General features: G+C 45.7%; 1 long non-coding RNA gene and 1 pseudogene across 1 annotated transcript; both read right to left on the bottom strand.

Moving 5' to 3' along the window:
• Nucleotides 1–25,048: 25,048 nt before the first annotated feature.
• LOC140715581 (uncharacterized) lies at nucleotides 25,049–66,993 on the bottom strand. The gene is made up of 3 exons (XR_012096163.1): nucleotides 66,891–66,993; nucleotides 41,112–41,360; nucleotides 25,049–25,173 (listed from the first exon to the last, which is right to left on the bottom strand). It is a non-coding gene; the product is annotated as an uncharacterized lncRNA (long non-coding RNA).
• On the bottom strand, nucleotides 56,716–57,550 carry LOC140715578 (DCN1-like protein 4 pseudogene; annotated as a pseudogene).
• Nucleotides 66,994–72,089: the final 5,096 nt, after the last annotated feature.

The following is a 72,089-nucleotide window of genomic DNA, read 5'->3' as shown; positions in this document are numbered from 1 at the left end:
GCAGATACATCAGGGGCACTTAAGAAACTCATGGATGATAGAAAAATGGAGGACTATGTGTGAGGGAAGGATTAGATTGATCTGCTGGCAGATCGTCATGGGCTGAAGTGTCTGTCCTGTGCTGTACTGTTCTATGTTCTATCAGAGACACCCTGACAGAGTCACTAGTCCCCTTCAGAGGGCAGTTACAGATCACTTACGTTGCTGCTCTGTGGTAACATCTAGGAGATTTCCCTCACTAAAGTACACACTAGCCATACTTACTTTTAATGCCTGATTCACTAATGTCATGATTTAAAGCTGCTAAGAAAATATTTCAACTATATGCCAGCATAGCTTGAACTCTGCACTGTTTTCTTACTAGGTCAGACCAGCCTGACGTGTACTGATATATCTTTGAGTTAGATTTAGAGATAGTAATGGACCTTCCATTTCAATCTTGGACAAATACCTCCATCACTAAAGCTACAGCACAGTCAATGTCAAATGTTCTCTGGAAGGTCTAAGAGATTTCCTCAAATTGTTTTAAATTACATCCTGAAGTTTCTCGTTAAGCCAGCAGTCCTGCTGGGGGATAATTTAACATTGTAGTTTGCTTTTTGCAAAATTGACCAGCCGTCTTCTGCCCCAATGGTTATTTTGGCCAAAATATAAAATAGTGCAGTTTCCAAATTCCAGATTCTGCCCCCATTACCCCAGGGGGCAAGGATAGAGGTTACCAAGAGGATACAGAAGTTGGTTCAGAGAAGTCTTAGGTGTCTATGATGATTGATCATGTGGATAACCTGAGGTTTTTTCCCAGGGCTGAGATGGCTGACACGAGGGGGCATAGTTTTAAGGTGCTTGGAAATGGGTGTCAGGGGTAGATTTTTCACACAGAGTGTGGTGGGTACGTGGAATGCACTGCCAGCGGCAGTGGTGGAAGTGGATACAATAGGGTCTTTTAAGAGCCTCTTCGATAGATACGTGGAGCTTGGAAAAACAGAGGGCTGTGCGCTGGGGAAATTCTAGGCAGTTTCTAGAGTAGGGAACATGGTCAGCACAACATTGAGGGCCAAAGGGCCTGTAATGTGCTGTGAATTTCTATGTTCTATGTTAAGTTCTCAAAGCTTCCTGCCCATTGGGAAAATTCTGTTCAAGAAGGAGAGGAAGCATTCGAGAAAGCAAGGCGATGCAGCTCCCTGATTAGTCCACACCTTGAACACTGTGTTCAGTTCGGGTCGACTCATTGCAGGGAGGGTAGGGAAGCTTTAGAGAGATTGACGAGGAGATTTACCAGGCTGCTGCCTGGATTAGACAGTGTGTCTTGTGAGGAAAGCTAGGGCCTTTCTCTTCGAGGGACGAAGGATGAGAGGTGATGTGTACACTTCATATGCGTAAGGAAGCCCGGAGAGACTGACAGAAGGACATGGGTGTCACAGGGTGCTGCTGCTGACCCACACACAACACTCCACCTCCTGAGTCCCAGTCTGCCATCAGTCACAGCAGAGTGAGACTGTGACCGCAATCATTTCCGTGGTGCTAGCCACTCACTCAGTGTGGCAACATTATGCAATGTAACGTAAAGATTTTTACTCCTCATGCATATGAAGGATGTACTAAGGTCAATTCAAACCTTTGTGTAATGGACAGCCCAGCACACCCTGGCGATGGACATGTGATAAGTAAATGAATCTAAACCTCAATTTGATTTTTCTATTCTGATTTCATTCTTTCTGAAAAGAATTGTGTCTGATGCACAGGCAGCGTAGCGGTGCGGCAGATAGCAGAACACTACTGAGCCGCCAGTGACCCCGGTTCAGTTCTTGACGCTGTCTGTAAGGAGTTTGTACGTTCTCCCTGTGGCTGTGAGGATTTCCACTGGGTGTTCCAGTTCTCTCCGTAGTTCAAAGATGACAGTTTAGTGGGTAATTGGTCACATGGGTCCACCTCAGCAGCGAGGGTCATTAGGCTGGAAGGGATCTTATTGACCAAATAAATAAATTGATGCATAGATGGATAGACAGATACATACATACATAGACAGATAGACAGACAGATAGATAGATAGACAGATTGATAGATGGACAGATAAAGAGATAGACAGCTAGAGAAATAGGTAAGTAGATGGACAGATAGATATAGTCAGATAGAGAGACAGACAAATAGACAGATAGATAGACAGATAGGTAGAGAGACAAACAGACAGATAGTTAAATAGACTGATAAGTAAATAAAGTATAATTTATGTCTTTACATTTTCGCCAGAAGTGTAGCAACACTTGCAGGCTGCCCCAGCACAATCCTCACTGACTTGATTTGACACAAATGATGCTAGACATTCTGTTGTTTCGATGTACATTTGGCAAATAAAACTCACCTACATCGACATCTGCGAGGTCGGAGGACCAGTGAAGTTAGGGACTCGGAAGTGGTGGTGTTTCCATGTACCGATTGGCTGGTCCTTTCTGTAGGTACAGTCCTGTGCAAAAGTCTTAGACACATATATACAGCTGGGGTGCCTAAAACCTTTGCACAGGCACTCACTGTGCTCGTCGACGTGGAGAGGAGAGTGACTTTGTAAATCTGGCAGCAGCAAAGGATGATGTGAATGGCGAGGGTGGAGCACTGCGGGAGGGGTGTGAGACAGGGGGCAGGGCAGGAGTGACAGAGGTGGGGACAGGGGATGGTGGGGGTGGGTTCAAACATACCCAGCTCTGATACACCAGCAAGGTCATTTGATTCTAAACAATTGGTTTATTGATCATTACAGAATGTCTCTCCGGTGCTTCCCGCTCCCTCCCCTCTCACTTCCCCCTTTCCCAACCATGATTCCCCTCTCCCTGCCCCCTTCCCACCCTCAGTCCACAATAGAGACCCATATCAGAATCAGGTTTATCATCACTCACAAATGTCATGATCTTTTTTTGCAGCAACAGTACAGTGCGATGCATAAAATTACTACATTACTGTGCAAAAGTCTTAGGCACCTGAGCTATATATATATACTTAAGACTTTTGCACAGTGCTGTAGTTCACTTTGCAGCATGAAGGTCTATGAACAGTGGTGTATCATAGGGATCAGTGCTGAACCCTCGATTGTTATATAGACTAATGATTTTAAACTTCAAATCAAAATTCAAAGTAAAATTTATGATCAAAGTACGTACTGTGTATGTCACCATATACAACCCTGAGATTCAATTTCTTGCAGGCATTCACAGGAGAAGAATGGAATGGAAGAGATTCAGTAATAAAATACACACAAAGACTGGCAAGCAACCGATGTGCAAAAGAAGACAAACTGTGCAAATTAAAAATAAATGAATAAACAATATTGAGAGCATGAGTTGTAGAGTCCTTGAAAGTGAGTCCACAGCTTGTAGAAACAGGCCAGTGTTGAGGTGAGTGAAGTTATTTACGGTGGTTCAGGAGCCTGGTGATGGAAGGATCATAGCTGTTCCTGATTGGATTATCAATTGGCAAATGGGATTAGTGGGAAAAGCATTATGGTTGGCATACATATGGTGGGCCGAAGGGCCTGTTTCTATGTCAAACACTACCTGTGCGGGGTGTCCAGGGAGGGGGTAACACTGCTGGTGAAAGGGCTTGTCATGTATGTTCCGTCACTCAGCTTTGGTCCCCACCGGACACTCAGCTCTCACCTGTGGCTCCAAGTATCTGTTTGCGTGCGACAGCAGCCACACCCCGGAACACCGCTTCGACAGGCCGACTAAGCCAGGTGAGGGTAGTTGGCTGGCCTCATACCCTGGTGAGATAGGGACATGCCTGTCCTAGCATTTAAAGTCAGTTCCAGCGAGTGGTCAGATGAGAACAACAGGAAGGCGGTTCTGCAACGCTCTGTGGAGAGTGAAGGGCACCACGGCCATCCACTGCGACCAAGGAAGACCCCAGCTTCTGACGCTTGTTCGTACCACTGGACCCACACTTCTGAGGTCGAGAGAGTGGAACTGCCCCAGTGCAAAGTCTTTTCCATTTTGAAACCTTTCACACACAGGTTTCCTGTCGTTGTTGGGCACAATAGACAACCACCACATTCCTGGACCTGGTGGTGTGGGACCTAAGGCTCCTGTATCTCCCTGATAATAGTAGAGAGAAAGGAACGTAGATGGCATGATTAGTAAGTTTGTGGATGACTTCATAAAAAGTGTTTGGATGGACAATGAAGAAGTTTGTCCAAAAGTACAACATGATCTTAATCCAACTGCAAAATGTGAAGAAGGCAAATGCAATGTTGGCATTCATTTCTAGAGGAGTAGAGTATAGGAGCAGGGATGTGATGTTGAGGCTCTATAAGGCACTGGTAAGACCTCACTTGGACTACTGTGTGCAGTTTTGGGCTCCTTATTTAAGAAAGGATGTGCTGACGTTGGAGAGGGCTCAGAGAAGATTCACTAGAATAATTCCGGGAATGAGAGGGTTAACATATGAGGAATGTTTGACCATTCTTGGACTGTACTCCTTGGAGTTTAGAAGAATGAGGGGAGAACTCATAGAAATATTTCGAATGTTGAAAGGTATGGTCAGAGTGGATGTGGCAGAGTTGTTTCCCATGGTGGGGGAGTCTAGTACGAGAGGACATGACTAGAGGATTGCAGGGCGCCCATTCAGAACAGAGATGCGAAAAAAATTTTTTAGCCAGAGGGTGGTGAATCTGTGGAATTGGTTGCCACGGGCGGTAGTGGAGACTGGGTCATTGGGTGTATTTAGGGCAGAGATTGATAGGTATTTGAGTAGTCAGGGCATCAAAGGTTATGGTGAGAAGGTGGGGGAATGGGACTAAATGGGAGAATGGATCAGCTCATGATGAAATGGCGGAGCAGACTTGATGGGCCGAATGGCCGACTTCTGCTCCTTTGTCTTATGGTGTTGTACCTTGTCAGGTCAAATGATAAGGGGAGAAAACAGCTCACAATACTCCAACTAAGATCTGGCCAATGCCTGGTAAAACCTCAGCGTAGCGCATAGAGACAGTAGTTCATAGCTCCTTGAAAGTGGCTACACAGGTTGATGGGGTGGGGTAACAAGACGTAAGTTCTACTTGCCTTTGTTAGTTGAGGCATTGAGTTCAAAAGACAGGAAGTTATGTTGCAAATGAGGAGAAATTTCTTTAGCCAAAACGTGGGGAGTCTGTGGAATTCGTTGACACAGGTGGCTGTGGAGGCCAAATCTTTGCGTATATTTAAGGCAGAGACTGATAGATTTTTGATTGATCAGGGGATGCTGAAGAAATTCAGCAGGTCAGGCAGCATCTATGGAAATGATAAGCAATCGATGTTTCGGCCTGGGACCCTACCATGCCTCCTCTTAACCAATTCAATCACATCTCCAGTTCTGCGAAATGGTAAAAACGTTATTGCTGCCTGAAATTGTGCCTCTGTAGAGAGAGTTACGTGCACCAAGTTCCTGTGAGTTCACATCACAGCCAACCTCACCTGATCCCTCAATATCACCTCCCTGAATTAGAAGGCACAGCAGCCTCCACTTCCCAAGAAGATTGAGGAAAGCGAGGAATTCCCCCCATTTTAGCCGAATTTTACAGGAGCATCATTGAGAGCACCCTGACAGTTGCATCTCCATCTGGTGTGGGAGCAGCCAAGCATCGGACTGGAAGTCCCTACAAGGGACTGTGAGAACAGCCGAGAGGATCGTGGGGTCTCCCTACCATCCATCGGGGACATTTATCAAGAGCGTTGAGTAGATAGATAGATAGATGGATAGATACTTTATTCATCCCCATGGGGAAATTCAACTTTTTTTTCCAATGTCCCATACACTTGTTGTAGCAAAACTAATTACATACAATACTTAACTCAGTAAAAAATATGATATGCATCTAAATCACTATCTCAAAAAGCATTAATAATAGCTTTTAAAAAGTTCTTAAGTCCTGGCGGTTGAATTGTAAAGCCTAATGGCATTGGGGAGTATTGACCTCTTCATCCTGTCTGAGGAGCATTGCATCGATAGTAACCTGTCGCTGAAACTGCTTCTCTGTCTCTGGATGGTGCTATGTAGAGGATGTTCAGAGTTTTCCATAATTGACCGTAGCCTACTCAGCGCCCTTCGCTCAGCTACCGATGTTAAACTCTCCAGTACTTTGCCCACGACAGAGCCCGCCTTCCTTACCAGCTTATTAAGACGTGAGGCATCCCTCTTCTTAATGCTTCCTCCCCAACACGCCACCACAAAGAAGAGGGCGCTCTCCACAACTGACCTATAGAACATCTTCAGCATCTCACTACAGACATTGAATGACACCAACCTTCTAAGGAAGTACAGTCGACTCTGTGCCTTCCTGCACAAGGCATCTGTGTTGGCAGTCCAGTCAAGCTTCTCGTCTAACTGTACTCCCAGATACTTGTAGGTCTTAACCTGCTCCACACATTCTCCATTAATGATCACTGGCTCCATATGAGGCCTAGATCTCCTAAAGTCCACCACCATCTCCTTGGTCTTGGTGATATTGAGACGCAGGTAGTTTGAGTTGCACCATATCACAAAGTCCTGTATCAGTTTCCTATACTCCTCCTCCTGTCCATTCCTGACACACCCCACTATGGCCCTTAGTATTATCCAGGATCCCACCCACCCATCCAGCATCCTCTTTGACTTTCTACCATCAGGCAGGAGACTCCGATGCATAAAGACAAGAACGGTCAGGATGGGAAACAGTTTCTTCCCTCAGGCCATTAGGATTCAGAACTCCCTGCCACATTACATTCAAAGTGTCACTGGTTAATCTGTTCTGTACCTTACAATATTTAATTTATGCACTTTAGCTTGTTTATTTATGTGTAATCCATCTGTAAATTTCATCCTTACTTTCATAAGTTATTGTGTGTTATGTTTACTACTGTGCGTTACACCCTGGTCCGGAGAAATGTTGATGGTATACATGCATATAGTTAAATGACAATAAACTTGAGTTGACTTGGCTTGACATAGGTTCAGACGTTGTCACGTGTCACATAATGCATACACAACATCCCAAAGTACATTGAGAATGGTACAGCTGTTGCAAGGTAACATAAACCAACGTGCGCTGTTTACAACATGAAGAATGATGGGGGTCACCTTGACTTAGGGCAATCTCTCCTGATTTTTATTTTCATTCAGTCATACTATTGAGGTGATGCCTCAACAAGGTCTCTCTCTCTCTCCCTTCTTCCTCTCGCTCGCTGCTGCGTTTGATCGGTCTCTCCTCTCGCTCGCTTGCTGCTCTCGGAGGAAGGCGCCTGTATTTAAACGGTCTCTCTCTCTCCCTGTCACTCACTGCTGCCCAGTGGATGGTGCCAGGGTGTTGGGTCTCGGGCACGGTTTAATCGATGCGGTTTGGACACTCTAGTTCATGTCACTTCTTTTCTCATTGCTATTTTAATCGACTTTGATTGGGGTGAACTGGCTCTGCGGCCTGCAGTTAACAAATGACACAGTGCTGGAGTGAACTGAACTGAACTTTCCTAGACTGTTCGAGGACACTGCTTGACATTTTGTGTGTTTTTTGCCATTTGCGCGAATTGCTCGTTTTCTTTGTGCATTGGGTGTTTGATGTTTTCTTTGAACGGATTCCATGGAGTTTCTTTGTTTTGTGACTGTCTGTGGGAAGATGAATCTTGCATACAGCACTTTGATAATAAATGTACTTTGAACTTTGAAGACACACACCGAACGTTTCAGGAACAGCTTCGTCCCCTCTGCCATCAGATTTCTGAAGGGACCATGACCCCTCAGTACTTTTGTTCCCTTTTTGCACTACACAGACAATTTTCATATTTATTTACTGTAATCGATGGTATATTTTGTGTATGGCACTGTACTGCTGCCACAAAACAACAAATTTCATGACATCTATCAATGATAGCAAACCTGATTTTTATTCTGGTTCTGACCTCCGAGCGTTCCAAGGCACCAACAGACGTGTGCGTCTACACTTTCCGAGGAGATTGAGGTGTGTGAAGCTCCCCGTCGCCACTCTGATAGCTTCCTGCAGGAGCACCATTAGGACTGTCCTGCCTGGCTGCATCGTTGCGTAACACAGAAGCTGAAAGGCATCGGGCCAGAAGACTCGATGACAGGACAGGAAAAATCGCCAAGAGGATCACCAGGGTCTCCCTCCCCGTTGTTTGTGACATTTCTTCTTCTTCCTCGACTGTCCATCAATTTCAATAGACAGTAGGTGCAGGAGTAGGCCATTCAGCCCTTCGAGCCAGCACCACCATTCACCATGGCTGATCGTCCACAATTTTGATGCTGACTGTGCTGAGAGTTTTACTCCAACGCGCCTTACTCAGTAATAAGACAAACGGTGTCGTGCCCCCACCATGCAGTCTCTCTGGGCTTCCAAATCTGATGCTAAGTGGTACACAGGAGTGTAACAGACTTAGCGGGTAAGGAAGCTGCCCTGCAGTGACAACCAACTAGTCTAGTGATGCCATCTGATGACCAGCACTCCGGTTCCTCCGCACGCCACCAAGGTGGCTGTACCATCGACCCTTTTGGATCCATCTGCCACAGACACCATCAGATGCCCTGCTGCCGGCGTCCTCGTTGGGTACAGCCTTTGCCTGAAGGGGCATAACCCACAAAGTAGCAAAGGCATGCTTACCTCCCTGACTTACTAGCCACGATCCTTCTACTAGATCTAGTCTAGTAGGTTTACCGATGGAACATCACCTTCACGGTTTGGTTAGACCTGCCAGAGAACAAACCTCCGCTGTACTTCGCTGAGTGTCACTCCTATGCCACGGTGAGGCGCCGAGGTAGGATTTTGTAGGAGTTTGTGACATTTACCGGGATCGTTGTGGACGAAGGGCCTGAAGCATTATTGAGGATCCCTGCCACCCATCCCACAATCTCTCTGACCCACTACCATCAGGAAGGAGGTACAGGAGCATCACACTGGGTAACATCTTCTTCCCACAGACTGTGAGACTAATGAACACCACCGAGGGCTTATCACTAGGACAGTGTGTTGTTTACTGTTTACTTCTGCTGTGTGCTACATACGTGCTGAATTATATCTTATTAACTTATCTATGGTAATATCCTGGTTTAAGTGTTCTGTGTGACATATGTTTTGTGGGTGCACCGTGGTCTGGAGGGACATTGTTTCATTTGCTTGTATATATGTACAGGCAGATTCCTAAGGTCATCATAGCTGGGGGTGGGAGTGGGGATAAGCTCCCACTACCTATAAAGTGCTCCAAATGGTGTGCGATTCTAACAGCCTCTGACAACCAAGTCCAACTCTTGGCCTTCACGTGTGGCTTAGCTACTAGGCCCAGCGGAACTGTTTCTACTGACAAGAGAAGGGGCAAAGACGGACCACTGGCACCATAAAACTAGTTGCTTCGGGCAGGTGGGTTCGTCAGCTTTGGACGGCAGTCCGCTTAGGAGAAGGAAAACTGAATTTAAACCTCTGTTGCCTTGCGGCCATACCCACCCATGGAAAAGGCTTCGGGAGTAAACCCCGAGGAAGAAATCCAGAGCTGGGGTCCCTAACCGTTTTTTGAGGATGTGACTAAACACATTGATGAAGGAAGAGTTATAGATGTAGTGTATATGGATTTCAGCAAGGCATTTGATAAGGTACCCCATGCAAGGCATATTGAGAAAGTAAGGTGGCATGGGATCCAAGGGGACATTGCTTTGTGGATCCAGAACTGGCTTGCCCACAGAAGGCAAAGAGTGGTCGTAGACGGGTCATATTCTGCATGGAGGTTGATCACCAGTGGAGTGCCTCAGGGATCTGTTCTGGGACCCCTTCTCTTGGTGGTTTCTATAAATGACCTGGATGAAGAAGTGGAGGAGTGGGTTAGTAAGTTTGCTGATGACACAAAGGTTCGCGGTGTTGTGGATAGTGTGGAGGGCTGTCAGAAGTTACAACGGGACATTGATAGGATGCAAAACTGGGCTGAGAAGTGGCAGATGGAGTTCAACCCAGATAAGTGTGTGGTGGTTCATTTTGGTAGGTCAAATATGATGGCAGAATATAGTAAGACTCTTGGCAGTGTGGAGGATCAGAGGGATATTGAGGTCTGAGTTCATAGGATGCTCAAAGTAGTTACACAGGTTGACTCTGTGATTAAGAACGCACATGGTGTATTGGCATTCATCAATCGTGGAATTGAATATAGGAGCCGAGAGGTAATGTTGCAGCTATTTTGGACCCTGGTCAGACCCCACTTGGAGTACTGTGCTCAGTTCTGGTCGCCTCACTACAGGAAGGATGCGGAAGCCATAGAAAGGGTGCAGAGGAGATTTACAAGGATGTTGCCTGGATTGGGGAGCACGCCTTATGAGAATAGGTTGAGTGAAATCGGCCTTATCTCCTTGGAGTGACGGAGGATGAGAGGTGACCTGATAGAGGTGTATAAGATGATGAGAGGCATTGATCATGTGGATAGTCAGAGGCTTTTTCTCAGGGCTGAAATGACTAACACGAGAGGGCACAGGTTTAAGGTGCTGGGGAGTAGGTACAGAGGAGATGTCAGGGTAAGTTTTTTACTCAGAGAGTGGTGAGTGCATGGAATGGGCTGCCGGCGGCGGTGGTGGAGGCGGATACGATAGGGTCTTTTAAGAGACTTTTGGATAGGTACATGGAGTGTAGTAAAATAGAGGGCTATAGGTAAGCCTAGTAATTTCTAAGCACAACTTCAGCACATGTTCAGCACAACTTTGTGGGCCGAAGGGCCTGTATTGTGCTGTAGGTTTTCTATGTTTCTAAAGCAGTTGGCAACCTCTGCGACGACACTGATGCCAAGCTGTATCGGCGCTTTCCCTTCCCTTGGACGACATCAGTGACTTGGAGGGGGATCCTGCTGCCTAGGCAACAGACGGTTCTTCAAAGTCCACCAGCGGCACAAACCTATGATCCCCTAGGATCGACGGCTGCCTTCTAGGTACAGGCAGATGACAATAAACTTGAAATTGAACTTGAGCTTGAATCTCTGTATTTGAAACTGAAATCAAATTCAAAGCAAACCTTCCAATGCAAATAAATTAAACATAAATCATTCTTATGCTTGGCCCCCATCCAAGTGATATTAATTTGGCTTTCTACATTTCCTGACTTTGGTTTACAAGGCTTCTCACGTTTATCAGTGGGTGGCGCAACAGAACTGCCAGCTACAGTCAGGTTAATTTTGCCACTTTCACTCATTTTGGACAACTTCACTCACCTCAACTCCGAATGGATTCCACACCCTACAGACTCATTTTCAAGGACTCTGCACCTCATGTTCTCCGTATCACTTTATCTATTTTTATTTGTGCAATTCCTCACTGTTTTCTGTAAGGAGTTTGTACGTTCTCCCTGTGACCGTGTGGGTTTTCCCCGGATGCTGCAGTTTTCCAAAAGTGTGTGGGTTAGTGGGTGACATGGGTGTAAGTGGGCATTGCGAGCTCCTTGGGCTGGAAGAGTCTGTTGTTATGCTGTATCTCCAAATAAATATGTAAAACAGTTAAATTATTTGTCTTTTGTACACTGGTTGTTTGTCAGTCTTTGTGTATGTATAGTTACACCATAAGATATATATGCAGAATTAGGCCATTTGGCCCATCATGTCTGCTCTGCCATTTCCTCATGGCTGATTCATTTCCCACCCAGTCTCCTTCCTTCTCCTCCTATCCCTTCATGCCCTGACTAATCAATACCCTATCAACTTCTACCTTAAACATACCTGTGGAAATACGTATTGAACTTTGTATGTTCTGTAAACATTTGTGTGACAAAATGGAATTGTACAATTCCCAGAGTGCTACGCTAATATGTTGCAATATATATGTGTCTAAAGTAACAGGAAGAAACTAGAAGATATGTGCTTACTAAAGGAACACGTGATCACAAGCACCCAATATACTGAACATTGTGCAGGAAAAGGGAAGTAGACGAGACAAGCCAACCGTAGATGGCAGATGACCACAAATGTACTGGCTGATGATTGGAAGGACTGCGCACGCTAGAAATCATAAGCACATTCTGTTCTTATGCACAAAAGGCATCCTTTGTAAAGGGTGAGGTGGAAGTCTCCTCCCATCTCTGGTAGAAGTGCAGGTGATCGTTTCTCTTGCAAGTAATAAAGGTGCCTGATAAAGATCCACTTGGTATTGTGCTTTGAGAGACTAAGGGGAGAGATACTTGACATACCCAACAAATTGTTTTCATCAGTTCTATTGAATTTCTTTATTTTGCTGTAAATTCGTGCAAGAAAATGATTCTCAAGATGGTCTACAGTGACATATACTCTAATGTATGTACTGTGAATATAAATTTACTTGGACTTTGACTTTTAGCATACTGAGAGAGTCTCAGTATTGTGGGGTGAATGATTCATCCCAATCTGACCTGACATTTTTTTTATGTCACTAAAGTTGAACATCATGAATAAAAATAAGACATCACACCATAACCAAGGAGAACGTGAACCAAATGGAGGTGAAAACACTTATAAATGGCTATCTTTCTCGTGCTCAACAGTGCGAAGCCTGTTGTGTGGCTCATCAGAAAGTAAGTCACTTCTGTGGGAGACAAAAAGTACTTATGTCTACAAGAGGACCACGGGTCCTCACTGATCTATTCGGTAGTCCTACTAGGTGCCTGCTCAGCAGTCTGAGTGGAAGAGTGGGTTTTAATCCAAATGAGAAATCCTTTCCGAAGTGAAAACAAATCGAAGCATCATGGATTCAAGATTTATTATTTATGTATTAATTGATTAATTGATTGACTGTCATACACTGTGGAGTAGACCCTTCCAGCCTTTCATAGCCTGCCGCCCAACAATCCTCAATTTAATTCTGTCCTAATCACAAGACAACTTCCAATAACCAATTAACCCATTAACCAGTACGCCTTTCTCACCACTCACCCTCTCCTCTTTCTAATCGACATAGTTTATGGACTGGACACTGTCATTCATGTTATACACAAAAAAAATGCTGGAGAAACTCAGCAGGCCAGGCAGCATCTAGGAAAAGAGTACAGTCGAAGTTTCGGGCTGAAACCCTTCAGCAAGACCCAATTTACTTAGGTTTGAGGAACAAGACCTCATATTCCATCAGGTTGGAGGCTACCAAAATGGAATATAAGGTGTTTGGATACATTTCAAGTGGAGGTTGATAGATTTTTGATTAGTTAGGGCATCAAAGGTTATAGGGAGAAGGCAGGAGAATGGGGTTCAGAGGGAATGGCAGAGCAAAGGAGGGTGAGAGGTGTTATGATAGATGTGTATAAAATGATAAGAGTCATACGTAGGATGGACAACCAAAGACATTATCCCAGGATGGAAGTACAAAGGAGCATAAGGTGATTTCGGGAATGTATGGGGGGGGGGGGGGGGCATGGTGTGGTGATGTCAGAGGTAAATTCTTTACACAGAGAGTGATGAGTGTGCGGAACGCCCTGTCGGGGGTGGTGGACGTGCAGAATGCCTGCTGAAAAACTCAGAGACTTATTGAGCATTACATCATAGATACAGGCCCCTCTGCCCATCCAACCTATGCCGGCCACAATGCCCACCCTATTTCTGTGTTTGGCCCACATCCTTCTAGGCGACACCCCTATATATACCTACAGTACTGTGCAAAAGTCTTAGGCACATATATATAACTAGGGTGCCATAGACTTTTGCACAGTACTGTATTTGTTAACGTGGAGCAGAGTGCTCGTTTGTAAATCTGGTGGCAGCAAACGATGTTGGGAATGGCGAGGGTGGAACATTGTGGGAGAGGGGTGGGGACAGGTGGCAGAGAAGGAGAGCCGGGGGTTGGGGGTTGTGGTTTGGCACGGGTGTAGATACACCCAGCCCTGAGACACCAGGCAAGGTCATTTGATTCCGAACAATTGGTTAATTAATCATTACAGAATGTCTCTCTGGTGCTTCCTTCTCCCTCCCCTCTCCCTTCCTGCTTTCCCAACCATGATTCCCCTCCCTTTGCCCCCTTCCCACTCTCAGTCCACAATAGAGACCCATATCAGAATCAGGTTTATCATCACTCACATAGGCCTTGAAATTTGTGTTTTTTTGCAGGAGCAATACAGAGTAATACATAAAATCACTACCCTGCTGTGCACCCTAGCTACGTCTATGTGCCCAAGACTTTTAAAAAATGCTGTATGCACTTTGATAATAAATTTACTTTGAACTTTGGACCAGACAAAAATAGAGAAATCTCAGCAGAAAAGGTGCAGTACGTTTCTAGGGTTGTTTACCGTCCCCTGAGGGAACAGCACGCACACCACTGTTCCCTTCCACTCTGTTGTGATACGATTCCTGCTGACACAAGGATCTGGTTCAGGGAACAGTTTGAGTTCGGTAAGCGAGTTATAAATAGCTCTGTGTGATGAATGCAATGAGGGAGCTCGGGGAGCGTCCGTCCTTACTTCGATACCTCGCATTAGAAGCTCTGCACGAGTTCAGAGAAAGACGTATTTCACTGGCAACTTCTACGGCTCTCAGCATTGCCACGTGCCTTGGAGGCATTGGGAATTGATCTGTAATGAACACCGTCAAATGGAAAGTAAATGTGCCTAAGACTTTTGCACAGTACTATATATATATATAAATTGTAGAGGTTGAGACTCTAGCAAGGATTCTCGTGGGACATCACCTATTATATCTTTCAAGCCAGAAAAAGACACATTTCTGTTTCACCTCATCTCAGTAATGCCTCGTACACAGGAAGCTTCTGCTTTTGACCCTCACAATCCTTTCAGAAATCTAAATATAGAATCCATCGTCTACTTTCTCCACAGTGCAAACTGCTTCTTCAATTGACTCTGGTAAGTTGGTCAAAGTGAAGTCTCCTTCACAAAACCATGAACAGGTGTTCCATAGAAAGCAAGCAGCCTATCTGGATTCATCGCAGCCAGGCATAACAATAGCTTTGTCCAAGACAAGAAGAATTTACAGATAATAGTAGACACAGATCCGTCCACTGCACAAACCAGCCTCTCAGCCACTGACTCTGCCTACACTTCCACCGTCCTGGTAAAGCAGCCAAAATAATGAAGGACCCCCACCTTCCCTCCTACATCGCCCTCGATTGAGCAGGGGACTAATCTGTCCAGCAATTCGTGCCACCCTGCCCAGCAATACCCCAATTTAATCCTATCCTAATCAAGGAACAATTTACAATCACCAATTAACCTCCCAACGGGTTTGTCTTTGACTGTGGGAGGAAACCAGAGCACCTGAGGGAAACCCATGCGGTCACGAGGAGAGCATACGGGCAGTGACAGGGATTGAACCCGGGGAGCTGGGTATTGTGAAACGTTGTGCTAACCACAACACCACCGTGCCGCCCCATCATCCATGAGCCAAACTTGTAATTAAATACCCAACTAATCTGGTAGTGTCAAAGGTTAGAGAGAGAGAAGGCAGGAGAATGGGGTTGAGGGGAAAACAAACCCACCATGATCGAGTGGCGGAGAAGGCTCAATGGGCCAATTAATTCTGCTGCTATGTCTTATGGTCTAAACCCTTCTACAGGCACTAGGTCCATATCTCTCCAGTCTATGTACTATCATCTGCCTTCATTAGGGAGAGCTCCCCTGCCGGGAATCATTCCTACACTGTCCGAGATAGCAGACATCTCTTCCCTAAACAGGAGTCACCAACCCCGCAGAAGTCCTTCAGTACTGTGCTGAGGATTCAGTCTAAAGCGTGGCGCTTAGGTTTCAGAAGTGTGACTCTAAGGATCAAGGATCAACTTTATGCACCTCATATATTTATATGTATTAGAAATCTGCTGTGGTGTGCTGTCATGGCATGCAACAAAAAATAATGTTTAACAATTACACAGAATAAAGAATTATATAACGGTAAAGTTCGAAGTATCATCATCATTATGGGCCATGTCATATGATATCATCATTATGTGTCATGTCATATGATGTCATCATTATGAGCTGTTTCATATGACATCATCATTATGTGCTGTGTCATTTGACATGGGTGACCTTGATCTTTCCACGACCATGATTGTTCTTGGCTAATTTTTCTACAGAAGTGGTTTGCCATTGCTGTCTTCTGGGCAGTGTCTTTACAAGATGGGTGACCCCAGCCATTATCAATACTCTTCAGAGATTGTCTGCCTGGTGTCAGTGGTCGCATAACCAGGACTTGTGATCTGCATCAGCTGCTCAACACCTACTCCCATGGCTTCATGTGACCCTGATCGAGGGGATAAACAGGTGCTACACCTTGCCCAAGGGTGACCTGCAGGCTAGAGGAGGGAAGGAATAACTTACACCTCCTTTAGTAGAGATCTATCTCCAGCAGACATCCCTAGAAGTACAGATATGGAATCAAATATGTATAAATACCAGCATGTATTTACAGTGTAATAAAAAGTGGTTTAAAATGTTTGCAGTGCTGTGAATGAGGTATTAGATGGAGGGGGTTGGGGAGGTTATTTAGAATGGTTGATCAGATGAACTGCCTGGGGGAAAGGAACTTTTAAGATGGTGTGAAGTTTCTGTTTTAGTAGCCCTATAGTGCTTTCCAGAAGGGAGCCTTTGGAAAAGGCAGATGGGTGGTGGGTAGCCCACAGAGACAAGAATGATAATGACTGAGTCATAGCTAACATGTAGCCTTGTGAGATTTAGTGAGAAAATATCCATGTTCAAAGGAGGAATTTTTTTCACCTTCGCTTGCCACTTTCTTTCTGAAGTTACAAATAATGCGCCTTTCAGGGGACTGGAAACTAAGCCACTCACCTTTGGGCACTGGTCCAACATGAAAAGTGGATTAATTCAGCTCAGAGTCCATTGTCAACACACTCTGATTAAATTGGCACAGTGTAATTGCACTCTGTGGAAAGTCTGCCAGAAAAATATAATCTTGGAAAGTTTAAAATAAACTCCCTTCTGGCCACAGATGCACTTTCCAGGGATTGGAGAGAGCTGGTGGTCCATCGAGAGAGATATTCCAGCAGTAGGCGGAGTTTACAAATTTCTACAGATGTACTGTGGAGAGCATTCTAACTAGCGGCATCACTTTCGATGGGTGGGGGATCTACGTGTACAAGATTGAAATAAGCTGCTGAGAGTTGTAAGCTCAGTCACCTCTTTCAAAGGCACTTGCCTCTATAGTATCCAGGACATCTTCCAGGAGCAATACCTCAGTAAGGACCCCCATCACCCAGGTCATGCCCTCTTCTCATTGCTACCATCAGGTAGGAGGTACAGAAGCCTGAAGACACACACTCAACCATTCAGGAACAGCTCCTTCCTCTCGGCCATCTGATTTCTGAATGGACATTGAACCCATGAACACTTACCTCACTACTTTTTTATTTCTATTTCTGCACTACTTACTTAACTGTTTTATATATATGTGTATATATATTTAATGTAATTCACGGTATTTTTCTATCATTTTATATTGCGTTGTTTTGCTATCGCAAAGAGAGCAAGTTTCATGACATGTGCAGATGATATTGAACCTTATTCTGACTCTGATTCTGATTTAGTAACTGGCTCGCTGGATGTGTGATAAGGAATGAATCACAGCTCAGAACTACAAACACGACAATGTCTGCTCATGTTGGAAATCCAAAGCAACACACACAAAATTCTGGAGGAACTCAACAGATCAGACATCATCTATAGAAATGAATAAATAGTTGTTGTTTCAAGCCGAGACCCTTCATTAGGACTGAGAAGGAAGGGGGAAGATGCCAGAATAAAAAGGTGGGTGGGGAAGAGGAAGGAGGATAGCTGGAAGGAGATAGGCGAAGCCAGATGGGTGGGAAAGGTCAAGGTCTGGAGAAGAAAGAACCTGATAGGAGAGAAGAGTGGGCCATAGTAGAAAGGGGAGGAGGAGAGGATCCAGGGAGTGGTGATAGGCAGGTGACAAGAAGTGAAAAGAAGGGTCTCAGCTCAAAATGTCAATTGTTTATTCATTTCTGCAGATGCTGCTTGGCCTGCTGAGCCCCTCCAGCATTTTGTGTGTATTGCATAGCACAAAGCTCTTCATCCACTACTGATGTCATAGTTAGCAAAAGAGTTCCATGCACCTTGTCATTCTTAGAACATGATACAGGCCAACAAGACTATTGACGATCATCACACCGCCAGGTTCAGGAACAATTATTACCCTTCAACCAACAGGCTCCTGAACCAATGTGGATAACTCCACTCACCTCAACCCTGAACTGATCACTGTATACAGCCCATATGGACCCACTTTCCAGGACTTTACAACTCATGTTCTTAGAATTATTTATTTATTATTAATATTATTTTTTATTTTTTTTTCTCAATCACGCTGGTAAAGCCTAAGGTACAGCCATAGCCAAGAACATGATTATCTATTTTCTTTGCTTGTTGATATCCTAGATGCTTCTATGTTTCATATTCATCCATTGGTTGTATTGTCTCCTGCTGCTCTGTTTTGTATTCTACTAGCTCCATTGCACCTTTCTTTATGTTTAATGTTCTGCAGTTATCCAGTACAAAGTTCATATTTATATCTTTAGAAAATAGTCAAATAGTCCTACCATTTGAATTAATTGCTTAGCTTTGCTGATGAAGGAGTGCACATCTTCAAATCATCCATGTATAGAAGGTGTGTGATGCACCATCAATAACTCTCGGAGACAGGAAGTGAACGATAGGCTTTTATTAGCAACAAAAGGGACCACGACATCTTGGAGACTGAGGGAGGAGCAGTGCCTCCAATCGCCTTTATACAGGGGTCTGTGGGAGGAGCTACAGGAGCAGTCAGCAGAGGGGCATGTCCAGACAGGTATATGTAGTTCACCACGGTGTGTTATGGTATAATTCATCTGGTTGCTTCTACAAAGTTTGTAGTTTGACACCCTATTTTCATCCGATTCAGTAAATTAGAGAAAATTATTAGCATTATATTTTTTTCTTTTCTCAGCTCAAGCTGGTAAAACCTAAGGTACGGGCATAGCCAAACACAGCTCAAATAATTTCTCAGTTGCTAGGAACTGTTGGACTATTCTAGTGGTGTTTAGTATTGTGGCTTTCAGGAGATTTATATAGATATTGCTGTGTAGCCAAAATTGTTTAATGCTCTCGTGTAGTGCTTTTGGGATGATGCCATTTGTAGATATTACTATTGGGACAATGTACACCCTGTTCATATTCCATCTCTTTCAATTTCCTCTTTTAATTCAGCATATTTCTGGTGTTTTTCTGATTTCTGTATGTTATATACTGTATGTTTGGAATGATACTATTTTAACTAAGTTCTTGCTTCTTTATCCTGTAATATTATATCTGGAAGGTTATTATGGATTATCTGATCTGTGATAGTGGCTCTGACTCTGAAACTGGACTAGGCTTGTATTTGTAGTAAGGGATGGATTCTTCATTGCTGTTTCCATACAGTTTTGTTTGACTAGTCGTGGTTATTATCCCTGAGCTGAGCCCTGAAGCTGGCGGACCAGTGGACCACTCTTAGCCTGGCTTCCACCCTTTGACCTGTTTGGCATGGGTGACCCTACCAAGAGCCATAGCATAAAGCCCTGACTCCAGCCAACACAGCTCTCCGGGTCACTGAGGCACGCAAGCCTCCAAACCCTACGACAAGGTTGTGGTCCTCTTGGAGGAGATACCAGTAGTTAGACAAAACATGCACACTCACGAGCAGGATTGCCGAACCTGACGCGCAGTCCGCCTGCACAGCCGTGTAGACCTCACAGTGAAGTCCGTGGTTGTGACAGCAGTCTGGCCAATATCTTATGAAGCCTCAGCTTCAAGGGACTGCCGCTGCTGGGATCTGGGGCGACACACAACCTGTCAGACGGACTCAGCAGAACAGGCAGGATCGGTAGGCTGAACCCTCACGTCAGGGTGGAGGGGGCAACAGAGTCAGGGTTAATATCACCGGCATGAGTTATGAAATTTGTTGTCTTTTCGGCAGCAGTACAATGCAGTACATAATGATAGAAAAAAGGTGAATTACAAGTATATATATAATAGTTGAATTAAATAAGCAGTGCAAAAATAAAAATAAAAAAAGTAGTGAGGTAGTGTTCGTGGGTTCAATGTCCATTCAGAAATTGGATAGCAGAGGGGAAGAAGCTGTTCCTGAATCGCTGAGTGTGTGTCTTCAGGCTCCTGTACCTCCTCCCTGATGGTAGCAATGAGAAGAGGGCATGTCCTGGGTGATGGGGGTCCTTAATGATGGAAGCTGTCTTTTTGAAACACCGCTCCTTGAAGATGACCTGGGTACTACGGAGGTTAGTGCCCATGATGGACCTGATTGAGTTTACAACTCTCTGCAGGTTACTTCCATCCTGTGCAGTAGCCCCCACCCACCAACGCCCCCATGCCAGATGGTGTTGAGGGGAGGTGGCCAGTGCAGAGAGGTGGAGACAAAGATGAATATCTGTATTATTGTTTGCTCCTCTCATTAAAATTACAGCTTTATTTACAACTTAAATGTATTTATTTTTTATTTAGAGATACAGCGTGGTAACAGGACCTTCTGCTTGCGGTGCCCACTTAATCCATGTGACCTCCTAACCGGTACGTCTTTGGAATGTGGGAGGAAGCCCCCACAGTCACGGGGAAAAAGTACGATCACCTGACAGGAAATTCAAAACATCCATGGTAGGACTGAATCCATAATTGCTACTGACTGCCCATTAGGCTGCTGGCATTTAGGGCAGCAGTGAAGGTCCTCCAGCTCTGCCTCTCCACACAGATGTAGAAGGATTCTCCTCTGCTGTTTCCTTAACAACGTTGCTTTACCAGTCAGGGTTGCTAGCCGTGAGCTGAACCCCCGAACCTGGTGGGCCGGCGGGCCTCTACCAGTCATCGAACCCTACGAGAAGGTTGTGGTCCTCACGGCAAGCGATGGTTGGTTCAGCTTGTTGTTCGGTTCTGTGTGAAGCTAAGGGTCTGTGGATGGACTGTCTTTGTGGACCGCAGGTCAGAACGTAAACTGCTTCCGTTTAGTATTTGTATGATTTGTCTTCTCTGCACGTTGGGTGTATGGTGGTCTTTTTTTATAGGTTCTTTGCTGTTTCTTTGTCTTGTGGCCATCTGTACAGAGACAAATCTCAAGGTTGTATAACGTATACATACTTTGATAACAAATGCACTTTGATTTTGAACTCTGAACTTTTCAGTTTCAGATCATAACCTCTCTGTGTAAACAATGAAGAATTCCCAAACATCTGTTTGCCCAGCATTTGACTTTGTGGTTATTAGAACCTGAGCCATTTGTAATACGATGTCCTAAAGGGGATGTTGGGGTGGATGTGGTGATGATTTCTCTGCAGGCAGGCCCCAGGTTATGACAGGGTTCTGTTCCGGAGAACTGCTTGTAAACTGAATGGTTTGGTAGTTGGGAATGAACAAAAAGAGGGAGGTGCACCAGGATCCAAGATTGGAGTGAGAAGGGAGCCAGCCAGCCTCACTGAGTCGGTGGGAAAGCAAGGGTATCTGCTGAGCCATCTCTGCTCGACCCAGCCCAGCCCCTAGCTGTTGCGTCCTAGAGAGGGGGGAGAGAAGGAACACAAAACCCTCCCAATCACACCCGGCAGAAGATGCCTTACATCCCCACAGCAGCTGGCAAATCCCTCTCCATCCTTCTGCCAATCTCTTAACAGCTCCCATGTTCAAGGTGCCTGTGAGTTGGGCTATTGTAAACTGGAGAGGGTCTGTAGTTGGAGAATCTTCACCAAGTGAGATATTAAGTGAGAAAGAAAAGAAAATTACATCTCAGAACAGCTGCAATATATAACCATGAGAAAGTCTGCAGATGCTGGAAATCCAGAGCAACACACACAAAATGGTGGAGGAACTCAGCAGGTCAGGCAGCATCTATGGAAGGGAATAAACAGTCGATGTTTCAGGCCGAGACCCTTCTTCAGGACTGGAAAGGAAGGGGGAAGCCTCCAGTTGAAAAGCTGGGGGGAGGGGAAAGAGGATAGCTGGAAGGTGAAGGGTGAAGCCAGGTGGATGTGAAAGGTCAAGGGCTGGAGAGGAAGGAATCTGATAGGAGAGGAGAGTGGACCACAGGAGAAAGGGAAGGGGGAGGGACACCAGGAGGGACTGCTTGAATGGAGGTGAGGGAGGAGGCGCATGGGCGGGTGTAGCTCTTTGTCCGCTAGCAGGGATAAGTGCTGGAAGCATGATCAGCGGGGAGGAATGAACGGACAAGGGAACCACGGCATGAGTGTCCCTGCAGAAAGCAGAGCGAGAGGGGGAGGTAGGGCGCTGCCTGGTCTGCAGAGCTCCTCCAGCATTTTGTGCCTGTTGCTCAGATTCCTCTTGTTTGTGGGGGAGGTAAAGATATTCTTGGTGGTAGGATCCCTTTGAAGATGGCAGAAGTAGCATTCGAAATATATAACAATCTTGTGAATTGTACTAAAATAATCGCTTCAATACCAGTAGCACTTGTAAACATGTAAATGTGACAGAACAGTTGCCAAGAGATCATTGTTTTGGAAGATTAGCAGGTGTAAAAATGAATGGTGTTCAGTTTGAACTGTGGGCTCTGCAGTACCAGACCCTTATCAGGAGCAGTGGGGGGCAGCCACAATCGGTCCCTAAAGGACACAAATAGGATTAAGAGAGTTTGACAAAACCTCTCCACCCCCCCCCCCCCCAAAGACTATCTCACATTCGTGACTCAAACCCGCTTTTGACCTCAGGAGAGATTGTGGAAAGCAGGAGCGTGCAATTCTGACTCTTTCCACACTCTGTTCGAGAAAGTCCTGCCGGAGACGGCTCGATGCCCTCGGGGGTTCATTACGGTAGAGGGCTACTGCTCAGGAACAATTATAATGAGGAAACACGTGCCCCCCCCCCCCCTTGGGGTCTTACTGCAGCATTCCAGGTGAGACATGAGCCACCAACAGTACCAATGATTTAACATGATCTGTTGTTAGATACCAAGAGCAAAAACTCTGCATTCAGATCAACAAAGTCCCCTGGAGCTGACGGACAACTTCATAATTTCATAGTTCAAAGTGAATTTATTAACAAAGCACACACATATGCCCTGAGATTCATTTACTTGCAGACATTCACAGTGGAGCAAAGAAATACAATAGAATCAATGAAAAACTCCACACACACACACACACAGACAGAATCAGAGTCAGGTTTAATATCACCGGCATACATCGTGAAATTTGTTGTATTTGCCGCAGCAGAACAATGCAATACATAATAATAGAGAAAAAATGTGAAATACAGTATATATATTAAATAGTTAAATTAAATAAGTCATGCAAAAATACAAATAAAAAAGTAATGAGGTGGTTCAATGTCCATTCAGAAATCAGACAGCAGAGGGGAAGAAGCTGTTCCTGAATCACTGAGTGTGTGCCTTCAGGCTTCTGTACCTCCTCCCTGATGGTAGTGATGAGAAGAGGGGTCTCAGGCTCCTGTACCCCCTCCCTGATGGTAGTGATGAGAAGAGGGGCCTTCAGGCTTCTGTACCTCCTCCCTGATGGTAGTAATGAGAAGAGGGGTCTTCAGGCTCCTGTACCTCCTCCCTGATGGTAGTAATGAGAAGAGGGGTCTTCAGGCTTCTGTACCTCCTTCCTGCTGGTAGCAATGAGAAGAGGGCATGTCCTGGGTGATGGGGTTCCTTAATGATGGATGCTGCCTTTCTGAGGCACCGCTCCTTGACGATGTCCTGGATACTACGGAGGCTAGTACCCAAGATGGTGCTGAGTGAGTTTACAACTCTTTATAGCTTATTTTGATCCTGTGCAGTAGACCCCCTCCCCTATGTGCAAATTTTTTATATCTCAGAATAAACTTTATTCATAATTTTTTAAAATTATGTTTCGTTCTTACTTTCATAGTCAATGCTTTTGGAATATTCTACAACAGTCCTGAATATCGTCAGGGCAGGTGTCACTCGTGGGCCGTCTCAGATGGTACACTAACACAATAACTGGGAGGTTTCCTCTCTCAACCCGGCCCCTCCCTCTCCAGCGGGGGAAGAACCCTGCACTGTTGGGGCTCAAATTCTCTCCCACTTGCACTGCACAAGTCCAAGCCAAAGTGGAGGGTTAGTACATGAAGCCCAGGACTCACATCACCAGGTTCAGAAACAGTTCCTGCCCCTCAACCATCAGGCTCCTGAGCCAGAGGGGATAACTACACTCGCCCCATCTCTGAACTGTTCCACAACCAACAGACTCACTTGCAAGGACTCTTCATCTTGTGTTCTTGATATTTATTCATTATTATAATTATTTTGCTTTTATATTTGCACAGTTTTTTGTCTTCTGCAGTTCCTCAAGGATATTATAGCCGGTGGGGTGGGGCTGGGGGGTGGTAGTGGGGATAAGCTCCCACTACCTATTAAATGCTCCCAATGACGTACGTCTCAGGTAGCCTCTGACAGCTAAGTCCAGCTCCTGACCTTCATGGGTGGTTTAGCATGCTAAGCCCCTCAGAACCATTTCTACTGACAGGAGAGGGGGCAACGGCCTTTAAAAAAGTCATTTTGGGCAGATTGGGCTCATGAGCAAAGGTTAGAAGTTCATCAAGAAGAAAAACTCTGATCTCAAGCCTCTGCTGTCTTGTGGTTGTGCCCACTCATGGGGAAGGTTTTTGGAGTAAACCCTGAAGAAAAGTCCAGCGCTAGAGTCCCTAAGGCAGTCCTACTTTGAGCTCAACGCTGACTGGCAACCCCTGCGACGCCACTGGTACCAAACTGCATCGGTCTCTGCCGTCCCTTTGGATTCACCAGCTGTGTGGAGAGGGGAGCCTGCTACATGGACAACAGCTCGCTCTCCGTATCGCACTGCCCTGGCCTGCGCACCACCTGGATGTCCACAGGTGGTCATCCCCAGTCAATGGAGGGCCTTAATATCCTCTGCACGTTGGATGTTGTTCATCATGTGTACAGTCTTTCATTGTGTTTCCTTATATTTACTGTGAATGCCCACAAGAAAATGAATCACAGGATAATATCTGGTGGCATATACAGTATGTACTGTACTTTGATAATGGGGCGTATGGAGTATCCAGGGACGGACAGCACTTCTGGTGAAGGGGCTTGTCGTGTCCATTCCAGGGCAGCTCACTCACCTTTGGTCCCCACCGGACACTCAGCTCTCACCTGTGGCTCCGAGTAGCTGTCTGCACACGACAGCAGCCACACCCCGGTACACTGCGTCGACAGGTGGGCTAAACCAGGTGAGGGTAACTGTATCTTATACCTATATCATCAATCAAAGGATACATTTAATGTCAGAGAAATGTATACAATAAACATCCTGAAATTCTTTTTCTTCACAAACATCCACGAGAACAGAGGAGTGCCCCAAAGAATGAATGACAGTTAAATGTTAGAACCCCAAAGCCCCCACCAGCTCCCCCTCCCACGCACAAGCAGCAGCAAAGCGACAACCCCCTCCTCCCCCACCAGCAAAAATTATCGCACCCCCCACTGAGCACTCAAGCGTGCAGCAAAGCATCAATAAAGACACAGACTTGCAGTATCCCAAAGACTACTCATTCACCCGGTATTCGACATACCACAGGCTCTCTCTCTCTCTCCCTAATAAGGGAAAAAGAGGTGTCCCCGTTTCACAGCGAGAGGGGAGACTTAACAAACCAGCTCACCATACAGCAGTATCTTATGGATCTTACAGATATATCCTAATCCTTATGGTCTGATGATAATGGTGGGTTAGAAGCTGCCCTTGAGCCCATTGCTATGTGCCTTCAGGCTTTTGTGTCTTCTGTCCGATGGGAGAGGGGAGAAGAGAGAGTGCCCAGGATGGGGGAGGTCTTTGATTCTGATGGCTTGCCTTACCGAGATAGCAAGACGTATAGACAGAGTTTGTGGAGGGGAGGCTAGTTCCTCCGATATGATTGGCTGAGTCTGAATCAGAATCATGTTTAATATCACCGGCATGTGTCGTGAAATTTGCTGTCTCTACGGCAGCAGTACAATGCAATCCGTAATGATAGAGAAAACCGTGAATCGCAGTAAATATAATAGTTAAATAAGTAGTGCAAAAAATAGGAAATTAAATAATTAGTGAAAAAATAAAAGAAATCAGCGGAAAGAGTCCTGGGTGATGGAGGCCCTCAATGATGTATGCTGTGTCCACAACTTTGCGGCTTCTTGTGATCAGTTGCCATTCCAAGCACGTTTTCAAAGATAACCCGTTCCTCCTCATCATCGATAAAACCAAAATCTGTTTTCCAAATAACCAGGATGGTGACTGTGCTCTGAATGATCGGGTCGCAGAGCCAAACCTTCAGTCTTAGTGAAAGACAGAGACATAGTGGACAGGTACATATGGCCAATGGCAGATGGGCCTGTATTTTCAGCGCTATATTTAGTCACACTCTGTGTACTCACCTGCTACGCGATAAATCTCTCTGCAATAAGGGACCACACTCTAATCTATACCCATGGCAACGTCAGGTCGAATCCAGGCGGACAGCTCTGAAATTAAAGATCCTCCTCTAGTAAGGCTCTTTACCTTGTAAACATCAGGCAGGAAGCAGATGCTGACTAGGGATGCGTTGACAGTAAACAAGGCTACAGATGTAAAAGCATCTGACAATGAAGCTCCATTGTTCTGCAACATCAAGGCCGGGGCAAGGACTCAGAAGAGAGCCGCCCATCAACGTGCTTCTCTGGCGGAGAGGCCTGTGAGTTTTTGAGATCTCGAGAGAATTACTCTCCAGAGCTTAGCTCCTGGTGGGATGGCCCACGGCAGGAAGTTTACCGGGGAAGGTTCCAGACAGAGCATTCCAACCGAGACCTTGGCGGTGGAGTTGGCTGAAGATGATGACACATCACAACGGCTTTGGACGGTCCCCAGTCACCTTGCACTCCGTGCCTCTGGACCCTGACCCTGATACGTGGCTGCCCGTGCATCAGCCTCCCCACGTTAAACAAAGTCACGCAAGGCTTTTTTAACCCCTCAGGAGAACATCGCACTCGACTCGAGTGATCACACATATTAACGTAGAGATGAGGAGGAATCCTCCTCTCTTAACTCAAACCTGAAAGTTCTAAGTACATTTATTATCAAACTACGTACAACCTTGAGATTTGTCTCCTTACTGGCAGCCACGAGACAAAGAAACCCCAAAAGAACCCATTAAAACCAAGACCATCAAACACCCAGTGTGCAGAAAGAGAGAAACAAATCATGCAAACAATTAAAGTAAGCAAATAGCATTCAGACTGAAGTTTTACAGAAGACACAAAGCCAGGCATCACTGCAGCAGGCCACAGCATCGGTTCATCGCAGATCCGAGTAGACAGCAAGACTGCAGACGCCACGCCAGGCATCACTGCAGCGGGAGCAGGCCACGGCCTCAGTTCAGCACAGAGCTGAGTAAACGTCGCGGAGCAATGAGCAGAACCAACCCACCCCTCACCTCCGGTCCCGACACCCTGACCTTCGGGCGTTCCTCACTCTCGGACCGCTCTGGGGCCTGGACCCCACTGACAGGATCTGGCCTGCATCCAACCCTTGCAATTCAGCCCGGTGCTCAAATCGTGTTGATGGAATCACGAAGAAAGTTGGTCAGTTGGGAGTTTGGGGAGATACGACGCGTCACCAAAAACACTCGCTAATTTCTACAGATGTGGAGAACATTCTGACTAATCGCATCATTGTCTGGTACTGAGGAATGCACAGGAATGGAGAACGCTACAGAGGGCTGTGGAGTCCACCAGCCCCGTCGTGGGTACAAGCCTTCCCACATTCGAGGTGGAACCTCAAGAAGGTGACATCGTCATTAAGGACCCTGATCATCCGGGACTTGGCTTCTCATTACTACTATAGGTTTTCGCAAGTAAAACAAAATGAGATTTTTTTGTTTAATGAAACCCATAACACATTTTATTGGACTCCGAAACCTAAACACAAAAGTTCGCTAAAAAACTACTTAATAACGCCATAGTGTCAGACCAGCCTCTTAAAGCGAAACCCCCAACCCAATGTCAGTGGTTCTGAATTAGGTACGTTTCTCCCAATTGCATTACCCTACACTGCACCCGCCCCCCCAGAATTCACTAAAACCAGCATTGTGAGCTTGTCTGCAGCTTGGACGAGACCACCCCCCACCCCCGCCACCCCCCGGGCTCGTGTCCTGTGTTTCATGGGTGCAGGAACCACTGGTGCCTTTGGCTCGTCCAGAGGTGTGTTGACTCACTCATGGTCAGGTTACGATGCCTGGGGCATATAGCAGCAGAACCATCCAAGTCTTGGTGGGCCCGTTTAAGGTGTTCTTTCAAAATAAGTTCAAGCTTACCACTCTTAGCTATGATAAAAGTCATCACTCCCCGTTCCAGAAATGGGCCTAAGGGGATGTTGGTGTGCATCACGGCAGACAAAAACAAACAAGGTGGAATGTAGGTCAACAGGGTGCTGTATGCCGTGATGGGAGGTGGGAATTGAATTTACTGAGGAGGGTGGAACGCTGAGAGAGGCCGACCAAGTGGCTGTGGTGTCAGGGAAGAAATCACCTGGCACTTATAACAGCTGCCTGTGTACCAACTCAGCCACAGGCGACTGCAGGGCCCATCTTGGAGCAGTTCTGAGCCCCAGCAGGACCCATGGAAGATGATCATGCCAACACTCATCCATCATTTAAAGCAGCTTAGTGAACCCGCTCGCATGGCCATGGGACTGTGGGTGATACGCTGTGATGTGATTTAGCCTAACACCAATCGCAGCCCAGAGATCTAAAATGAATTGGGGACTGTGGTCAGAGGAAATATCAGATGGGATGCCAGACCCAGCAACCCAGGTACTGACGAACGCCCGAGCTACATCCGCAGCCGATGCTAGAGGGACGACTTCTGGCCACCTGGGGGTAAGAAGGTGTGTGAAACCGCAGGGGGGGGGGGAAGAGGACCAACAAGGTCCAAATTGACATGATAATTCTTGCCCACTGGCATTATGCGCGTGCGCGCGCACACAAACACACACACACACACCCCACGCAGGCCGCAGTCCAATCACATATGCCCTTTCTGAGGCCGTGCCAAGCAAACTTTAGTGCAAACCAGTTTCTGTGAGGCCTTCCGGCCCAGAAACGAGAACCCATGTAAGGAGTTGAGAATAGTCCGTCTCCAGTTTGTGGGCATGATGGAGTGAGGGCGACTGGTTGAGACATCGAACAGGAGAGAAACCCCAGCTTCTCTCAACTTTATCTGAACCAACCGCTGTTCAGATCTCTGGGTCAGCTGCAGTGCCAGCATAGTCAACCCCTATGTGTACGGCCTCAACGACTGGCCACAGCATTATTATTCCCCCTGATATGTTATATATCAGTTGTGAACTCTGATAAGGTAGGCCTGGTGGCATTGCTGCCACAAAGACTAAGGGTCTGAAATTCTGGCACGAGGAATTTGTGGTCAACGAACCGCTGTGAAATGGCGACCCACTGGAAGAAAATGAAAATGGCAGACAAGCAGATAGAGATCAAGAAGCCCACGGTCAAACGTGCCCATACTTCCCTTCGGTGGGACGGTGCTGCCAGCTGAAGAAAGTGAGTGGCTGCCACATGTCTCCGACCAACTGTTTATATACAGCAGAGTCTGCGGCATCAGTAGTGATGGTTGGGGAGTGGGGTTGCATTCAAGAGAGCTCATTTGATATCATCAAGTGCCCTGATCATGCCCGCTGACTGGTCAAGCACTTGGTAAGGGGTTTTCTCACTAACAGGGAAAGCACAACCATAGGAATGAAGCGGTGATAGAAATTTACCTAAAAACTCCTGTCGTTTTTTTAGTAGTACGAGGCAGCGGGAAATCCAGAATAGCGGCTACTTTCGGCGGGAGGGTTTTCGCACCTTCTGCGGAGGTGCGATAGCCGAGAAAGTCAATGGTTGACAGCCCAAGCTAGCATTTAACAGGGTTAATAATCAAACCGTGTTGGCTTAAGCGCTCAAAGTATGTGGAGATGAGATGCGTGTTTGAACTTGGATGCACCGGCGACGAGTATGTCATCCAGGTAAACGAAAAGAAAATCTAAGTCGTTTAATTCCGAGTCCTTCGGCCATTGGAAAGTCTGCTGCATTTTTCAGTCCAAACGGCATGCACAGAGACTCAAACAGGCCAAGTGAGGTACCACAGCTGTTTTGGAAATGTCCTCCCAGCACATAGGCTCCTGACGGTAGCCCCTAACTAGATCGACTTTGGAAAGAATTAACTTTCCGGCTAAACATGCCGAGAAGCCTTGGATAGGTGGGTCTGGGTAACGATCAGGGGCATCGGTAACCACCACATGGGTGACAACCACCATTGGACTTGGGGACCATATAGAGGGGTGAAGCCCAGGGGCTATTCGACAGGTGGACAATGCCAAGACTTCCCATGTTGACAAACCCAGCTTTTCTGGGTCCAGTCTATGCGTGCGGGCAGGACTGGGGGCGCCAGTTGTAGGAATGTGGCGCTCGACCCCATGTTTTGTGATTGTAGTGGAGAACGTGGGCTTGGTGAGGTTTGGGAGTTCACCCAGCTGCCGAGTAAACTCCCTCGCGGTGGTGCACGTGCCTGAAAGAGTCATTGTGGGGAACACCGCTCAACACATTCCTGGAGCAAATAATGACAGATGCCCCGGAAGACCATATTGGCACAGTCAGCATCGGAGGTCAGAAGACAACCCTCAGGTTCTCTGATGATATTGAGGGGCTGGCAGGAAGTCAGGATGAATTGGCCTGCCTTGTGAACCGCCTGGACAACACATCTACCAGATATGGCATGGAGATGAGTGCAGAGAAAACCAAGCTGGCGAGAAACAGTGAAGAGTCAATCACAATAAAAATCACAGTCGGCGGACAAGAACTAGCGACTGACAAGTATCTTGGCGTCATCATCAACCAAGAAGGATCAAATCCTGACGTCCTTGCAAGGACAGCCCAAACAACTAAAACCAATCTCAGATCCAGGTTGAAACTCCTGCATGCACTTGTGCCTTCTATCTTCTTGTATACATGTGAATCATGGACTTTGAGAGCAGAACTTGCAAAAGAAGATCCAGGCGGTAGAAATGAGATGCGTCAGAAGGCTCCTCGGCATCTCCTGTATGGACCACATCTCAAACGATGGGGTACGAAGAGCCTCCACCCAGCACGTGAGACTCTACGCAGGTCTACTGTCCAAAGTAAAGAGGAGGGAACTGAGACGGTGTGGCCACAGGACAAGATCAAGTAGGCTCTCAAAGACCATTCTTCAGGGAATGGGGCAGAGGAAAATCAAAAGGGGCAGACTGAGGAAGAAATGGGCAGACAACATTGCAGAGTGGACCGGAGAGAGCTTTGCCACAAGCCGGGCACTAGTCCGCAACCGGTACAGCGCTCGTCTGTACGGCACCCCTACGACCCAGGAGGGCTGTGGGATCCGTAACCATAACCTAACGACAGGGTAACGACCCAATGTCCCTGACATCCACAACCCGGCAGTTCTTAGCCAATTAACCAGTCCTTGGGCACACAGGAAATCTGCACTGAGCAGAGAGGTCTAGCCACTTTAGCCAGGACGAAGTCACCCACTGAAGCAGAGCATCACCCGTCGTGTCCTGTGTGTCCGGATCTTTCTATCGTTGGCGGCCTCCAGTGAGGTTTCATCACTCTTTGCCTTCTGATCAATAGGCGATGCTGGCAGCACAGTCAGCCGAGCTCCTGTGCAATACAGGAAACGTCGCCCTGAAAGGGTGTCCGTAATGAACAGCAAACGGCCCTGGCAGTTGGAACCCACGGTGTTCACAGACCTCTGATGTCCCGATGCACTGGCACTGTCGAAGCTATGAGGCGGTCGTACCAAACAAGCATGGTAAAGGCACAGGCCTGGTGTAATCTGTTTCGTAGCTACAGGCATCCTTATGTTGGAGCCTTGCTGACCGGACTTACTAAGGTAGAGAAAGGAGGAGGAACGATGTACTGCTGCCCAGCTGAGTGTAGATTATCAACCATTTTAGCAAGTTCCCTATAGTCATTCACTTGATCAGGCATTTGCTGCATGGAGAGTTCTTTAAAAATAAAACAAGGATGGTGATTGCCCAAAATAGACAGCATGTGGTCCATTAGCTCTGACGGCTTAGCATCGTCGAGGCCGGACAAGGAGAACAACTGTTCGGCGCGCTCAGACTCCGATAGTCCAGAAGTCTGCGGAAGGTGAGTTTCCAGCGATCGGTATTTATCGTGTTCAGCCGGGTGTTTAAGCAGACTCACCCTTCTCACTGCCGTGGAACTGCCGAGCGATGCTACCACGTAGTAAAATTTGGTGTTGTCCGCGGAGATTTCTCGCAGAGCGAACTGGGCCTCAGCTTGTACAAACCAGGCAACGGCATATTGCTCCCAAAACTTCGGCAGTTTCAAACTGACGGCATTGGCCGATGTGTTCAATAACTCCGGAATCGCCCTAGAGCACTGGGGTCACCAATGTAGGTTTTCACTGATGAAAGGAAGTGAGGGGGCTTATACTTAATGAAACCCACAACATATTTTATTGAACTCCAAAACCCGAACACAAAAGCACACTAAAAACCTTTTCCATAATAACATCATTACATCTGACCAGCCTCTTAAAGTGAAACCCCAGCTCAAAGTCAGTAGTTGTGAATTATGTACAGTTGTCCCCATTACTACCATCAGAGAGGAGGTACTGGAGCCTTAAATCAGTAAGCATTTTAAGAACAGCTCCTTCCTCTCCGGCCTCAGATTCCAGAATGGTCTATGAACCCATAAACACTACGTCACTATTTTACACTTTTTTTGCAATACTTATTATTTCTTAATTAATTGAAGATTTTTTATTGTAAATTATGGGAATTTATGCCTTGCACTGTCCCAAAACCCCAAACCAGTAAATTTCATCACATACATCAGTAAGATAAACCTGTTTCTGATTCTGGGAATTCTCTACTCCAGGAGTTCCCGTCCTGGGGTCCACAGATCACTTGCTGAATGGTATTGGTCCATGGCAGGAAAATAGTTGGGAAGCTCATCCCTAGACCAACAATGGATGAAGGATGAATAAAGAAGATTATGTTGAGCTGCCTCAGTAACTGCTGCCTGGTAGCGCTCACATCTAACGTGATGAAGTGCTTCCTGAAGAGGTTCCTCATGGCAAGAATTAATCAGAGCCAGAATCAGGTTTAATATCACTGGCATATGTCATGTTAAGTTAAATAAGTAGTGCAAAAATAGAAATAAAAAAGTAGTGAGGTAGTGTTTCAATCAGAAACTGGATGGCAGAGGGGAAGAAGCTGTTCCTGAATCGTTGAGTGTGTGTCTTCAGGCTTCTGTACCTCCTTCCTGATGGTAGCAATGAGAAGAGGGCATGTCTCGAGTGATGGGGGTCCTTAATGATGGATGCTGCCCTTTTTGAGGCATCGCTTCTTAAAGATGTCCTGGATGCTATGAAGGCTGATGCCCATGATGGAGCTGAGTGAGTTTACAACTCTCTGCAGCTGACTTCCATCCTGTGCAGTAGCCCCCCCCCCCCACCCCCAATACCAGACGGCGATGCAGCCAGTCAGAATGCTGTCCACGGTACATCTGTAGAAATTTGCGAGTGACTTTGGTGACAGACCAAGCCTCCTCAACCTTCTGATGAAATATAGCCGCTGTTGTGCCTTCTTTGCAGTTGCATTGATAGACTGATAGTCCACGATAGATCCTCAGAGATACTGACACCCAGGAACTTGAAATTAGTCTCTCTTTCTACTTCTGATCCTTCTATGGGGATGGGTATATGTTCCCCTGTAATCCAACACTTCACAAGCTGTAGAGACCCACAGGGTTCATGACAACGTTTCTGGATGGATCCTCAGAGATACGGACACCCAGGATTAATTCCTGCCTGAACAAGGACGTAGACCTGTTGCAATTCACCCTACCTCCACAACAGGTCTACAGCAGATGCAATCTCATTGGCTCTCCACTCTGCTTTGAAGTAACTGGACAACCACGTTATAAATGTCAGACTGCTTGTGTTATTGAATGATTACAGATCAGTGTTTAACAGCATATTTCCCTTGGTAATACAAACAAAGCTTCAAATCTGGGCCTCTATACCTCCATCTGCAACTGAAGCCTGAGCTTCCCTGAATATTTCCTCACTATTCCTTTTGTTCAAGGTTTAGAATTAGAATTTATTGAAATCTTACTTCCATCGCACAACGTGAGGGAGCAAAAATCTTTGTGTTATGACTCGGTTGCAATGTACAGACATGGGAACTTAAAAGCCTAACGGCCTGTGGAAAGAAGCTGTCCCATAGCTTGTTGGTCCTGGCTTTAATGCTGCGTACCGTTTGGCAGACGGAAGCAACTGAAACAGTTCACGGTCAGGGTGACTGGTGTCCCTGAAGACCTTCCAGGCCTCCTTTCTGCACCTACTGCTATAAAAGTCCTCAATGGAGGGACGTTGATATCTTTGTAATGTTATTGGGTGGCGGGGTGAAGATACGTCTCTACCAAAGGAGGTTAGGGTGCTCCTTCCCTCTGTTATCCTGCAGGTCACCCTTGGGCAAGGTGTAGCACCTCCTGAGCCCCTCGATCAGGGTCACGCAAAGCCATGGGAGCAGCTGGTGCACATCACAAGTCTTGGTTATGCGACCACTGACGCCAGGCAGACAATCTCCGAAGAGTATTGATAATGGCTGGGGTCACCCGTCTTGTGAAGACACTGCCCAGAAGACGGCAATGGCAAACTACCTCTGTAGAAAAAACTGCCAAGAACAATCATGGTCACGGAAAGACCTTGATCACCCACGTCATATAACACGGCACACAATGGTGATGTCATACGACATGGCACATGATGATGATGATCTTCTATTCATTTATGGATGGAGTCAGCAATCAATGAAGCTCCCCAAATAGCTCCACCCCACAGGTAGGGTAAATGTAAGTGTGTGTTGGTCATGGTCCACCCTCTTGGTTGAATACACACCAACCAACTTTACAGCGGTGATATAAAACAAGTGTTTTACAAGGATTCATGTTACCCAGACAAAATCCAGGAGAAACGGAGCAAGTCAGGCAGCATCCATGGAGAGGATAAACAGTCAAACTGTCCTGCTGAAGGGTCTCGGTCCAAAACATTGACTGTTTCTTCCCTTCAATTGTCCTTCAGGCATTTTGTCTGAGTTACTCTGGATCTGCAAAATCTCTTGTGTTAGTCATTAGTCTTACCAGCTTTCGAGCAGCTTTCCAAGAGGCTCAGCTGTGTCTGAAAGCATAGTTTGCAAAATCACAGTATCCAGGCTCCCGTCATTCAGTAAATAAATCACAAAGAATTCATACGCTGACAGTCAGCACTATGGTACCTCAGGGGTGTGTGCTTAGCCCATTGCTCTACTCTCTCTACACCCATGACTGTGTGGCTAGGCACAGCTCAAATGCCATCTATAAATTTGTTGATGACACAACTATCATTGGCAGAATTTCAAATGGTGATGAGAAGGTGTACAGGAGGTGTACGAGATATATCAGCAAGTTGATTGGAGTCACAGCAACAACTTGCACTCGGCGTCAGGGAGACCGAAGAACTGATTGTGGACTTCAAAAAAGGATACGAGGAGGGAACACACACCAGTCCTCACAGAGGGATCAGAAACGGAAAGAGTGAGCAATTTCAAGTTCCGGGGTGTCAATATATCTGAGGATCAATCCTGGACCCAACATATCGATACAGCTATAAAGAAGGCACGGCAGCAGCCATATTTCATTAGGAGATTCGGTATGTCACCAAAAACACTTGTAAACTTCTACAGATGTACTGTGGAGATCTTCTAACTGGCTGCATCACCATCTGGTATGGGGTGGGTGGGGAGACTACTGCACAGGATCGAAATAAGCTGCAGAGACTTGTAAGCCTAGTCAGCTCCATCATGGGCACCAGCCTCCATAGTAAACCAAGACATCTTCAAGGAGCGGTGCTTCAAAAAGGCGGTGTCCATCATTAAAGACCCCCATCACCAAGGACATGCCCTCTTCTCATTGCTACCATCAGGGAGGAGGTACAGAAGACACACACTCAACGATTCAGGAACAGCTTCTTCCCCTCTGCCATCCAATTTCTGAATGGACATTGAACCCATGAACACTACCTCATGACTTTTTAAAAAAATTTACTTTTGTATTACATATTTAATTTAACTCTTTAATATATACATATATACTTTCTGTAATTCACAGTTTTTTTCTCTATTATCATGTACTCTGCTGCAAAGACAATGACATATGCTGGTGATATTGACCCTGATTCTGATTCTGATTCAAACACTCTGACATTGAATTCTTAATCAACACCATTTCATCATTCAAGCAGAGCGAGCAATAAACACCCTGTGTACAATTTACTCACCATAATGATCACTTTCAGCTGATAGGTTTTGACAAATATTTGGCTACTACCCTTAACAAATCTGCTATTTACATAAAATTCTAATCCTCTGTCTTCTTCTGCTCGAGTATCTCTGATCCCTTTGTTCTCTGGTGACATTGAGAAACTTCAGTAACGGATGGTTACACGTGTGTTACGGGGTGATTACCTCATCATGGGATTCAAATTGTAAATGTAAGGAAAGTTCAAGTGGTTTCAATCATCGGAATTTCAGCATTTATATAACTGGTTTAATTTTAATTGTTTCCAGCTGTTACTAATGTAAGGCATGTGTATCTCTGAAAGAAAACCATGATATATTTTCAGAAAGAACCTCCCAATTATATCACTTTTTCTTTCTCTTCAACAGTATATATGACCAAGGAAATCACAGTGGGCTTCAGGACTTCTGTGCAAACATGGCTCCTCCACAGAGAGAGTTAAGTGCACCAAGTTCCTGGGAGTTCACAGCACAGATGGCTTCACCTGGACCCTCAATAACACCTCCCTGAATCAGAAGGCACAACAGCCTCCACTTCCTGAGGAGATTGAGGCAAGAGAGGCTCCCTCCCCACCACTGAATGTTACAGGAGCACCATTGAGAGCGTCCTGACAAGTTGCATCTCCATCTGGTGTGGGAGCCCAGGGCATCGGACCAGAAGTCCCTACAAAGGACTGTGAGAACGGCCGAGAGGATCGTGGGGTCTCCCTACCATCCATCGGGGACATTTATCAGGCGCACTGCATACACAGGGCCCTTAGTATTACCAAGGATCCTACCTATCCTTCCAGCATCCTCTGTGACTTTCTACCATCAGACAGGAGACTCCGATGCATAAAGACAAGAACGGTCAGGATGGGAAACAGTTTCTTCCCTCAGGCCGTTAGGCTCCTGAACTCCCTGCCACATCACATTCGAAATGTCACTAGTTAATCTGTTCTGGAGTCTCAAGATGGCGCTCATGGAGTAAACCGCACTTAGGCTTTGCTCCAAAACTTTTACGTTTTTTAGCCTATAAACACCCCTTAAACTTATTCTAAAGGGGTTTAAATATACTGAATTCTTCTTTTTAAACTATTTGAATTATTCTCAACTTGCTGAAATGTCTAAAGTAAAAGAACCGAAACAGTCGAAAGAATTGGTAACTTTAGAAGCAGTTGCGAAGATTGTGGAAGCTAAATTTGAAGAGATGCAGGAAAAATTATTCCTAAGGCTTTCGAAGTATGACGATCGTTTGAAATCACTCGAAGAAAAGTTTCTGGAACTTTCACTGGAATCACAAAAACAACAGGCAAGCATTTTGGCTCTTGAAGAAGCCGCTCGTAAGAAAGATCGTATGATTGAAAAGATACAAGAAGAGCAAACCTCGACTTCTCAACAGATGGATCGTTATAAAGTTAAAATTACGGATTTGGAAAATCGCTCTCGAAGGCAAAATCTCCGGTTAATTGGGATCCCGGAAGGATTTGAAAGCGGTGATCTTACCGTTTTCTTCTCTAAATTTCTAGTGGATGTCCTGGGCAAAGAGGTCCTGGATCCCCCCCCCAATAATCGATCGAGCACATCGGGTAACAAGTTAATCTGTTCTGTACCTTACACCTTACAATATTTAATTTATGCACTTTGCTTATGTATATGCAATTCAGCTGTAGATTTAATCGTTACTTTTCTAAGTTATTGATTGTTACATGTGTGTTAAGTGTACTTTACTCCCTGGTGTGGAGAAACTTTGTCGCGTTTGACGGTATACATGCATATAGCTAAACTGTCTACCCCATCAACCAGGACCATAGCCCTCCATACCCCTACCATCCATGTACCGATCCAAACTTCTCCTAAACATTGAAATCAAGCTCACTTGTGCAGGCAGCTCATTCCACACTCCCATGATCCTCTGAGTGAAGAAATCTCCGCTCATGTTCCCATTAAATGTTTCACCTTTAACCCATGACCTCTAGTTGTAGTCCCACCAAACCTCTGTGGAAAAAGCCTGCTTGCACTTACCCTGTCTTTACCCCTCATAACTTTTTACACCTCCATCAAATCTCCCCTCAATCTTTTACGTTCTGAGGAATAAAGTCCTAAACTCTTAAATCTTTCTTTAGAACTCAAATCCTCCAGTCCCAAAAATATTCTTGTAAATCTTCTCTGCACCCTTCCGTCCTTATTTACATCTTTCCTGGAGTTAAGTGGCCAAAACTGCAGACAATATTCCAGATTAGGCCTCTCCAATGTCTTATACAACTTCAGCAGAACATCCCATCTCCTGTAGTCAATACTTTGATTTATGAAGGCCAATGTTCCAAAAGCTTTTTTACGACCCTGTCAAGCTGTGATGCCTCTTTCAATAAATTATGGACCCAGCACTCCCAGCTGCTTTTGTTCTACCGCACACCTCAGTGTCTTATCATTCACCGAGTAAGACCTACCCTGGTAGGTAGGAAAGCCAGCCACTGAAAGAGGAACCTCATCCCCATGTGTATGAAGTACAGACTCAGATTAAGGGAAAAGTTAAGTTGTGAATGGAACACAGTGCCATGCAAAAGTCTTAGGTAGATATAAAAAAATTTTGTAGAGCAAAGACACTTTCAAAAATAATGAAAAGAAAAGCTCCAAGTTCAAAGTAAATTTTATTATCTAAGGTCACCATATACACCATAAAATTATATGGTCACCATATACAACCCTGAGATTCATTTTCCTGCGGGCAGACTCAGCAAATCTATAGAATAGTGAAAGATCAATGAAAGATCAACCAGAGTGCAGAAGACAACAAACTGTGCAAATGCAAATATAAATAAATAGCAATAAATAATGAGAACATAAGATAAAGAGTCCTTAAAGTGAGATTGTTGGTTGTGAGAACATCTCAATGGATAGGCAGGTGAGTGTGGTTAACCCCTTTTTTTCAAGAGCCTGATGGGTGAGGGGTAGTAACTGTTCCTGGACCTGGTGGTGCAAGTCCTGAGGCTCCTGTACCTTCTACCTGATGGCAGCAGTGAGAAGAGAGCATGGTCTGGGTGGTGGGGATCTCTAAATGTTACCAAATGTCAAAACAAATTTATAATATACAGCAGTAAACGGTAAATAATTAAATCAAATCAATACTTGGTGTGACCACACTTTGCCATTAAAAATGCATCACTTCCCTGCCGTGCAGTTTTATAAGAAAATCGGCTGGTGGATTGTTCCAAGCATCTCGGAGAAATTCAGAATCAGAATCTGGTTTAGTATCACCGGCACATGTCACAAAAGTTGCTAACTTTGTGGCAGCAGTACAGTAATAGGAAAAAACTGTACATTACATACATATATAAACTGTTAAATTAACTAAATAATGCAAAAATAGAAATTAAAAAACTAGTGAGGTTGTGTTCATGGGTTCAATGTCCATTTAGAAATCAGATGGCAGAGGGGAAGAAGCTGTTCCTGAATCACTGAGTGTGTGTCTTCAGGCTTCTGTACCTCCTCTCTGATGGTAGCAATGAGAACAGGGCATGCCCCGGGTGATGGGGGTCACTAATGTCGGACTCCACCTTTTTGAAGCATCGCTCACTGAAGACCTACTGGATGCTAGGGAGTCTGGTGCCTATGGCAGAGCTGGCTAAGTTTACAACTCTCTACCACAGTTGCCACAGTTCTTCCGCAGACTCTGGCTGTCTCGCTGGCTTCTGCCTCTGCAGGAAATCCCAGACAGCCTCGATGATGTTGAGATCAGAGCTCTGTGGAGGTCATAGCCTCTGAAAGTATCTAAAATATCTAGGGTGCCTAAGACTTTTGCACAGTACTGTGTGCATTCACACCTAGAACAAAGAAATGATGTTTGGCTCAGAGATATGTCAGTAACAGGGTTGCATAATCTGCAAATCTTGGCTCGGCTGCCTGTGAAAGCATCACTGAATGACTCAATCTAAATTGAACACATATAACGATTTGTTAGGGGTCTTCTTGCACGAGGGGGAGGAGGGGGTTCATGTTCCTGTTGTCATTTGCGCAATGTGTTTTTTTGTGCATGGAGGGTGTTGACGTTTCTCTTCGCTTCCTTTGCTTTGTGGCTGGTTGGATAAGATAAATCTTAGGATTGTGTACGGCATACAATCCTTGATAATAAATATACCCTGATCCTCGAACCTTAGTCAAACCCTATCCTACACAGAAATGTTTAGATTAGCTCTGTCGAGCTTGGCAGTATTACACTGTAAACACAGGCCTCACTTGGCGGAGAGGGCTTTGCCTCTGATTGAATGTTAGATTATAATACATCTCTGAATTTACATTTTTTGAAAATCTGTTCCTGGGTAATTGGTGTCATGCAGTGTGTTGTGACTTTGGAAGAATGAGGGGTGTGTTGGTCATTGAATTATCAGTTTTATTTCTGTGGGAGAGAGCCACAAGCAGAGCAGGTAAGGACAGTAGATATTATTATACTTCATCTTTCCCTTTGTTGATGTCAATCCTGTAGTCTTATGGCCACTATTGCTGATAGTAGCTTCTTATTCCAGATTGGGTGGCTAATATAATGCCAGTGATCTAGGGTTCAATTCCCACTGCTGCCTGTAAGGTGTTTGTACGTTCTCCGCATGACCATGTGGGTTTCCTCAGGGTGCTCTGGTTTCCTCCCACAGACCAAAGATGTACGGATTAGGATTATTAAGTTGTAGGCACGCTAGGTTGTTGCTGGAAACATGCCAACACTTGTGGGCTACCCCAGCACATCCTCGGACGGTATCTGTATTGGTTGTTGATGCAAACAAAGTTTTGATGTACATCTGACAAATAAAACTCACCTTTATCTTTATTTGCCCTCAGCTTCCCCATTTCTGGGTTGTATTCCTCCACGAATTTGGAGTGCCAGTGACCCGGGTTCAATTCCCGCCGCTGTCTGTAAGGAGTTTTCCACGTTCTCCCCGTGACTGCGTGCGTTTCCAGTTTCCTCCCACATTCCAAAGATGCGCGGGTAGCAGGTTAATTGGTCACATGGGTGTAATTGGGCAGCATGGCCTGCTGGGTCAGAAGGGCCTGTTGCCAAGATGTATCTGTAAATAAAACAAAATTAAAAATGTATTTAATTAGCTCCGTTAATTCCCCAGCTGCCACGGGAAGGTTGGAACATGTGTGTTTGCATTAATGCAGGCACTGGGATTAACAGATGAGTACCTAATCGTGATGCCACACTACCACAACATTACACTCAGCCACTTTGACCGATGACTTATGAACTGTTTTAGCTTGCTCGGGGTTGTGGTCACATACTGAACGAAAGGCTACAGTCATGCTCCCCAGAACTTCAAAAGCTGATAGGGTCAAAGAGGAGGGAAAGAGATAAATTTGCAGTAAACTAAGGATTTGTTGGAGATCTTACTGTTACGGGGTCCGAGTGATGTTTATTTAATTGTTTTATGTATTTAATGATACAGCTCTTCCAGCCCAATGAGTCGCACTGCCCGGCAACCCACCGATTTAACCGTAGCCTAATCACAGGATGACTTACAATGACCAATTGACCTACTAACCAGTATGTCTTTGAACTGTGGGAGGAAACCGGAGGACCCTCCCGGAAAAATCCCACATGGTACTAGAGGGGCGTACAAACCTCTCATGGACGGCGTCGGAATCGAACTTCAAACTCCGACGCCTCGCGCTAACCGCCGCACTACCGCGGCGCCCGCACCAGTCTGCAGGCACTTGTCATGCTTCCCACAACTGCCTGGGCTTCATCCGGGTGCTCCGGTTTTCTCCAGGCGTACGGGTTAGGGTGAATGAGTTGTGGGCGTGCAACACTGGCACTAGAAGCGTGGTGACACTTGTGGATGCCCAGCACAATCCTCACTGAACTGATGTGACACAGCATTTCACTGTATGTTTTGATATACATGTGACAAATAAAGCTAACCTTTTCTTGTCAAATCTTTCTCAACAAAGGTCCATGAGTCAGAACAAGATGTGCATGAATAGTTTATGTTACTCCATCGTATTAAGAGTGCTATTATCTTGCTATGGGTGGCAGAGTGGAGATACGTCTCTACCAAAAGAGAAGTAAGACCCTCCTTCCCTCTGCTAGCCAGCAGCTCACCCTTGGGCAAGGTGTAGCACCTGCTTAGTCCCACGTGAAGCCATGGGAGCAGGTGGTGGATGGTCGTATGAGCAGCCGGTGCACATCACAAATCTTGGTTATGTGACCACTGACGCCAGGCAGACAATCTCTGAAGAGTACTGATAATGGCTGGGGTCACCCGTCTTGAAAAGTCACTGCCCAGAAGAAGGCAACGGCAAACCACTTCTGTAGAAAAGTTTACCAAGAACAATCACTCTTCAAGAAGGGAGAGAGGCAGAAGAAAGAAAATTATAGGCTAGTTTGTCTGACCTCAATGGCTAGGAAGATGTTGGTTGATGAGGATGGAGTCGAATGTTAAGGACGTGGTTTTGTGGTGCTTGGAGGCAAATGATAAAATAGGCCATTGTCAGAATGCTTTTGTCAAGAGAAACTCTTGCCTGTCAGATCTGTTGGAATGCTTTGAAGAAATAACAAGCAGGATAGACAAAGGAGAATGGGTTGTTGGTGTGTACTTGGATTTTCAGAAGACTTTTGATAAGGTGCCACACATGAGGCTGCTTAACAAGCTCTTCTCCTCTTCGGTTGTCCATTGGAATCTGATGTCAACATCCACTCCTTTAATGGTGAGGTCTTTGATGACCATACAGTCCAACTGAAGAAAAGAAGAGGCTGATTAACAAGCTATGTGTGGTAAACTATGTATACCTGTCTGGACACGCCCCCTCCCCCCCCCACTGACTGCTCCTGTGGCTCCTCCCACTGACCGTGGCTCCTCCCACAGACCCCTGTATAAAGGCGATTGGGGGCACTGTTCCTCCCTTGGTCTTCAAAATGGTCGTGGCCCCTTTTTTGCTGTTAATAAAAGCCTATCATTCACTTCCAGTCTCCTAGAGTTATTGATGGTGCATCACTATGATCCTGCAGTATGACAGGAAAGATACTAACATGGGTAAAGCAATGGCTGATTGGCAGGAGGCAAAGAGTGGAAATAAAGGGAGTCTTTTCTGATTGGCTACTGGTGACTAGTGCTGTTTCACAGGGGCCTATGTTGGGACAGCTTCTATTTACATACCAATCCTCATGGAGGGATCAGAAGTGGAGAGACTGAGCAGTTTCAAGTTCCTGGGTGTCAAGATCTCTGAGACCTAACCTGGTCTCAACATATCAATGCAGCTATAAAGAAGGCAAGACAGTGACTATACTTCATTACAAGTTTGAATATATTTGATATGTCAACAAAATCACTAAAAAACTTCTATAGATGTACCATGGAGACCATTCTGACAGGCTGCATCACTATCTGGTATGGGGGGGCGGGGCTACTGCACAGGACCAAAAGAAGCTGCAGAGGGTTGTAAGTTTAGTCAGCTCCATCTTGGGCACTAGCCTACAAAGTACCCAGGACATCTTCGAGGAGCGGTGTCTCAGACAGGCAGCGTCCGTTAATAAGGACCTCCAGCACCCAGGGCACGTCCTTTCTCACTGTTACCATCAGGAAGGAGGTACAGAAGCCTGAAGGCACACACTCAACGATTCAGGAACAGCTTATTTCCCTCTACCATCCGATTCCTAAATGGACATTGAACCCATGAACACTACCTCACTTTTTAAATATATATTATTTCTGTTTTTGCACAATTTTTATCTTTTCGATACACATATACTATAATTATTTTTCTTCTATATTACGTATTGCATTGAACTGCTGCTGACAGAAATTTCACGATGCATGCCAGTGATAATAAACCTGATTCTGAATTCTGATTCTACATTATTTGTCAATGGCTTGGATGACGGAATTGATGGCTTTGTGTAACGTTACATACCCATTCGGAATATGGATATGGATAGCTGGTGTGGCCCCTTTAAGGGCTCAGGACTGTCCTGCTAATTGGCAAACCATATATTGAGCACCAAGAATTGAGTATTTAAAGAGCACCTGAACTGAGGGTTGGTTCTCAATCATAAGGTATCGTCTAGCAGTTTGTTTTCGCTTATTTCTTGTTCAAGCTTTATACAGTGTCTTGGTTTCAGCCTTGCATACTCCAGCACTTGGGTCCTAACCATCTTTGTCAAGATCTCTCGTCACACTTTGTTACAAAGTTTGTGGACAATACGAAGATAGATGGAGGGGCGGGTAGTTTTGAGGAAATAGAAAGGCCACAGAAGTAGCAAAGAAGAGGCAGAATGAATACGGTGTCGGGAAATGTATGGTCATGCTCTTTGGTAGGAGAAATAAAAGGGGAGACTCTTCCAAATGGACAGTAAAATTCAAAATTCCAAAACACAAAGGACTTCAGAGTCTTTATGCAGGATTCCCCAAAGGTTAATTTGCAGGTTGAGTCGGTGGTGAAGAAGACAAATATGACTTTAGCATTCATTTTACAAGGACTAGAATATTAAAACAAGAATGTAATGTTGAAGCTTTGTAAAGCACTGGTGAGGCCTCACTTGGGGTAGTGAGGGAAGTTTGTGCTGACACTGGAGGGATTTCAAAGGAGGTTCAAATGATTCCAGGATTGAATAATTGTCATATGAAGAGCGTTTGATGGCCCTAGGCCTGTATTGACTTGAATTTTAAAAAAAAGAGGGGTGACCTCATTGAAACCTATTGAATGGTGAAAGGCCTTGATAGACTGGATGTGGAGAGGATGTTTCCTATGGTGGGAGAGTCTCTGACCAGAGGACACAGCATCAAAATAGAGGGGCGTCCTTTTAGGATGAAGATGAGGAGCAATCTCTTTAGCCAGAGAGTGGTGAATCTGTGGAATTCCTTGCCACAGGTGGCTGTGGAGGCCAAGTCTGTGAAGGCAGAGATTGGTCAGGGCATGAAGGGATACAGGGAGAAGGCAGGAGATTGGGGCTGAGAGGGAAAATGGATCAGCCACGATGAAATGGTGGAGTAGACTCGATGGGCCAAATGGCCTAATTCTGTTCCTATATCTTATGGTCTGAATCACGGTCTGAGCGCCCACATCACACGACAGGGTGCATAATGATGATAATGATGATCTCCCTACGTACTTTCCAGTCCCAATGAAGGGTCTTAACCCATGATTGTTCACTTCCACAGAGGCTGCTTGACCCGCTGAATTCTTCTACCACATTACAAGTTGATAATAGAGCACAGAGCGTATGCATGCACTTAATACACACCCCAGTCATCATAGAGGGATCAGAATAGAGAGAGTGAGCAATTTCAAGTTCCTGGGAGTCAATATCTCCGAGCATCTACTCTTGGCCCAGTATATCGATGCAGCTACAAAGAAGGCTGTATTTCATTAGGAGTTTTGGAGATTTGGTATGTCATCAACAGCACTCGCAAATTTCTATCAATGTACTGTGGAGAGCATTCTATCTGGCTGAATCACCGTTTGGTATGGGGGGGGAGGTGTTGGTGGGGTGGGTGCTACAGCACAGGATCAAAACAAGCTCCGGAGAGTTGTAAACTTCATCAGCTCCATCATGGGCACTAGCCTCCCCAGCATCCAGGACATCTTAAAGGAGTGGCATCCATCATTAAGGACCCTCATCTTCCAGGACATGCCCTCTTCTCATTGTTACCATCAGGGAGGAGGTACAGGAGTCTGAAGACTCCTCTTCTCATTACTACCATCAGGGAGGAGGTACAGGAGCCTGAAGACCCCTCTGCTCATTACTACCATCAGGGAGGAGGTACAGGAGCCTGAAGACCCCTCTTCTCATTACTACCATCAGGGAGGAGGTACAGGAGCCTGAAGACCCCTCTTCTCATTGCCACCATCAGGGAGGAGGTACAGGAGCCTGAAGACCCCTCTTCTCATTGCCACCATCAGGGAGGAGGTACAGGAGCCTGAAGACCCCTCTTCTCATTACTACCATCAGGGAGGAGGTACAGAAGCCTGAAGATCCCTCTTCTCATTACTACCATCAGGGAGGAGGGACAGGAGCCTGAAGACCCCTCTTCTCATTACTACCATCAGGGAGGAGGTACAGAAGCCTGAAGATCCCTCTTCTCATTACTACCATCAGGGAGGAGGTACAGGAGCCTGAAGACCCCTCTTCTCATTACTACCATCGGGGAGGAGGTACAGAAGCCTGAAGATCCCTCTTCTCATTACTACCATCAGGGAGGAGGTACAGGAGCCTGAAGACCCCTCTTCTCATTACTACCATCAGGGAGGAGGTACAGAAGCCTGAAGATCCCTCTTCTCATTGCCACCATCAGGGAGGAGGTACAGGAGCCTGAAGATCCCTCTTCTCATTACTACCATCAGGGAGGAGGTACAGGAGCCTGAAGACCCCTCTTCTCATTACTACCATCAGGGAGGAGGTACAGGAGCCTGAAGGCCCCTCTTCTCATTACTACCATCAGGGAGGAGGTACAGAAGCCTGAAGGCCCCTCTTCTCATTACTACCATCAGGGAGGAGGTACAGGAGCCTGAAGACCCCTCTTCTCATTACTACCATCAGGGAGGAGGTACAGGAGCCTGAAGACCCCTCTTCTCATTGCCACCATCAGGGAGGAGGTACAGGAGCCTGAAGACCCCTCTTCTCATTACTACCATCAGGGAGGAGGTACAGGAGCCTGAAGACCCCTCTTCTTATTGCCACCATCAGGGAGGAGGTACAGGAGCCTGAAGATCCCTCTTCTCATTACTACCATCAGGGAGGAGGTACAGGAGCCTGAAGGCCCCTCTTCTCATTACTACCATCAGGGAGGAGGTACAGGAGCCTGAAGACCCCTCTTCTCATTACTACCATCAGGGAGGAGGTACAGAAGCCTGAAGATCCCTCTTCTCATTACTACCATCAGGGAGGAGGGACAGGAGCCTGAAGACCCCTCTTCTCATTACTACCATCAGGGAGGAGGTACAGAAGCCTGAAGATCCCTCTTCTCATTACTACCATCAGGGAGGAGGTACAGGAGCCTGAAGACCCCTCTTCTCATTACTACCATCAGGGAGGAGGTACAGAAGCCTGAAGATCCCTCTTCTCATTACTACCATCTGGGAGGAGGTACAGGAGCCTGAAGACCCCTCTTCTCATTAATACCATCAGGGAGGAGGTACAGAAGCCTGAAGATCCCTCTTCTCATTGCCACCATCAGGGAGGAGGTACAGGAGCCTGAAGGCCCCTCTTCTCATTACTACCATCAGGGAGGAGGTACAGGAGCCTGAAGGCCCCTCTTCTCATTACTACCATCAGGGAGGAGGTACAGGAGCCTGAAGGCCCCTCTTCTCATTACTACCATCAGGGAGGAGGTACAGGAACCTCAAGACCCCTCTTCTCATTACTACCATCAGGGAGGAGGTACAGGAGCCTGAAGGCACACACTCAACGATTCAGGAACAGCTTCCTCTCCTCTGCCATCCAATTTCTGAATGGACATTGAACCCATGAACACTACCTCGCCACTTTTTTTGCACTACATATTTAATTTAATATATATTTACTGTGATTCACAGTTTTTTCTCTATTATTATGTGTTGCATTGTAGTGCTGCCCAAAGACAACAAATTTCATGACGTATGCCGATGATATTAAACCTGACTCTCATTCTGATTCTGATTATTTGTTGGTTCCCTTCATTCTGAGATTTCAAGCCACGCAGTTCTGTGTAGATAAAATCAATATGCCTTGAGACTGATCACACAAACAGAAAGCTGCACCTTCGCTGTTGGATTAGCTTTACCCGCTAGCTTTTTATTTCTTTATTCTCGCTGGAGTTCTCACCCTTCATCAGTTGAAATACAATCACCTCCCACAAACCACAGATCAGATCGGCATCTTGTTTCCACAGCAACAACTCTCACTGCCCAGAGGGGCAGACAGTTGTTATCCAGATATTGATACAAGCATAGTGGCTCTTTTGCCTTAAGACCATAAGACATAGAAGCAGAATTCAGCCATTTGGCCCATCAAGTCTGCTCTCCATTTTACCATGGCTGATCCACTTCCCTCCCAACCCCATTCTCTACCTTTGCCCCATAACCTTTCAAGCCCTGACTAATCGAGGATCTATCAACACCACCTTACACTCAATGACTGTCCTCCACAGCCACCTGTGGCAACGAATTCCACAGATTCACCTCTCTCTGGTGAACGAGATTCCTCCTCATCTCCGTTCTAAAAGGACTCCCCTCTATTCTGAGACTGTGTCCCCCCCTACCCTGGGAAACATCCTCTCCACACATCCACTCTATCAAGGCTTTTCAACATTTGATAGTTTTCAATGAGATCTCCCCTCATTTTTCTTAAGTTCCAGTGAGTGGAGCTCCAGAGCCACCAGCGTTCCCTGTTCGATAAGCCTTTCACTCCCAGAATCATTCTTGTGATCCTTCTTTGAACCCTCTCCAATGTCAGCACATCCTTTCTCACATAAGGGACCCAAAACTGCTCACAATCCTCCAAGTGAAGCCTCACCAGTGCCTTATAAAGCCTCAACATTACATCCTTGTTTTTATATTCTAGTCCTCTCAAATAAATGCTAACATTGTATTTGCCTTCCTCACCACCAGCTCAACCTGCACATTAAGCTTTGGGGATGGATCTTCAAGTTTTCTTATGAAGGGAGAAGGCGTAATTTTTCTGCCGTGTCCTTCCCAACTTCTCTCAGGACATTCCCCGGAACACTTACATACAAACAGATACTTTTGAGCTATTGAGCTAATCAATAGCACGGTGGTGTAGTGGTTAGCACAACACTTAACGGCACAGGCGATCCATGTTCAGCTCCCACCGCTGCCTGGCAGGAGTTTGTACGTTCTCCCCGTGACCGCGTGGGTTTCTTCCGGGTGCTCCAATATCCTCCCACTGTCCAAAATTAATTAGTCATTGTAGATTATCCTGCAATTGGACTAGCATTAAATTGGGAGATCGCTGGGTGGTGTGACTCCATTGCCCGGAAGGGCCTATTCCATGCTGTATCTTGATAAATAAATACACTTGCATCAGCAGACTCCAACAATGAGTAAAATTTACTCCATAATGCACTTAAAAATGAATCAGGATCCCTGACAGGTGTTAGTGAAATTAGGAGGCAGAGATAAGGTAGATATTCAGAATCTTTCACCTGGGGTAAAAATGTCAAGGACTAGAGGGCATGCATTTAAGGTGAGTGGGAGAAAGTTTAAAGAAAGTTTTTGGCACATTGCCTTCACTAATCAAAGTACTGAGTGCAGGAGATGGGATGTTAGGTTGAAGTTGTATAAGACATTGGCGAAACCTAATTTGGAGTATTGTGTACAGTTTTGGTCACCTACCTATAGGAGATATGTAGATAAGGTTGAAAGAACACAAGAGAAAATTTACAAGGATGTTGCTGGGTCTGGAGGACCTGAGTTATAAGGAAAGACTGAACAGATTAGGATTTTATTCCTTGGAATGTAGAAGATTGAGAGGAGATTTGATGGAGGTGTACAAAATTATAAGGGGTACAGATAGGGTAAATACAAGCAGGCTTTTTCCACTGAGGTTGGGTGGGTCTACAACTAGAGGCTGGTGAGTGCTCCTGTCGACAACACCAACTTTGTCGGAACAGGACAGGTGTGCAAAATTATCAATTGTGTAGATAGGTAAATGCAAAGAGGGTCTTTCCACTGTGTGGTGAACTACATATACCTGTCTGGACACGCCCCCCTGCTGACTGCTCCTGTGGCTCCTCCCACTGACCCCGGTATAAAGGTGATTGAGGCCTGAGCCCAGCCCTCAGTCTCCCGGATGTAGCACGGTGGTCAATTGCTGCTTGTTCTTTCTTCCAGTCAATAAAAGCCGATATCTCACCTCACGTCTCGGAGAGTTATTGATGGTGCATCACACTGAGCTTGGGTGGGGCCACAACCAGAGGTCATAGGTTAAGGGTGAAAGGTGAGAAGTTCAAGGGGGACATGAGAGGATACTTCACTCAGAGGGCGGTGAGAGTGTGGAACGAGCTGCCAGCACAAGTGGTGCGTGGAAGCTCAATTTCAACGTTTAGGAGAAGTTTGGATAGGCACGTGGATGGTAGAGGTATGGAGGGCTGTGGTCCCGGTGCGGGTCGATGGCAGTTTAAATGGGTCAGTATGATGGGCCTGTTTCTGTACTGTACTTTCCTCCGTCTCTGTTATAGGAGATGTGCGGGGCATGGCTTTTGTGCACACCAAGAGTGGTTGATGCCTGGAATGAGCTGCCAGAGTGGTGGTGGAAGCAGATAGGAAAGCGGCTGTTAGACCTCTTGAACAAAGATTGCAAGGATTAATCAGCAAGGTTCTGGACTCATCTGGGGGGGACTTTGGGGTTCACGTTGCACGTGTCTCTGGATTTTGGTTACTGATATTTGTTGCTGGTTTAATCGGGGCGACTGAGGTGGTCTGGGGTGCTTCAGTGAAGAACGTTTTACCCTGCGGCCTGCGGCACGACACAGGATGGAACTAAACTAAATACTCCCGGACTCCTGGCTTGAGGTTGGATATTCTATGTGCTGCCCGATCGCTTTTTGCTGTTCGCACAATTCGTTCTTCTTCTCGCAGGCTGGGTGCTTGATGTTTTCCTGGAGGGGTTCTGAGGTGTTTCTTTGTTTCGTGGCTGCCTGAGGGAGGACGAATCTCAGAGTTGTATTCTGTATAATAAATGTACTTTGAATCTTTGGCATGCACATGAATATGCTGCGATGGAGAGATAGAATTCATCTGCAGGTAGAGCCCATATGGGATTGTACAACACCTTACAGTGCCAGTAATCAAGATTCGTTTCCCACCACTGTCTGTAAGGAGTTTGCACGCTCTCCCTGTGACCACGTCTGTCTCCTCTGGGTGCTCTGGTTTCCTCCCACAGTCCAAAGACGTACCGGTGAGGGTGAGGAAGTTGTGCGCACGCTGTATTGGTGCCAGGAGCATAGCTACACTTTCAGACTGCCCCAAACACACCTTTAGATTACACGTATTGGTTGTCGACAGGACAACATATTTCTCTACGCGCTTCGATGTTTTGATGTATCTGGGACAAATCAGACCAATTAAGATAATCTTTATCTTCACTGTTTCTCGGATTTATTACAGTTCTATAATCACCCGCTGTTATCAATCCCAAAAGGCAGGACTCCAACTTTCCCTGCATCCCCTCCAATCCCTTCCTCGCTTTACACTCATGACCGTGAGGTTAAGCACAGCTCCAAAGACACATTCAAGCTAGCTGATGACACCACTGAATCAAAGGTGGTGATGCATCAGCAAGGTGGAGGAAGATTGAAGATCTGACCGAGTGGCGCAAGCTTGTACTCCTTCCCCCCCCCCCCCCCCCCCTCACCAACCTTCTTATTCTGACTTTTACTCTCTTCCTTTCCAGCCCTGATGAAGGGTCTCGGTCTGAGTGTCGACTGTTTATTCATTTCCATAGATGCTACCTGACCTGCTGATCAACGTGCCCTCTGATTTTTAATGACTAGTGTGTGTAAAAATCTTATGCTGTGCAATTTTTTTGCCCAGTGACAACAACATGAGCGCACTGATTTTTTTAAGTGGAAGTAAACCTGAAGCTATTCTTAGGATAAAAAACTACCCAGTCCAGTTTGTTGTTCATTGTTTAAAAGAAATAATATAATCCACATCAATGAGTCATATTGTACAACAGGTGTAATAATATTAATCTTTTCACATGTTATTAATGTTGTTTGAAATGGGCAATAAGCCATTCCACTTTAAAAGAACTAACAGTTCTTTTAACACTTCACGCTCTTTGCTTCTTTGGAACTCAGCACATTGAATCAATAATTTCTTCAATAAAAACAGTGTAAATAAGCCCATTCTAAAATCTGCAGCCAAATCATCACAGACTCCATGCCGTCAACACCATCCGCACCAGAAACCGGGAAAGGAAATGTGACTGCGTACGAGTGTGAAATATACTTAACATGCCAATGAGGTAGAGGGTGACGACCTGTTGTGCGCAGTTTAAATTCCTTTGTGCTCGAGCAGCAAAGGATGTGTGTGTGCACACGCCTTAGAGGGAGCATTGCTGCTGGGTTCCTCCAGCATTCTGAGTACGTCGCTCTGCATTTCCAGTATCTGCAGAATCCCTCGTGTTTTGGAAATATTAGCGGTTCACTTTCTGCACAGCTTGCTGATCTCCACACTAACAGTACTGTGGAGATTATCCACGCATTTCAAGAACATGACTCATATAGCCTTAACCTTCATCATACATCACTCTTTCCTGAAAATTTCATAAGCACTGAAGTAATCTCGTCCTCAAATCTAATACTTCTGGAATGCCACAAGCAAATTATCTGCTATTATTAGACTCACTAAGAGCCATGCAGCACCTAAACCTCCTGGGCCCATCGTCTCCTTGCTGACCATCGATGCTAATCCCATTTACCAATACTGGGGTCTCATAACCTGGAAGAGGTAGGGTTTGGGTAAGAAAGGTGAGATTTAATAGGAACCTGAGGGGCCAGTGGGGTAGAAACTCTCCTCGAGCCTGGTGGTACATGCGTTTAGGCTTTTGTATCTTCCGCCCGAGGCTCAGAAAGAGAAGAGAGGGTATCAGAATCCGAATCTGAATCAGAAACATGAATCCAAATCAGAATCAGAATCATGAATCCGAATCTGATTCAAAATCAGAAGCAGGTTTAATATCACAGGAATATGTCGTGAGAATTTTTTTGTAATGTGGCAGCCGTAAATTGCGATACATCATCATAAAAACGGCAAAAATAGAAATGAAAAAGTAGTGGGGTAGTGCTCACTCAGGTGAATGTCCATTCAGCAATCTGATGGCAGAGGAGAAATTGTTCCTGAATTGTTGAGCGTGTGCCTTCAGGCTTCTGTACCTCTTCTCTGATGGTAGCAATGAGAACAGGGCATGGTCTGGGTGACTGGGGTCCTTTTCAAGGCGTCGCTCCTTGAAGATGTCCTGAATACTACAGAGGCTGGTGCCCATGGCGGAGTTGACTGAGTTTACAACTCTCTGCAGGTTACTTCGATCCTGTACAGATATCGGAGCAGAATTATGCCAGTTGGCCCGTTGAGACTGCTCCGCTATTTTATCATGGCTGATCCAATTTTCCTCTCAGCCCCAATCTCCCCTTCTCCCCGTATCCTTTCATGCCCTGACCAATCAAGAATCTATCAACCTCTGCTTTAAATATACACAAAGACTTGGCCTCCACAGTCATCTGTGGCAAAGAATTTCACAGATTCATCACTCACTGGCTAAAGAAATTCCTCCTCATCTCCGTTCTAAAAGGACGCCCTTCCATTCTGAGGCTGTGTCCTCTAGTCTTAGACTCTCACAATATATGGAACATTCTCTCCACATCCATTATCAAGGCCCTTTACCATTTGATAGGTTTCAGTGAGCTCACCCCTCAAATCTGCGTGAGTTCATCCGGGAAGAAGCTGTCCCGGAGCCTGTTGGTCCTGGCTTTTATGCTGCGCTACCGTTTCCCGGATGGTAGCAGCTGGAATAAACCATGGTTGGGGTGACTCGGGTCCCCAGTGATCCTATGGGCCCTTTTTACACACCTGTCCTTGTAAATGTTCTGAATCATGGAAAGTTCACATCTATAGATGTGCTGGGCTGTCCGCACCACTCTCTGCAGAGTCCTGCCATTGAGGGAGGTACAGTTCCCATACCAGCCAGTCAGGATGCTCTCAATTGTGCCCCTGTAGAAAGTTCTTAGAATTTGGGCGCCCATGCCAAACTTCCTCAAACATCTGAGGTGAGAGAGGTGCTGTTGTGTGTTTTTCACCGCACAGCTGGTGTATACGGACCATATGTCAATAATAATAAACCTGATTCTGAACGCCCTGCAGGTTCTATCCTTCGCCTTCACCAATTATCCTTCCGACCAGCACATAAGTGGGCCATGTAAGGAATTTGCACCACACTGTCACAAGGAGGATATACAAATTCCACACGGACAGCACCGGAGGTCAGGATCGAACCTGCAACCACGGCAGCCTCTTCTCACCTAACATACTTCCTAACATTACAACATGGTGTTCATTTCAAAGGGACCTCATCAGTTATGAAGCAAGTTGGGCTTCCTGAGGTTGGGAAAACCACTAATATAAATATCATAAACACTAAACATTCGGCAGATGCTGGCAAACACACAAAACACTGGAGGAACAGAGCAGGTCAGGCAGTATCCATGGAAATGAATAAGCTGTCGAGATTTCGAGCCGAAACTGTTTTGTCGAGCACCTCCGCTCCATCCGCCAGGAACTTCCCGGTGACCGAACACTTGAATTCTGATTCCTATTCCCGTTCTGACATGTCGGTCCATGGCCTCCTCCTGCACCAAGGAGGTGGAGGAGCATCACCTAATATTCTGCAAATTTTACAGGTACTGGAAATCTAAACAGCACACATAAAATGCTGGAGGAACTCAGCAGGCCAGGAAGCATCTATGGAAAAAAGTAAACAGTTGACATTTCGGGCTGAGACCCTTCTTCAGGACCTTATACTCCATCTGGGTAGACTCCAACTTGATGGCATGAGTATCGATTTTACCCTCCGGTAAAAAAAATCCCTCCTCTCCTCTCTTCTTCTATTCCCCACTCCAGCCTCTTACCTCTTCTCACCTGCCTATCACCTTCCCCTGATCTCCTCCGCCCTTCCTTTCTCGTATGGTCCACTCTCCTCTCCTATCCTTCCTTTCCAGATCTGGACATTTCCCACTCATCGGCTTCACCTTTCACCTTCTAGCCGCGTGTCCTCCTTCCCCACCCCCACCTTTCTATTCTGGCACCTTCCACCTTCCTTCCCAGTCCTGAAGAAGGGTCTCGGCCTGAAACGTCAACTGTTTATTCATCACTGTAGATGCTGCTTGACCTGCTGAGTTCCTCTAGCATTGTGAATATAAATATTGTCCTTTCTACTCTTTAGTTTTAAATACAGAGCAATTCAAATAGACTAATTTAAATGCAAATATATTCAATATAATTTCACACACAAAATGTTAATGCATTGCAAAAAATCTATCTCTCACTCATCAGAGATAAAACAACCTGTAACAAGTAGCACGTGACATTGGAAACAAGAATCTTGCCTTTAATATTACATGGGATTTATAAACAGATGATTCATTTTTAAATGTAAAACCAATTTGCAATGAGTATTACCACTTCAATATGTAATTTCTTAGAAAAACGAGTCATCAGTCAAAATAACAATATATATATACTGTGTGTGCGTGTGTGTGTGTGTGTGTGTGTGTGTATGTATGTATACACACTTATCTACCAAGGACATTCCTGGTGAATAGGTAATTTTTCATATTGAGGAGTACCACTGCTCTGGCCAGCCAAAGGGTGCCTGGGTAAGGAACTGTCTCCTGAAGAGTTTGTGAAACTCAAACGACAGGCCGGAGTACAGAAGGAGACAAAGAATTTGGTGACACGGTGTCATGACAACCAACCATCCCGTCAAAGTCAACAAAAGAGCTGGTTATTCTACACTGGTGGTTCCCATCCTGGGGTGCATGGACCCCTCGGTTAATGGCAGGGGTCCATGACATAAAAAAGGTTGGGAACCCCAGTTCCACATCAGCAGTTTGAAACGGTTGGGAGTTTCAACTTCCAAGGTGTGAGCATTGTAGAGTCGTAACGTCATAGGAAAGTGCAGCACATAAACAGGCCCTTCGGCCCATCTAGTCCATGCCAAACCATTTAAACTGCCTACTCCCACTGACCTGCACCAGGACCATAGCGCTCCATACCCCTACCATCCACGTACCTAACCAAACTTCACCGAAATGTTGAAATTAAGCTTGCATGCTCCACTTGTGTTGGCAGTTCGTTCCACACCCTCACCGCCCTCTCAGTGAAGTACCCCTCATGTTCTCCTTGAACTTCTCACCATTCACCCTTTTTTTCCTTTTTTTCAGGGTAGACAAGGCAAGAATTAGGGCTTAAACAACCCATTATGGTGCACGATTTCAACAGATTACAGCTTGGTGCAGTGAATCAAAATTTTGCTATACCACATTCCAACAATTTATGCTCTAAAAATAAATCTAATCTTGAGATTCATCGATTAAGCTATACAAAACAGCTCTAAATGCATACATATACTGGTTTAGTCAACAAGTCTTCAACAAGTATTTATCTAAGACTTTTAACCATTTAATACAATTTTCATCAGGATTTATTATCTTTCCTCAAAGAGATTTCTATGCAGAACAGCTTACAACACAATTCACAAGTTCGTCAGCAAGCTATCAGCGTGGTTTGCTGTACCACTGATGTAGTCCCATTACCCAAAAAAAACAAAAACAAAAGGCTCAGAAGAAAGTTTGATACCAGATTTAAGTGCTTATAGATATTTAATGCTTGCAGCAAGTCAGATTTTTTGGGGGGAGGGTTTAAAACAAAAATATTCTTCAAATTTGTTTGCCTAGGCCTTTGATGGCTAATTTTGAATATAGATGTTGTTCCTGAAGTTAAAGTGCTAGGACATCTGTCTGTCTTTAAACCATTCCACAAATTCATCCAGCAAGACTGGCCAAGCCCCATCTTCATCACTGCTGCCCAGATCAGGGTTAATTGTTCTGCTAAATTCGAGCACATTGCATGCACCACTGGTCCTCGTTGATCACTTTATTCTTAGATTGCTCAAGGAACTGATGAAAAGCTGGAAAGGGTGGCCAAGTTTTTCTTAAAAGTAGTCCCAGCATACATTTTGCAAGTGCTCATCTCCAAACTACATTGATCCTTTTCCCGTGCAAAATCAAATGCGTATCTGTATATAAGTTTAAAATTTGTGGGCTCATTCAACAACGACCTCAAGTAATCTAGTGAATTTCTCAGTTTTTCAGTTGTGTCGCATAGTAATAAGGTCATTCCTTTCAGCCATTCTTGTAGACTGAAGTAGCCCATGCTCTGGGCTTCCAATTTCCAAGCCAGCACCAACATAACCACATTTTCGGGTTCTACTCCACTGTCTTCACAGAATTTCTCCATGTCTTCAGGGCCTAAGACATCATCTCTACCTGCATACTCATAGAACCATTCTAAGGATCACTTGCTGGAGAACCCTTCTTCTTCAGGCTTCACCCTAGTTGAGCCTTGTTTCCTATACATGGTGCCATCGTGCCTGCTCTTTTTAGGTGTTAGATCATCTGTTACTGTGGGTCTCCTCTTTCTTCTGGGTGGCATTCCCTTGTTACAGCAGCCAGAGAGACAACTGCAAGATTGAAGATTTCCTGATTGCTGGTCGTATTGGCCAACGCCTTTGTCAAGTTTGACTGCACCCGTGTGCACTTTCAGTGCAGTAAAGGTACAAGAACGCTGCTCACCATTCACCTTTAACCTATGACCTCTGGTTGAAGCTCAGGAGAAAGACCTTCTTTGCATTTACCCTATCAATCCCCCTCGTAATTGTGTATGCCTCTATCAAGTCACCAATAGCGTGTCCTGTTCTGACAGTGGCGATGTTGTGGTCAAAAACACTCACCAACACCTCAACTCTAGGGTCAAAGGGCACAACCTCAGAATAGAAGGACGTCCCTTTAGAATAGAGATGAGGAAGAACTTCTTTAGCTAGCGGGTGGTGAACCATTGTATTTGTTTCTATATTTCCATTGTAGCTTGATCCACGTGAGAATAATAAACCAATTCCAATTCCATTTCCAAATCCTCCACAGCTCTGAAGGATTCACGTTGGGCCTCTGGTTTTCCATAATGTGCTCAGCTCCTCACAACATCTAGGAAAGAGGGTGAGGTATTTTCAGTGAACCTGGTATGAGTTTATAATGAGCCCCACAGGACGGACTGTGCCGGGCCTGGCCATCATGAAGCCAAAACCATAGGACACAGGAGCAGAATTAAGCCATTCGGTCATTAGTTACTGCCCGTTACACTTGCTGGCAACTAGGTCCTCCATCTCTGTCTGTCCAGTGTTCAGGGCTTCCTTCATCGTGTCGGTAGCTTCCCCTCGGTTTTCACTACTGTCAGTCATTCGAGACCTGGGTGGAGTCTCAGGAATACCATTGCACGTACAGTAGATGTATCACAATCAGAATCAGGTTTAACATCACCAGCATAACATCATGAAGATTATTGCCTTTGTAGCGGCAGTACAATTCAATACATAATAATAGAAAAATATGAATTACAGTAAATATAAGCAGTGCAGACATAAAAATTAAAAAAATATTGAGGTAGTGTTCATGGGTTCAATGTCCATTCAGAAATCTGATAGCAGAGCGGAAGCTGTTCCTGAATCACTGAGTGTGTGCCTCCAGCCTTCTGTACCTCCTACCTAATTGTGACTACGAGAAGAGGGCACGTCCTGAGTGGTCGAGATCCCTGATGATGGACGCTGCCTTCCTAAGGCACCGTTCCTTAAAGATATCTTGGATACGACCCATGATAGTGTTGACTAAGTTTACAACTTTCTGCAACATAGTTCGATCTTGTACAGCAGCCCCCGCTCCCGCACCAGACGGTGATGCAGCCAGTTTGAATGCTCTCCATGGTACATCTGTAGAAATTTGCAGGTGTCTTTGGTGATGTCTCCTCAAACTCCTAATGAAATATAGCCACTGTCTTCCCTTTGTAGTTGCATCGATATGTTGGATTCAAGACAGAACTTCAGAGATATTGAAACCCCAGAACATGAAATTGCTGACTCTCTCCACTTCTGATCCCTCTATGAGGATTGGTTTGTGTTCCCTCGACTTATCCTATCAGCTCTTTGGTCTTACTGACACTGAGTGCAAGGATGTTGCTGTGACTCCACTCATCTAGCTGATATCCCTCCCTCCTGTACACCCTCTTATCACCACCTGAGATTCTGCCAACAACGGTTGAATCACCAGCAAATTTATAGATGGCATTTGAGCTGTGCCCACCCACATAGTCGTGGGTGTAGAGAGAGTAGAGCAGTGAGCTAAGCAATAAACGTGGTGAAGAAGGATTCTTCATTGCAGTTATTGTCTTCTGCACTCTGATTGATCTTTCATCGATCCTGTTATAGTTAATTTCTACAGATTTGCTGAGTATGTCCACAGGAAAATGAATCTCAGGATTATATACGGTGACATAATTGTACTCTGATAATACAGTTACTTTGAACTTCATTGCTGTTTCCATAACAGTTTCGTTTGACGAGTCAGGTTTGTTAGCCCTGAGCTGAACCCCCAAACCTGGAGGACCAATGGACCACTCTTAGCCTGGCCTTTACACTTTGACCCTACAAAGAGCCAAAGCATAAAGCCCTGACTCCAGCAAGTTTCCCAAAGGTGTGGTCCTCTTGGAGAATTCAATCGTGGCTGATTTATTTTCCCACTTCTCCCTGTAAAGTGACACCCTTTCCAATTGAGAACCCGTCAACCTCTGCTTTAAATATACTCAATGACTTGGCCTCCACAGCTGAATGTGACAATTAATACCATGGATTCACCATCCCCTGGCTAGAGAGATTCCTCCTCACCTCTGCAACCGGATGACAGCCGGGTTGTCCTCCCCCACACACAGACCACGAGCCTCTTGTCGGTGACTGATGGGACAGTGAGGGTCACTCTTCGCCTCAGCATACTCCTTTGGCGCCAGACTCCAGCCCCCCGTTGTCCGCTGAGCCAACAGAACACCGCTGATGAAGTTTTGGCTCGCGCTCCTTATGAAACAGAGAGAAGCCCTCCATTGGTTGGCGTCGACCAAGGGCGTTGTGTCCTAGCTGCCCAGATAGGCAAGCTGCTCCGCAAGCCAGGGTAGTACAATATTGGGACTGAGCTGCTCCCCCTCTCCACACAGCTGATGAACGCAGAGAAACAGCAGATACCAAAACAGCTGGGTAACCCCAACGGCAGCGCAGCACTTTCCAGTCGGTGTTGACCTCAATGTAGCACTGCCTTAAGGACTTCAGCTCTGGGTCTTCCCCCTCAGGGTTTACTCCCGATGCCTTCCCCACCAGTGGGTAAAGCTGCAATGCCTCAGTGGTTTGAGATCAGAGATTTCCTTCCCCTAGGTGAGCAGCCAATCAAAGGACCAGAATGGACCTGACAAGCCCCTTGGCCAGAGGGGTCACCCCTCCCTGGACACTGTTACACACAGGGTTATTGTGGTATCGTGGGGACAGGGTTGTAGTGCTGGCGACCCGTTCTCATCCACAGAGAGCAGGAGGCAACAAACTTCTTTGTGCTTACAGAGATCTAATTGGATCCTAAGTATAATGTGCTATCCCACAAGAATTCCAGTGCTGACATCATTCCAACCCTGTAATGAGCATTGCAGAGGGTGTGTTCAATGCTGTGCCCGGACTGTCATTTTCAAGACCTCAAATCATTGTCTGTGGCAGCTTTGGTGTTACTGTGGGGACCAGCCAAGATTCCTCTCGTTCGTCTAAACTTTGTGGGCACTGCAGCCAGCACCACTGTTTACTCAACAACACACACAAAATGCATCTATAGGGAGAAGCGCTGTCGACGTTTTGGGCCGAGACCCTTCGTCAGGACTGTTTACTGCTCACCTCGATCTGGCCCTGAGAAGGTGGTGGTGTGATTCTGGGTAGAGGACAGTGTAAGAGAGTCTCTGTGACATTGCCACAGGTGGCTGTCGAGGCCGTGTCATTGGGTATCTTTGAAGCAGAGGCCAACAGGTTCTTTATTAGTCGGGGTGTCAAATGTTACGTGGAGAAGCCAGGGGAATGGGGTTGAGAGGAAGATGTGATCAGCCATGATTAAATGATAGCACAGAGTCGAATGGCGGAGCAGACTCAATGGAGTGTATAGCCTATTTTGACTCATACCTCTTGTGATGTTATGGACTTGCTGGGCCAATCCAGAGAGCAGTTATCAGTCGGTCACACTGTAGTGGGTCTGGAATCACAATGAAACCTGACTGGGGGGTGTGGGGTGGACAACAGATTCTCATCCCTAACGGATATTAGTGATCTCAATCAGTGCTTACAATAACCAAGTGTATTCATTTTACTGTTTCTGACAATAAGACCATAAGACATGGCAGCTGAATGGGGCCATTCAGTCCATCGAGTCTGCTCCATCATTCCATTATGGCTGATGTACTATCCCTCTCAACCCCATTCTCCCACTTTCTTCCTGTAACCTTTGATGTCCTGACTAATCAAAAATCTGTCAACCTCCGCAGTAACTTGGCCCGCCACAGCATTTTGTGACAGTGGATCGCACAGATTCACCACTCTCTGGCTAAAGATATTCCTCCTCATCTCGGTTCTAAATGGACGCCCCTCTATTCTGAGGCTGTGTCCTCTGGTCTTAGACTCCCCCATCGTAGGAAGTATCCTCTCCAAGTCCACTCTACAGCGGCCTTTCAATATTTGACAGGTTTCAATGAGATCCCCCTTCCCATTCTAAATTCCAGGGAGTACAGGCCCAGAGCCATCAAACGCTCCTCATTCATTAACCCTTTCATTCTCATGAACCTCCTCAGGACCTTCTCCAATGCCAACACAGCCTCTCTCAGATAAGGGGCCAACTGAAACAAGTTGGTGTTACCACTCTGTTCCTGATTGGTTAACTGAATATAGTAGCATGTGGACAAACTGCGGAGGCAAAGTCAGTGTTTCAAATCAAGAGCTTGCATCAGGAGATGACTTGCGGGGGGGTCCTGAGCCACGGTTGTGACCTGAAACCCTGCTCATTGCAGACGACTTTATGGTCTTGTCCACAGTAATCAGGATTTCCCACTGACCAACCAATTAATTGCTTTCCCCATCCCAATACCAACGGGTCAGTCCTTGGCCTCCTCTACCACCACAATGAGGACACTCTCAGGTCGGAGGAGCAACGCTTCATATTCCATCTGGTTAGTCCCCACCTTACGACATGAACATCAATTTTCCCCATGCTGGCTCCCCTCTTACCCCTTCTCTTCTCACCTGCCCATCAGCTCCCTCAGGTAGTCCTCCTCCTTCCCTTTCTCCCATGATCCACTCTCCTCTCCTATCACATTCCTTCTTCTTCAGCCCTTTACCAATTCCACCTATCACTTCCCAGCTTCTTACATCGCTCCCCCCCACCGCCCACCTGGCTTCACCTGTCACATTCTAGGTTGTACTTCTTCCCCTCCGCCGAACCTTTTTATTCTGGCTTTTTCTCCTTTCCTTTCCACTCCTGATGAAGGGTCTCGGGCCAAAACGTTGACGGTTTATTCATTTCCGTAGATGCTGCTTGACCTGCTGAGTGCCTCCAGCACTTTGTGTCACTCTGGTTTAGGGTGGCGGGGTGGAGATGCGTCTCTACCAATGGAGATGTAAGGTGCTCCTTCCGTCCACTAGTCTGCAGGTCACCCTTGGGCAAGGTGTAGCACCTGCTTAGCCCCCTGAGCAGGGTCACATGAAGCCATGGGAGCAGGTGGTGGACGGCCGTATGAGCAGCCGGTGCACATCACAAGCTTTGGTTACGCGACCACTGATGTCAGGCAGACAATCTCTGAAGAGTATTGATAATGGCTGGGGTCACCCATCTTGTAAAGACACTGCCCAGAAGAAGGCAATGGCAAACCACTTCTGTAGAAACATTTGCCAAGAACAATCATGGACATGGGAAGAACATGATCGTCCACATCATAAGACACGGCAAATAATGATGATGAGGACTATGGATTTCCAGAATCTACAGAATCTCTTGTGTTTATGACTTGCTGCTTAAATCGCTGAGTTTCTCCGGCAGATAGTTTGTTCTCCAGGTTCCAGCTCCTGTGGTCTCTTGTGTTTTCATAATTGCATTTAAGGCATTTTTTAAAATCCGAACCACAAAACCGATAACTCTGGGGAAGCCTTTACAGTAATTCACAGAACCACACTCTGGTAGGACTAACACTAAGAACCTTTGGTTCTCCCATGGCAGTAATAATCCATCTTAATGACCATGAGCATATTCTTCCACATAATTATATAAAATATATCCTACAGATATTGCGATAACCCCTGGTTAGACACAATTTGCAATATTCAGTCAGAATCAGGTTTAACCATCAGCATATGTTGTGAAATTTTGTTAACCTTGCAGCAGCAGTACAATGCAATGTCTAATAATAGAGAAAAAAACTATGAATATATATTAAATAGTTACATAAGTAGTGAAAAAATAGAAATAAAAATATAGTGAACTAGAGGTCATGGGTTCAATGTCCATTCAGAAATTGAATGGCAGAGGGAAAGAAGCCATTCCTGAATCATTGTGGGCATGGGTTCAATGTCCATTCAGAAATCGGATGGCACTGGGGAAGAAACCATTCCTGAATCATTGTGGTCATGGGCTCAATGTCCATTTGGGAATTGGATGGCAGAGGGGAAGAAGCCATTCCTGAATCATTGAGTCTGTGTCTTCAGGCTCATGTATCTCCTCCCTGATGGTAGAAACGAGAAGAGGGCAGGTTCTAGGTGATGGGGGTCCTTAATGATGGATGCCCCTTTCTGAGGCACCGCTCCTTGGTATCCAGAGGCTACTGTCGATGATGGAGCTGACTGATTTTACTGCTCTCTGCAGCTTACTTTGATTACAGCCCCCCCCCCCCTCCGTACCAGATGGTGATGCAGACAGCTAGGATGCTCTCCACAGTACACCTGTAGAAACTTGCGAGTGCTTTAGGTGACACACCAAATCTCCTCACACTCCTAATGAAATATTGCCACTGTTGTGCCTTCTTTGTAGCTGCATCGTTATTTTGGGTCCAGGGTAGATCCTCAGAGATATTGACACCCAAGAACGTGAAACTGCTCACTCTCTCCACTTCTGATCCCTCATGAGGATTGGTGCGTGTTCCCTGATCTCATTATCTGGTCACCTCATTATAGGAAGGATGTGGGGAGATTTGCCAGGAAGCTGCATGGATTAGAGAGCGTGTCTCATGAGGATGGGTTGAGTGAGCTGGGGCTTTTCTCCTTGGGACAAAGGAGGGCGAGAGGTGACCTGATGTAGAGGCATGGTACATAGTGCCAGTGGGTGGGTGTTGTTCCTCTGTTGTTAATCTTGTTGTTGCTGCTGCTGCCTGTGTTGCTCTGCTGAGCATTGTGGGCGTCTACGTTGGCGCCAAAATGTGCAGTGACACTTAACGGCTGTAAAAAATCGGCTTTATTTGTCACATGTACATTGAATTGTGTTGTTTGCCTAAAAATCAAATCAAGTCAGTGAGGATTGTGCTGAGGGGGCAGTCCACATGTTTAATGTCATTTCCAGTACACAATGTAAAGGGGAACGAAATAATTGTGACTCTGTATCCCATGCAGCACAAAAAAAAAATGCAATAAGATAAAAAACCCAATAAATATAAATACATAGGATAGCTTATGTACATAGATTGATTTTATGTTCATAAGATGCCACTAGACACAGGAGTGTCTATAAATAAGGTGACTCTGACAGGAAGTGATAAAGTAGTGGTGTTGGGGTGGGTTAGTGGGTGGAGGTGTTGATCAGCCATACTATTTGGAAAAAGTAACTGTTTTTAAGACTTGTGATCCTAATGTGGATGCTATGTAGCCTCCTCCCTGTGGGAGTGGGACAAACAGTCCATGAGCAGGTGGGGTGGGATCCTGAATGATGTTACTGGCCCTTTCCCGGCACCTTTTCTGTATCCTGTCCTTGGTGCGCAGTACATGTGACAATAAGTGAATTCAAATCTGAATAAATCCTTCTGAGATCCAAAAAAAAGTGTTCCACACCTCTTGGGTAAAATGAGTAATCATTCAGTCTAGGAGTCTGGGTGGTTTTTTTTGTGCTACATGGCCAATGCTTCTTCTCAATCACTGAAATTGATTTCCCAGTCACAAACCTGAGAGATTCTGCAGGTGCTGGAAATCCAGAGCAACTCACACAAGATGCTGGAGAAGCTCAGCAGGTCAGGCAGCATCTATGGAAATGAATGGAAGTCGATGATTCGGGCCGAGACCCTTCTTCAATGTGCTGATGTTGGAGAGGGTTCAAAGGAGCTTCACAAAAATGATTCTGGGATTGAAAGGCTTCCCACGTGAGGAGTGTTTGTTGGCTCTGGGCCTCTACTCACTGGAATTCAGTGGGGGGGGGGGGATCTAATTGAAACCTATCGAATGTTGAAAGGTTGATAGAATGGATGTAGAAAGGATATTTCCTGTGGTGGTGGAGTCTAAGACTAGAGGACACAGCCTCAGTATAGAGGGAGATCGATTTCAAACAGAGATGAGGAAGTATTTCTTTAGCCAGATAGTGATGAATCTATGAAATTCATTACCACAGGCAGCTGTGGAGGTCAAGTCATTGGGTATATTTAAGGCAGAGTTTGATAGTTTCTTAATTAGTTGGTGCATGAAGGGTTACAGGGAGAAGGCAGGAGATTGGGACCTAGAGAGAAATAGATCAGCCATGATGAAAGGGCGGAGCAAACTCAATAAACCAAATGACCTAATTCTGCTCTCATGGTCTTACAGTCTTCAGGACTGGAAAGGAAAGGAGAAGATGCCTCCAGAAAATGGAGGGGGGCGGGGAGTAAGGGAAGAGGGATAGCTGGAAGGTGATAGGTGAAACCGTGTGGGTAGGGAAAGTGGAGATGGAATCTCATTGGAGAGGGCAGTAGACCAGAGGAAAATGGGAAGGATGAGGGGACCTAGGGTGAGGTAAGAGGCAAGTGAGAAGAGGTAGAAGGCCAGAGAGGGCAATAGAAGAAGAGGGGTGGGGAAGGAATTTTTTACCAGAAGGAAAACATCAATGTTCATGCCATCAGGTTGGAAACTACCCAGGTAGGACATAAGGTGTCATTCCTCTCCCCTGAGGGTGGCCTCATCATGGTGAAAGAGGTGGTCTTGGGCCGAAATGACAGAATGCAAATGGGAGTTTGGCCACGGGAAAGTTTGGTTTTCAGCAGACAGAGCGGAGGCTTATGGGATCTTGCTCTGCACAAGCCGGCTTCTGTGTTTTCCGTATTGGAGCAGTGACTACCCTGGAAACAGCCCTCACGGGATGTAGGCCCTCAGAGGGTATCCTGCAGAGGGTGTGAACGGTACTGCAGATACAGCACCCTCTGCCTCCAACACTGGGGCAGCACCCGAGCATAGTGGTTAGCACGACGCTCTATGGTACTAGAGACCCAGGTTCAATTCCTGCCGCTGCCTGTAAGGAGATTGTACATGCCCCCTCTCCCCAAACGTCCGTGACCCTGTGGGTTTCCTCCGGGTGCTCCGGCTTCCTCCCACAGTCCAAAGACGTACCGGTTGGTAGGTTAATTGGTCATTGTAAATTGTCCTGTGATTAGGCTGGGATTGAATCAGGGGTTTCAGGGCTGTGCAGCTGAAAGGGCTGAAAAGGCCTCTTCTCAATTAATAAAAAATAGATTGAATTCTTGGAAATGAATGTATGACCTGCCAAGTTCTACTGAACCTCGTCTAGAGCCGCATTCACTCATTCGGGTTCATCTATCCAATGCATAGAACTATTTATTTCTTCACGTTTTTTAACTTTGAATGGAATTCAAGTTGGACTAAAGTTAGATGACACAATAGTATAGGCAGCATTAAGACCTCATAAAAGTGTCTCCAACTGCCGTTCTCCATAATACCTTTCAGCTTAATAATCTAAAATCAGGTCTGTTACCTGCTGCAACAAACAAGGTCCCCACGGCTAGTTTTCCCCACGGGGGCTAAATTTCTTCATGCAAATTGCATACAACTTCAAATCCTTGCAGCTTGGATTCTCTTCATCCGGTCTTTCCTAACTTCTGGAACTGGATCAATCCTAAAATCTGGAAATCAGAATCTGAATCAGGTTTATTATCACCGGCATGTGTCGTGAAATTTGTTAACTTAGCAGCAGCAGTTCAATGCAATACATAATATAGGCATCCGTTAGTCTCGAGAGACCATGGATTTGCACCTTGGAAGGTTTCCAGGGTGCAGGCCTGGGCAGGGTTGTATGGGAGACCGGCAGTTGCCCAAGCTGCAAGTCTCCCCTCTCCACGCCACCGATGTTGTCCAAGGGAAGGGCAAGGGCCAATACAGCTTGGCACCGGTGTCGTCACAGAGCAATGGGTGGTTAAGTGCCTTGCTCAAGGACACAACACGCAAGCCCCAGCCAAGGCTCGAACTAGCGACCTTCGGATCACTAGACCGACGCCTTAACCACTTGGTCACGCGCCAACACATAATATAGAAGAAAAATAATAATAATAAATAAATAAATTACAGCATATATATATTGAATAGATTTTAAAATTGTGTAAAAAACAGAAATAATATATATTTAAAAAGCGAGGTAGTGTCCAAGGGTTCAATGTCCATTTAGGGATCAGATGGCAGAGGGGAAGAAGCTGTTCCTGAATCACTGTGTGTGTGCCTTCAGGCTCCTGTACCTCCGCCCTGATGGTAACAGCGAGAAAAGGGCATGTCCTGGATGCTGGAGGTCCTTAATAATGGACGCTTTCAGAGGTGCCTCTCCTTGAAGATGTCCTGGGTACTTTGTAGGCTATTACCCAAGCCTACAAACGGACTCATCCTAACATTAGGACCAGATCCACCCTAACATCTGGAATTGGGCCCATTCTAACACCTGGAACTGAATCATTCCTAATACCTGGAAATGGATCCATCCTAACATCTGGGACAAGATCCATCCAAATATCAGTAAGTGGACACATCCTGACATCTGGGAGCAGATAGTGCAAGCTGTATCATCTGCAGCTCAACATCAGTAAGACAAAGGAGATGGTGATGGACTTTAGGAAGACTAAGCCTGCACTGCTCCCTGTTACTATTGATGGGGAGGACATGGATGTGGTGAGGTAAGTACCTCAGGGTGCACCAGGCTTGAGTGGAGCACCAACAGAGGCTGTGTACTCAAACGGCCAGAGTCACCTCTACTTCCTGAGGAGACTGGTCCTTTGGAATATGCAGGCCTCTCCTTCACATTCTACCAGTCTGTTGTCGCCAGTACAATCTTCTATGTGGTGGTGTGCTGGGGCAATGGTATCAATGTGGGTGATGTCAACAGACTCAATAAACTGATTAGAAAGGCTGGCTCTGTTATAGGGGTCAAACTGGACACACTGGAGGCTGTGGTAGAACAAAGGACCCCACGGAAAATCCTGGCAATTCTGGACAATATTTCTCAGCCTCTGCATGCCACCTTGGCTGAACACAGGAGCACCTTTAGTAATAGACTAAGACAATTACAAAGAGTCATTCTTACCCTCGGCCGTTAGGTTCAAGAATGAGTCAACCTATAGCCGGGGAGGTGATGTCCCCCTCATTAGACTGTTTAAGGTAACTTATTTTTTATTCTTTCGTACTTCTCTTCTAATATTTGTATATTTGTGTATCTGTGTACTTGTCATGTTACTGTGACGCTGGTATTTCCTCTGGGATCAGTAAAGTATCTGTCTATCTACCTATCTGGGACCAGATCCATCCTGATATCTGTAGATGGACCCATCCTAACATCTGAGACCACATCCATCCTATTGTATGGGCAAAAAAAAAAATCAAAGAAGAAGTGAAACAAAGAAATAACAAGTTAACAGAGGAAGTGGTTGAGGCAGGTACAATACTAATATTTAAGGGACATTTGGATAAGTACAGGGATAGGAAAGGTTTAATGGCACTTGGACCAAATGTGACAAATTGGACTAGCTTGGAGAGGCACCTTAGTTAGCATGGACAAGATGGGCTGAAGGGCCTGTTTCTGGGCTGTTGTACGCTATGATTTTAAGGAAATGGTGAAAGAAAGAACAAGAAACTGATGAGAGAAGAGGAAAGAAAGAAGGGGCGAAGGAAAACAGCAGACTTTGTAGATAGAAAGAGGGTAGGTCAATGCTGTAAATGTTTTGAGAAAAAGCTTTGTGAACTGCCTCCCACTGAGGGGATGGTAGTATTTTCTGAGCATATACTCCGTGGTCACTTTATTAGGTACCCCATACACCTGCACATAAACGCCGAAGTCTAATCAGCCAAACATGTGGCGGGCAATCATGAAAACACGCGGACACAGTCAAGAGGTTCAGTTGTTGTTCAGACCAAACATCAGAATGGGGAAGAAACGTGATCTAAGTGACTTTGTTCGGGTATGTTGGTGCCAGACGGGGTGGTTTGAGTACTACTGATCCCCTGGGATTTTCATGCACAACAGTCTCTAGAGTTTACAGAGAATGGTACGAGAAACCAAAAAATATCCAGTGAGCAGCGGTTCTGTGGGTGAAAACGCCTCGTTAATGAGAGAAGTCAGAGGAGAATGGCCAGACTGCTTCAAGCTGACAGGAACTCAAGTAACCACACGTTACAACCATGGAGTGCAGAAGAGCTTCTCTGAACACACATGTCGAAACTTGAAGTGGTTACGTTTCAGCAGCCCAACAGTATGAATATAAATTCAATGGCTACTTTATTAATACATGAGGTACCTTATAAAGTGGCCATTGAGAGTAGAACATAGAATATAGAACATTACAGCTCAGTACAGCTGACTGGGTTGTGCCAGCTTTCTAACCTACTCTAAGATCAATCTAAGACTTCCCTCTACATAGCCCTCCACTTTTCTATCATCCATGTGCCTATCCAGCAATGTCTTAAATGACGCTAATGTATCTGCCTCCAACACCGCCCCTGCAAAATGTACCATGCACCCACAACTCGCTGAGTAAAATCCTTTCCTCTGATATTCCCTCTATGCTTTCTTCCGGTCACCATAAAATGACGCCTTCTCATTTCCACCCTGAGGGCAAGTCTCTGGCTATCCTCTCAATCTTTGCCTCTTGTATGCCTCTATCAAGTTTCCTCTCATCCTCCTTCGCTCCAAAGAGAAAAGCCCAAGCTCGCTCAGCCTTTCTTCATAAGACACGCTCTCTAATCCAGGCAGCTTCCTGGTAAATCTCCTCTGCACCCTCTCTAAAGCTTCCACATCCTTCCAATAATGAGCCAAGCAGAACTGAACACAATACTCCGAGTGTGGTCTAACCAGGGTTTTACAAAGTCTAAAGAGCTTATGAAGTAGTTAGGAAGAAGAGGAGTTATCTCACAAAAGCTACAAGAATTGCCCCCCCCCCACCCTTTGAGGGAATGGTGGGATATTCTGACACTGAACAGTACAGCACAGTACAAGCTCTTTAGTCCGCAAATGTTGTGCTAACTTTTTAGCCTACTCTAAGATCAATCTAACCCTTCCCTCTCACTTGCCTATTGTCCACATGTCTAAGAGTTTCTTAAATTCCCCAAATGTTTGTTCCACTCAACACAACTAGGTGAAATCTTCCTGCTCAAGCACAAGGAACTCCAGCCTCTACAGACTCCTTTGCAAATCCATATGTTGCATGCACCCCTCCCACATTCAGCCTGACCCTCCCCTGGAACAGTTTCACAGCTGGCTCACTGTCAACAATGCCACCAGGGATCCATAGATACTTTAATAAATCCCACAGTAGCTGTTAATCTTGAGTCAGGATGAAAAAATCCAACTCGTGTATGAAGTTGTGTTCTTGTGTCATGTCTTCTATAAAAAGCTGCAAATGATTTTTTTTTAAATCAAGTTGTTAATCTTTATTGCCACAAGGGAAAGTTTAATCAGTCATTTAATTCAACTTAAAAAATACCCCTAGAAAAAATCTAGCATTACAATAATAAGGCTTCTAAAAATACGGTTGGTGTTTTTGTATGTAATGAGCTCGATGTTATGACCAACATTAGAACAGAGTTCAGTAATCTGACATAATTGAGAGCAGGTGGCATCTGGAAATGCTCGGAGTTATAATTGGTCACATCTGAGCGCCTATTCAGAGCTGACCAAACCATTTTACCATAACGCAACTGTTTCTATGGACAGGGCTAACCGCAAAATTAATTCAAAAAGAACATTGCTGGGATCTTAATGAAATTTAATAACAACTTTTGCACGTAAAACAGATTGACTGTATTCCCTCAAATCAGAATTTGAAGAATGCTGGTTGAGATGTCACTTCTAGTTTGCAGTTCTCTCTGAAATTCTCCATGGACGGGTAAACTCGTTAATTGATGGGGTTAGATTTGTACTAATACATAGTAAGGATCTTGGTTTCAACTTACACACTTTAATTGGTTTAAAATGTTGGGTTGAGTTGTTCCCTGATCTTGGCAATTTACTTGCAAACGTTTCGTCACCACGTGAGGAGACATTGACAGCGTGCTGTTGGTTGTGGTGTGTCCTCCGAATGCTTGGCCTTTACAAACTTACCGATCAGCTGATTGGACATCGCTTCGGAAACTCAGTTGTGACATGGAGAGGAAATCTTGTTGTTGATTGGCTGTGCGGCGAACTTCATGCATTGCGGTCTAAAATTTTGCCTACATCGGCTCATAAATAGGATCAAGGTCTATTTACAGAACTATTCGCGGAAAACTAGGCCGAGTGTTCGCTGGCACCATGATTTTCACAGATGCACAGTCGAATGTGCCCCTCTTCTATCTTCATGGGAGAGTTGGTCGTGTCACTTTACAGCTAATTGACATTTGTGTACCTTATGAACGGTTTTCTCCCAGTTTGGTTTAAAATGTGGTCAAAAACAGGAGTTCTGGCAGTATAAATGGGTATAAATGGGTATAAAATGGGTATAATTAATGCATGAGTAGAAATAACTGAAGATACTCTACAGAGTCTATCAGACTATGTCATGGTCTCTTCATCATCACCGTGTGCCATGTTGCATGGTGGGTGATTGTGGTCTACAGATGTGGTTTGCCATTGCCTTCTTCTGGGCGGTGTCTTTACAAGATGGGTGACTCCCAGCCATTATCAATACTCAATCCCTTGTCTATTGAAGGTCAACACATCACA

The sequence above is a fragment of the Hemitrygon akajei genome, chromosome 24 (assembly GCF_048418815.1).
Source record: "Hemitrygon akajei chromosome 24, sHemAka1.3, whole genome shotgun sequence".
NCBI classification, from domain to species: Eukaryota; Metazoa; Chordata; class Chondrichthyes; order Myliobatiformes; family Dasyatidae; genus Hemitrygon; species Hemitrygon akajei.
The sequence above is the reverse complement of the archived record's forward strand: the minus strand, read 5'-3'. Positions and strand labels throughout refer to the sequence as shown.